At 34.3% G+C, this 72089-nt stretch overlaps 1 long non-coding RNA gene across 1 annotated transcript; it reads right to left on the minus strand.

Moving 5' to 3' along the window:
* Positions 1 to 14666: 14666 nt before the first annotated feature.
* LOC122231529 lies at positions 14667 to 41902 on the minus strand. The gene is made up of 3 exons (XR_006208766.1): positions 41792 to 41902; positions 39863 to 39938; positions 14667 to 14793 (listed from the first exon to the last, which is right to left on the minus strand). It is a non-coding gene; the product is annotated as an uncharacterized LOC122231529 (long non-coding RNA).
* Positions 41903 to 72089: the final 30187 nt, after the last annotated feature.

Here is a 72089-nt window from a genome sequence, read left to right on the forward strand (position 1 = left end):
AAATGACAAATTTTCCTTCATTTTTGTGGCTAAAAATATTCCATTGTATATATAGATCGCATTTCCTGTATTCATTTATTTTTTAATTAAAAAAGGTTTATTTATTTTATTTTGAGAGAGCATGAACAGGGGCAGGGCAGAGAGAGAGAATCCCAAGTAGGCTCTGTGTGGTCAGCACAAAGCCGGATGTGGGGCTTGGTTTCATGAACCATGAGATCATGACCTGAGCTGAAATCATGAGGTGGGAGCTTAACCAACTGAGCCAATCAGGAGCCCCTCTTTATTCTTTTATTTACAGAAAGTTAGTTTGTTTCCATGTCTTTGCTATTATGAATAATGTTGCATTGAACATGTGCAGATGTGTCTTCGAGATAGTGATTTCATTTCCTTCAGATATATAGCTAGAAATGGAATTATTGAACCATGTAATCATTCTATGTTTAATTTTTTGAGGAATCTCCATACTGTTTTCTATAATGGCTGTACCAATTTACTTTGGATTAAAAGTGATTTTATATTCTTATGAAGAAAATAGAATTGGACAAAATTTATGACTTAAATAGATTATACAACCATAGAGGAAAAAATACAAATAAAATAGTTGTTTCAGAATATATGTATTTTAAAATTCATATACGTAAAACTTTGGAGATAGTTTAGTTATTTTTATGACTGCTTTATTATTCAAAAGATACACAGCACATGACTTAGAATCACTAAATATATGAATGAACAAAGAAAATATTATTGCTAATTATATATGTGTCTATATGTGTGTAAAGTTGTATGTACACTCTTATTTTTCACAATTTATTGGATTTCAGTGTCTTGTGGCAAAGAAGACTCAGGTCTCTTTACTTCTCTCCATTTCTGTTCCAGGGCAACAGTATTGCTAGGTTGTGATTATTTTGTGTCTCATATTTCACTGTTTTTCCATGGATAGAAGAAATTTATTCACATGGGATGGGATAAAAATGTGTCAGGTCAATGTCTTTACTCCGTGCTCATATTCTACCACTAAATCACTGCTCATTCTGCCAAAACAAGAAACTAGTTCATTGATTTACAATATGAATGGCCTCTGTCTGTTGGTATAAACACACAAAGCAGAGAATCTTTCAGGACTTTGTAATAAAAAGTCTTGGATGTGAGATGAATGACCTACAAAAGATGAGGAAATCTACCCCTTTCTTCACCTCAGTAATGTCTGTTCTGTGTGTAGAGAGTTGATTTCTGCTCAAGGGATGTAAAACTGCCCATCTTCAGTTGCATCAAAATTCTTAGCAGTATTAGGGGCTCTGAATGAATTAAGCTTTGTATATGTCTCTATACAGAAAGATTTAAAAGATTAAAAAAAAATAAATGCCTCAAGTTTAACTAGAGGGGTGTGTGTGTAGACACACACACACCCCTCTAGTTAAACTGTTTTCTTTCACTAATCCCTTCTTCTTCTCAGGCAAATTTTGTGTCTTGTCACTTTTCTCATTTTATAGGAAAGATCATAAAAATAATTTTGATTTTTTTCTCTATAAATTTGATTAGAGTTATTCCAACAGTAATCTTTGATCTCCAAGTATCTTCTTCTACTTTTCAATATTACAACCTAATTTAGCCTAAGTTGTCCTCTAACTCACTCAACATTTTTAAAAAAGGATTTCTGATCTACATTTATCTGACAAGGTGATGTATCTTTTTGAAGTTTTGTCTTCCATCACATCATGATGGCCTGTCACTCATGTGACAAGGAGTTTAAGATGAATGGAGTTAAGGAGAAAGGTCAAATAAAATGCACTGCCAGGCTCTGGCATGACACAATCCATCAAATGAAAGAGCAAAACCTCTTTAGCCTGTAAGCATTCAATTACAAATTGTCAAATGTTCATGATAATCCTAACTTCTGAGATAAACTGAAAGTGAAGTTTCAAAAATGGAAAATGGCACTAATTTAGTGAAAATAAAATTGGACAACCTTCAAGCATTTTTCTGTTTTTAAATGAACATCATACTAAATTATATCTTCAGAATTTGTTTTATTTCAGTGTTTGATTTTATTTAGATTTAAAAACTGAATGCTTCCATGTTAGAAAATTGCTTTATGGTTGCCTGCAAAATAGCATCAAATCTCAAACTCAGTGATTTTAGCAAATATGAAATAAACTCACATGCCCAGATACTAACAGGTGCAGCATTATATTTCACTATCTTAGAGCTTACAAGTTAATAAAAAGATCAAGGAATATAAATTTGGATATTTTCAGGGGAAAGCAGTTATATTCTAATGGGGGAAAATGGTATGGATGGCCAAAGGGACTAGTGATTTGACTACAATCACTAATCACTAGTTGGATTTATTACAAAAGTTGAGGTTGTAAAATACCATGTTAAAATTTTACTTTTTCATACTCTAACTACAAATTTTGGAATTGATACTCATACCAACCTTGAAAGAAATAATTATCATCATCAGAACTCTAAGCAGTTAACAATCACAACATAGGCATACCTTGTTAAAAAGGTCACATAATGAATGAATTTTGGAATCCCAATAAAAACTAATGGAAAAAGATCAATTAGCAGAAACAGATAATCATTTGGGGGGGAAAAGTCCATTTTGCATGGAAAGCTTCCTATTCTTTTTTACTTGGAGAGGGGCTATATTAATGACTCCAAAGCAATTCATTCAAATTTCCTAATTAATTTGTTCTTCACAAGCTAAAAAAACCAATCACTTGAATTTTAACTTCTTACTTCACCAAGTAAAGTTTTCAGTATACTCAAGCTGATCTTACTAGTAGTACTTTCAGTAGAAATATCTTTAGATTTTAAATTTAAGTTAGTTTACTAATTCCATAAACAAATAAGGCTGGTTTCTTAAGAGTAATTATTCATATTTTAAAGTAATTCATTATAGGCATGATTTAGTACATATTTTAATCACTTCTCTTGTGCTATATAAAATTTATCACTTATGTCAGATATATCCATATATATGTAATGAAGAATATATATGTATGAAAATTATTTGTATATTCTTTGCTGTGGCTTCTCAAGTATTGTGTGTTGCATATCATAGATATCCTTCTCTGTCAGGAATGTGTTTTAGTTGCATATAATGACTCTTATGTTTTCTTAGTTCAATTAAATTTTTATTTCCTATTCAACATCTCAGATGAAATGCAAACTCATTACTATAAATTTTGTTAAGAAATTAGATCATACCTGAGAACTGAGATATTTTGATAAATTTCTACCTCCCAAATTTTTATGACATGATCCTTTTTTGAAAGGAAATCAGCTACTTAAGAAATGAGGTAGGAACCTGGAGTAGTGGGGCAGATAGACAATTATTTTCCAACTTAAAAATGCTAAAGAATATTCAGAACTTTTTCATGGTATGGTTTTATTTTCAAAGTTAATATAGTTCTCAGATGATATCTGTTCATTTTTGAGTACACTTTAGAAAAGATAGTTCTAAGACACCAAATAACAAGATCACAAATAAAATTTTCAATATTACATTATTGAATTATAACCAAAAATTTGAAAAAGAAGTTTTACTCTTTGTCTTGCAACCACACTATCTTCATATGTTGCTAAGAAGTATATATATATATTTTTTTGTTTTTAGTGCAATCTAACCAGTACAGAAACATTTCCAATGTGTGAAATTAATAATGGACTGATCACAAAGCATTTAGCAAACATGGTATCTGAAAAGAACTACTAATTACCATGAAACCATTTCTGCAGGTGCTTGGAGTGGGTTAAAATTTTTGAGTGATAAAAATTAAGCTGTTCAAGTGTAAAGGGACAATGATAAGCTGCTTTAGTTGTGACTAAAATTGTAACTGCATTAGAGTCACTGGATCAGGTAGGTGATGTCTCTCTAAAGTGATTGTCATCTAAGAATCTTACATCTCAACCTGACAACCAAGATATATAGAAGTTGATGAGCCACCAAACACCTCAGTGCCCCTTGTTTCAAATCAGACGGAACACAGGAAGGAAGGATAGCTACCTGTCACATCATAACGTAGTTGAACATACTGGCTAGGGAAAAAGGTCACAGGCCCAAAGAATAGAAAAAGAAAAAGAAGAAGTACACATAATGATGATTCACAGTATTTCATTCCAAGATCTGGCCACTTGCTTTTTACCAAACACCTGCTAGAGTTGTATATATGATTTTTGTAAATGAAACTATAGGAGATTATATAAGATTAACTTTATAGAAATGACAGAGCTTTAAATTATTGCTAACCACTTTGTTCTAAGTCTAACCAGCTTGTTGTAGGATAATCAATGTTTCCAGTTCACAGTACAATATGAAAGTATATTCAGAAGTGTAAAAGTATTTTTAGGAATGAAATTCTTAAAAATAATCCACTATTCAAGTTAAATAGTAGAAAATTAATACAGTAATTAAAATTACACATTGTAAAATGTCTTCTATTTTAAAATACTCCTCAAGTGTTATAGGAATTTCCCATTTTTCCAGTTTTATTGATATATAATTGACATATAGCATTGAACTAGCTGAAGGTATGCAACATAATGGTTTGATATATGTATATGTTACAAAATTATTATTATGAGTCTAGTTAACATCTTCACTTTACACAGTTACATTTGTTTTGTAATTAGAACTTTTAAGATTTACTGTCTAGAAACTTTTAAATATGTAATACAGTATTAGCAATGATAGTCACATGTATACCCCCAGGATTTATTTATCTTCTAGCTGAAAGCTTGTACTTTTTGACCACTTTTACCCATTTATCCACCCTCTGACTCTCACCTCAGCAACCACTGAAATGTTCTCTGTTTCTTTAGGTTTATTTTTTTAGATTACACATATATTTGAGATCATAGAGTATTAATCTTTCTCTGTGTAAGTTATTTCATTTAGCATATTGCCCTCAAATCCATCCAGGCTGTTGACACAGTTTCCCTCTTTTTATTCTTAAAATATTCTATTCTCTCTCTATATACATATACATATACATATACATATACATATACACCACATTTTCATTATTCATTCATCCATGAACACTTAGTTTACTTCTATGTCTTGGATATTGCAAATAATGCAGTAATGAACATGGAGATGGAAATGTCTCTTCAAGATAGTGATTTTGTTTCATTTGGCTATATGCCCAGAAGTGGGAATGTTGAATCATATGGTGGTTCAATTTTTAATATTTTTGTGTAAACCTCCGTATTTTTTCTATGGTGGCTGTACCAATTTGCATTCCCATCAACAGTACACAAGGATGCCCTTGTCTTTACATCCCCACCAACACTTGTTATCTCTCATCTTTATCAGGACAGTCATTCTAACAGCTATAAGGTGATATGTCACTTTGGTTTTCATTTTTATTTTCCTGATGATTAGTGATGTTGAGTACCTTTTCATGTATCTGTTGGTCATCTCTAAGTCTTTTTTGCAAAGATGTCTATTCAGTTTCTCTGCCCATTTTTAAATCAGATTGTTTTTTGCTATTGAGTTGTATGAATTCTTTATATATTTTGGATATCAACTCATTATCAGATACATGATTTGCAAATGTTTTCACCCATGAAATGTTTTGTAGATTTCATGAATACAGCAAAGGTCTTTTGCAGTACATAGTAAATGGGCTAGAGAATGCTTTTAAAAGAACAATATTCCTTGCCATGTCTCCTGATTATATTGTGAAGTGTAGTGCTTTGGACAGAACATGAATAGAGACAACTTTACACATAGTGATGGTGATATGACAGGAAAAACACATTGAGGTACTATTTTATGGAAAGAAAAGTTGTTTTCATGTAGAATGCAATTAATATTTTAATTAAAAAACTATATTTAAACAATATGTTAGAAACTAAAAGTCATATATAAAAACAATCCCCTCACTTCAAAAAGTAGGTTATTTTGGGGGTGCCTGAAGGACTCAGTAGGTTGAGCATCTGACTTTGGCTCAGGTCATGATCTCAAGGTTTGTGTGTTCGAGGCCCACATCAGGCTTTGTGCTGATAGCATGGAGCCTGCTTTAGATTTTCTGTCTCCCTCTGTCTCGTTCATTCTCTCAAAAATAAATAAGCATTAAACATTTTTTTAAATCAAAAACTAAGTTATTTGGAACCTTTGCTGATATTTATCCTGAATTGTTATTTTATTCTTCAGGCCTCCAGCCATTCACTCTTCTACTAAGAATCAAAGATCTCTAGCCCTAGTTCAGAAAGTAGTGTAAAATGTGAATAAGAAGTTTGCCAGAATATTAGTCAAACTTAATACTGAGTTCGAGGCTTAAAATGGCTATGCAGATCCTCTTTATATAATATTGGGCATACTATATAATTAATCACATCCTTGACTTATGAAAATATCTTTAAGTTCAGTAACAGTTGATGTTAAACCAGATGCACTCTTCTTTACAAAGTTAGTGATCAATGACTATCAAAGATCAGCAATTAATTGCATGAACATATCTATCAGTAGCCATTTTTCAAAAGTTATTTTTATACATGGGGAAAAAGCTAAACATTTTTACAATGTAGTATTTTTTTAACCCTCTAACATTACATAGTTTGTGCAAATCGCTGCCTTTATTGCTCCCTGGCCAGGCCTGGATCTCCCAGAAGTTAGCAAGAAAGATTTTGAGCTGAATTTTCTTTCCACTGTGACATATCACCACAAATTGTTTCCAGCAAATTAAGTTACCTATGGTAAAATTAACTAAAGTACATGTCTTTGATCATTAAATCTAAGGATAAAATATCTAAGCCTAGACAAGTAGCTGTAAAGTGACCCTGTCTGAGGCTCTCCAGGCTACTATAACAAAATACCTTAGACTGGGTGGCTTAAACAACAAATGTTTATTCCCTATAGTTCTAGAGGCTATGGGGTCCAAGATCAAGGCACCTAAAGATTTAGGGTCTGGTGAGAGTCTGCTCCTGATTCATAGATAGGCATTTTCTCATTGTGTCCTCATATGCCAGAAGGGGAAAAAGAGCTCTTGGAGGTCTCTTTTATAAGGGTAGTAATCTTTTTTCAGAGGGCTTCACTCTTGCATTCCCGCCAACAGTGCACAAGAGTTCCCTTTTCTTCATTCCTCACCAGCACTTGTTCTTTCTCATCTTTTTGGTGGCAGTCAATACATGTGAGATGTGAGATTATATGTCATTGTGACATGTCATGACCTTTTAAAGACACACTTCCTAATACCATCAAATTTGGGTTTGGATTTCAACATATGAATTTTGTGGAAACACCAACATTTAGTCAATAACAGAACGAGTGTTCAGAAAGGTTAGAATATTTTAGACAGACACAGAGTGTGGAGAAGATGACTTCCAAGTATCTAGAATGAAATATGAGGCAAATAACATTCATTACTTGAGGTATGCAATAAAACATCATCCTTGCAAAGGAAGCTGAAATGTCTTTCAAGTTTATGTGGAAGAGAAATCTTTACTGGAGGCAGCTTATTTAGGAACAATTCCCCACTACTATATTGACATTCCAGATACATATTCTAAGCATATGGAAGAAACTGACATTGTAAGCATTAAGTTAAACCAAAAAAGATGTTAAAACAGGTAATATAATGGCACTAAATTCATATCTATCAATAATCACTCTGAATGTAAGTGGACTAAATGCTCCAATCAAGACATAAGGTATCTAAATGGATAAAAAAATAAGGCCCATCTATACACTGGGGCCATTTAGACTCATTTAAACCCAGACACTTCCAGATTGAAAGTGAGGGAATGGAGAACCATCTATCAACCTAATGGATGTCAAAAGAAAGCCAGAGTAGACAAACTTCTGTCAGACAATCTAGATTTTAAATCAAAAACTGTAATAAGACAAGAACGGCACTATATCATAATAAAGTGGTCTATCCAACAAGATCTAACAATTATAAGTATATATGCCCCCAATTGAAAGAACCTAAATATATAAATCAATTAATAACAAACATACAGAATTCATTGATAATAATACAATAATAGTAGGGGACTTTAACATCCCACTTACAACAATGGACAGATCATCTAAGCAGAAAATCAACAAGGAAACAATGGCTTTGAATGACACACTGGACCAGATGAACTTAATAGGTACGTTAAGAACATTTCATCCTAAAGCAGTAGAAGACACATTCTTTTTGAGTGCACATGGAACATTCCCCAGAATAGGTCACATCCTGGGTCACAAGTCAGCCCTCAACAAATACAAAAAATAAATTGAAATTATACCATGCATATTTTCAGACCAACATGCTATGGAACTTGAAGTCAACCACAAGAAAAAAATTGGAAAGAACACAAATTAGATGGAAATTAAAGAACATCCTACTAAAGAATGAATGGGTTAATGAGGAAACTAAAGAAGAAAATATAAAAAAAAAAGTATATGGAAGCAAATGAAAATGAAAACACTAGAGTCCAGAATCTTTGGGATGAAGCAAAGGAAGTGATAAGAGGGAAGGAAGTATCTAGCAATATAATACTATTCAAGTAGCAAGATAAGTCTTAAATACACAACCTAAACTTACACCTAAAGGAGCTAGAAAAGGAACAGCAAATAAAGCCTAAGGCCAGCAGAATAAGGGGAATAATAAAGATTAGAGCAGAAATAAATGATACAGAAACAAACAAACAAACCAATAAACAAAAAACCCAGTAGTACAGATCAATAAAATTAAGAACTTGTTCTTTGAAAGAATCATTAAAATTGATAAACTCCTAGCCAAACTTACCAAAAATCAAAGAGAAATCATGAATGAAAGAGGGGAGATCACAACCAACAAAACAGAAGTACAAACAATCATAAGAGAATATTATGAGAAATTATATGCCAAAAATTGGGCAATCTGAAAGAAATGGATAAATTCCTAGAAACATACAAACTACCCAAACAGAAACAGGGAGAAATAGAAAATTTGAACAGACCCATAAATAGCAAAGAAATTGAATCAGTAATCAAAATCTCCCAACAAACAAAAGTCCAGGGCCAGATGGCTTCCCAGGGGATTGCTACCAGATATTTAAAGAGGATTTAATACCTATTCTTCTCAAACTGTTCCAAAAATATATAAATGGAAGGAAAACTTCCAAACTCCTTCTCTGAGGACAGAGTTACCTTGATTCCAAAACCAAAGATCTCACGAAAAAGGATAATTACAGGCCAATATCCATGATGAACATGGATGCAAAAATTCTCAACAAAAAGGTTAGCAAATCAAATCCAACAGTACATTAAAAGAATTATGGGGCACCTGGGTGCCTCACTCAGTTAAGTCTCTCACTCTTGATTTTGGCTCAGGTCATGATCTCATGGTTTGTGAGATGGAGCCACATATCAGGCTCTGTGCTGTCAGCCTGGAGCCTGCTTGGGATTCCCTCTCTCACTCCCTCTCTGCACCTCCCCTCCTCAAAATAAATTAATAAGCATTAAAAAAAATTCCTAGTGTGCTTTGGAAATTGAAAAACAAAAATAAATGCAATGTCAGATTAACACTTATTAGTTTATTAATGTAAATCAGTCTACTGGCAGAATAAAGGAAAAAGAAGCAATATGATAAATTCAATAGATGTATAAAAACCATTTTACCAAAATCAATACCCAGTCATGATTAAAATAATAAAACAAACTTCTACTAAACATTGTATTAGTCCATTTAATAAATCTAGAAAAAGAAAATTTAAAAATATCAGAAAGGGCAAAACACAACTGTCATTACTTAAAGATAACATTATTATCTGCAAAATTCTATAAAATATACAAATTTTTAAAAAGTGAACTTACCAATGTCCAGGACATAAGATCAAAAAAACAAAAAATCAATTCAGTTCAGGTCATGATATCATGTTCATGAGCTGGAGCCCTGCATCAGGCTCTGCCTGAAAGTACAGAGCCTGCTTGGGATTCTCTCTCTCCCTCTCTCTCTACCCTTCCCCTGTTTGTACACACACATGTGCATGTGCTCTCTCTCTCTCTCTCTCAAAATGAATACACAAACTTAAAAAAATATACATACAATATGATTCCACTTGTAAGAACTTCAGAACCAGGGAAACTAACGTAGAGTGGGCAAAATCGGAACAGTGGTTGCCTGAAGGCATAACTGTTGACAGAAAATGGATATGGAGCAACTTTCTGTGATAATGGTAATGTTTGATATTTTCACAGGAGTGCTGGTTACACAGGCATATTAATTTGTCTAAATTCATTATATGTGCATCAAGATGCATGCATTTACCATTATATAATTTTAACCTCAATAAAACAATAAAAGCCCTGTACTACAACCTTGAACTTACAGAACAACCTTGAACTTTAAAGGAATAGAAAGGATGCACGTATATTGGTTAAATTTAAGATTCACAAACTTTAAATTTTTTTTTCAACATTTTTTATTTATTTTTGGGACAGAGAGAGACAGAGCATGAACGGGGGAGGGGCAGAGAGAGAGAGGGAGACACAGAATCGGAAACAGGCTCCAGGCTCCGAGCCATCAGCCCAGAGCCTGACGCGGGGCTCGAACTCACGGACCGCGAGATCGTGACCTGGCTGAAGTCGGACGCTTAACCGACTGCGCCACCCAGGCGCCCCAAGATTCACAAACTTTAAATACAGTAATACCTGACAGACTTTAAAATCATTATGTAGTCTATTTAGTTTTCTTGGGATGTTTCTACTTCTCAAAATTCAAACCTTATAACTGAAGGAATAGAAGAAATGATGGAGGACAGCTTCAATTACCAGAAATAAAGAGAAGATCCATGGGTAATATTGTTCATTTTTGGATAGATTATAAGAAAGGTGACAAGAACCCCATGTTTCTCAAAAGATGTAGGAAAAATTTAAACTCTAGAGAGATTTACATGAGATAAGAAAAGAATATTCTGATATTATATTTGGTGTAACCTAAGAAAATTCCCCAAATACTTGGTGATTATCTTTTTCTGGAGATCCTACAAAGAAAATAATTTTTTCATATAGTTGTCATTCTACATATAGATTCTGCAATTTCTTGATATCCCTTTCAATTCTGTGGATGTGGCTACCTAGGGATAAATAAATGTAGAAACAGAAAGCATTAAAGCATTTGTGACTCCACTGCTTCTAAAGCATAATTCATACAGTAGAAATAAGACAACTGAATTTTATGCCTGAGAAAAGGTAGGTTATGTGTCCCTTAAGTCTAAAGTGACATAGTATAAATGGATTGCTCCGTTTTTAGAAATATATCAACCAAAACACTGCTAGGGGTTAGTACGGAAAGGCATATTCTTCCTAAATGTCAAAATATATAAATATTCATAGCACAGACATTGCAGCCCACATTTTAATGCACTGCCTACGTTATACCATTGGAGTGAGAGACTTGTAAGAACAGTTGCTCATGTAACCATGATACCACATAGTAATGGGGGGATAAAGGTCCCTAAAACAAAAATGGGCACCAGCATAGATACTTCTAGAGAAGGTCTATTTTTTTTTCTAAATGGCTTAAGTGCTTAACAATCATGAAACTTGTTTGATATCTAAAAAGATTACATTATTTTATAAAATGAAGAAATGGAAATCCACACAAGGTCCACAAAATTAGGCTTTATCATTTACTAGAAAGGGAAAAATCCAAAACAAAAACAAAAACAAACTGAAAGATTACAGAACAACTATTATACCTTGGAAAATAATATTACACTCAAAAGAGATTTTTTTCTTGGAAAAAGGATGTTTTTTGGCTTAAATAATTAATGAATATCCTATTACTAAAAGAATGAATAACCCTTGGTGAAAATAACTTTTCTGAAAACTGAAGAACGGGCAATGCTGGTACAGTACAACTGCTAGCATTAACTTAAATTATTTCTAGTACACCTGTGTTCACAACGCTGCCAAAAGTAATATGAAAAGGTGGTGGCTGCATGCATGTGTGCACATAGTGCACAAGTGCATAGTGCACTTCACAAGTGCTCTCGCTGAGCATGCAACCTTTAAGTCATTACTGAAAAACGCACACGTTATTTGAAATAATAAAAGAATCTATACATTAATTTAGTTATCAATACCATATCTGAGATGAACATAAATCAACCATTTGGAAGATGAGGGGTAAATGAAAAGCTGAGGGGAAATTTTGAGCAAGAACACCAAGAGATATTCTTCAGGGAAATATTTGAGTCCGATGAAAAAAAGTCTCTGAGTTTCCTGTTAATTAACCTACTGAATTTCCAAAAATATTTAACAATCATTAGGATATTAAATATGCTTCCCCAATCATATACTATAAATTTATTATTTTCTTTAAACTTAATTTCTTAAAACTAAACTTTGAAAATATATCCCGCATATTATTGGCTTCACGTGTATTCTAGGTTAACAACTATAAGGGGTAATTCTCAAAGTTAGATACCACTGGATCCTTAGCTAGTACTCTACCAATAAAATAGATATTAAAGGTTTCTTCTAGAATCATAAAATCAAGAAAGAATTGGCTGTATGCACAAATATATAGTAAGAGATCATTTATTCGTCTTTTTCTGATCTAAGCATTCCCTCTTAATATAAGTCTCAAATGTTCAAGAGTTTCTTCTTGCATACATTTAGTAGGTAAACATTACTGCATTAACTACTGTTAATACCAGTAGTATTAACTAGATTTTCCTAGTTAATCTATTTTTATCGGGAAATTTGTTTTTAAGAAATATGGGTTGTAGTACCAAAATAAGTATATGCCAAAGAGATAGTGTTACGCTTGAGTTTCAGTTTCAATTTTATATATCTGTTGAGACTGAACATACCATTATTTGGGAAAGAGGTATTGAGTTTGTATTTAGTACTTTATAAAATATGTGTTTTTAGTTTTGCTTGGCTTTTCACTTTTATTGAACTTTTTTTTTCATTTATAAGCCTTTAATTTGATGCAGCATAATTCATAGCCACAATAAATTATAAAGCTACAGTATTTGTTTTAGTATTTTTATAGTATAACTCATAAACATTGTTTAATTAAAAAAATCAAGATTATTTTGCCCTGTGGATCAATATCATGTGAGTGATCTTAATAAAGTCACTTTTTATCTTTATTTTTTTACTCCGCAAAATATAGTCATGTGTTATGGAACTATCACAATAGTTCAATGGCTTAGGCTAGTATTGAATAGTTAATTTAGTTAAAAACATGTTTTATTTCAAGATATTTTACAATAAAAATGATTTCCACAATTTACACTGCATAAAAGGTGACCTTGAAGTCAGTGCACTAGATTTTGTTGAAAGACAATTCTACATGGATCTCTCCTTCTTCCATATATCTTGCAAACAGAGGCATGAACTGTCTCTTTTTATGAACTACCTTTTCAAGGATGTTTGTCCAGCAAACATTGTTGGAATATAGCGATAGTGTATCTCTTTGAAGCAAAGGGCAGATACGTTAAGTCCCATTAAGAAAAGTTCAGGCTTCCCAAACTTATGGTTTCTCCCTGTAATGCAAACCAGTACACATTCAGATATTAGTCTGAGCACAACTACATCACCACATGGGAATCAGGGTCAAATAGAACCGACCCAAAATACACTAATGCTCATGATGCTTGCTGTGATGTGAGTAACAAAACCCTTTCTGCCTAGCAGTCTCAGTCAGCATCCATAAAACAATGGCAAGTTAACTTGTTAGCTTGCAAGTAGGATAACATCTCAGATCTTTCACAGTTCTTGACTGGTTGGCATTGAGAATATGATGTTGACAGAAATGGTTTTCTAGAAGAAGAAGGATGAGAGCTTCTTGGGCTAGGATAGGGAATACAAGATGACTCCCTGGGATCAGGATAGTGCATGTTCTTGCCCTAGTAGTGAACAACGAGGAGAGGCTATATCCCAATGTCCTAGTGAACGGGAATAGAAGAATCAGTTTTTAGAGGCTGAGCAGTGAAAGCATTAAGTCAAGCTGTTCACATGTTGTGTTGTTTGTTGTTCACACTCCTCTGAGGGGACAGTGAGTGTTGAGAAAAGGATATCATTATGTAATGGAGAGGCAAACTCCATGGTCCTAGCTAAAATCCATGGCTCCTTGGCAACTAAATGAAGATGCCCCAAAAGCTAGAACAAATACTGTCTGCAAAGAGGAACTTGCAATTCCATGTGTAGCTTTGGGCAGACAGAAAACATTAGAAAAACATTTTAGTTAAGCCATGAACAATGTGGCATAAAAATGAAAGCAAATGAAAAGACTTGCTTAAAAACACAGTCATTCTCTCCCTGTGTACTCAGTTTCCTTTCTCCCTCTCTAACATAGCCCGAGCTGGAGACTAAACTGGCAGGTTAAAGTACATCTCTTTGGAGCCACAAACTATGGAAACAAATCATGGCTTCTTGCTGAGCCTTCTGGTCACTATAGTAGGTTGAATAGCAGTCCTAAAAAGGTATGTCCAAGTACTAACCCCTGCTATCTATGAATGTTATTTTATTTGGAAATAGTTCATTTTCAGATGTGATTAAGTTTAAGATTTTGAGATCAAATTCGATTTAATTTGGGCTCTAAATCCAATAATTTGTGTCTTTATATGAGAAAGGAGAGGGAGATTTGAGACATACAAACACAGAAGACACCCAAAGAGAAAGACCACATGAAGACTCAGGAAGAGAAGTGATACATTTACAAGCCAAGGGACACCAAGGATGATCTGCAGCCACCAGAAGCTGGAATTGAGGCATGGAACAGATTTTTTCCCCCGAGCCTTCATAAGGAACCAATCTTGCTGACATCTTGGTTCTGGCCTCTAGATCTGTGGGAAAATACATTTCTGTTATTTTAAGCCATCAAGTTGTGGTAATTTGTTAGAGCAGTCCTAGAAAACTAGTCACTATTTGCTGCCCATAATAAGGGCCTGTTCTCTGATGAGAATGACTGAAACCAAGTTGCTGATTGAACCTGCACTAACCAGATTGCACTAATTACTGCCTGCTTAAATCTATCATCATTCCAGATGTTGCAATACATTCATCATCATAGACTGGAACTCTATGTGTACTATTTCCAGGTTATAGGACTGATGCTCCAGTTTCATCAGCTGACTTTGTCCATACCACTATGGCCCTTAACATTAATATGAATAATATTTGACTTTCTAGATCATTTGAAGTCTGAAAGTGGTATGAATTTTATTGCAAAAACCACTCAACAATGGGCTGAGTGTCCTTTAATGGAACTTCCACAGTACCTAAGATACATAAACATCTAGTATTGCTGAATACTGGAATAGTCTCCTCAAATATTACTCAAAAAGATTTCTGATTCTATATCCATTACCTCTTTCTGGTCTTAACAATACATTTTGGTTATATAAATGCAGCTGTCCCCAGAAAGAGTTCATCTCCTCTTATTCTTAGCAGTGATCAGAGGGTAATGAAAGAAGTAATAAGTTGAGTACATTGTTTGCCAAGTCCTCTACAGAGACATATATAAGGTACATAATAGGTCTCTATTAGTTTTATGAAAGTTCCTTTGTCTCTTTTCTCCTGGTTCTTCTGGATGAAAGCTCTGAGTGTAAAGAGGGTATGTTTAGAATAAAAGTTATAGTATAGCTCCTAGAAACACCAGTTTTTCAGAGGCAGCAGAAACAATTATCCCACCACTTTTACAGGGAATAGATTAAGTCCTTGAAAGTATAGGGGGAAGAATAACTTTTTTAAAGCTATCCCTAGAGCCCTCTTCCTCATGAAGTAAAATACACTCTGGATTTTTTTTTCCTACTCTCATTCCTGCAGTCCTCTGTAGTGGGCAGAATTATAAGTTGGCTTCTATCTACTCCATGACCTCCCCTACTGTTGTGATCATTGACTTCCTTTCTCCTTGAGTGGAATGGGTTTTGAGACCAGCTTCTAAATAGTAGTATGAGATGTGATGAGATGTCTCTTCCTTGATTAGGTTACATTATATGGCAGTGATAATGGGCTTTGACTCCTGTGATTATGTTAATAGATATATTACAACTATGCTTTGCTAGCATGATCAGAAAAAAATCCCTTTGTTGGCTTAAAGAAGTAAACTGCTAAGTGAGATGGCCCATAGAGAGAGCCATATGGCAAGGAACTGCTCCTAGCCAATAGTCATAAAAAAAAAAAAAAAAAAAAAAAAAAAAAAGACTTCAGTTGTACAGCCACAGTAAATAAACTCTACCAGCAACAAAAATGGGCTTGAAAGTAGATCTTTCTCCATTGAAGCCTGTGATATGATGTGAACACAGACCTAGACAGCACCTAAATTACAGCTTATCAAGACCCTAAATCAGAAGGCCCAGATAAGCTGTGCCCACACTGCTCACATACAGAAACCATGATATAATAAGTGTGTGCTGTGTTGAGATGCTAAGTTTTTGGTGATTTGTTATGCTACAATAGAAAACTAACATAAAATGTCTTAATTCTTCTATTGGATATCATCACCTCCCATGGCAAATACCACCTGATTGTTGGAATGGACAAAGGACAGGTTGGTCTAACTTCTCTTAGGAAATACCTCAAGAACAAAGGGTAGGTTCAATTACTCAGACTGAATACAGACTTTAAAGACTTACCATTACAAAAGGAAATGCACCAGTGGAGCAATGGAGGCAATTGTGACCTCTGCTAATGTAGGTCCCATTTGGAGGACCTCAACAATTCTAAATCACAATTACTTTCCAGGGGTACAATGTGCATCCTTGGGACTGTTTCTTGTGTATAATCCAGGCATTAACTTGCCTCCCTCCCCAAAACAGTGATGTGCACTTTAATGGTGGTCATAACAGACCTGTAATTGCTTAAGGGGACACCACCTGTAGATCACGTAGCACTCAGACCTTGAGAGGTTCTCTCCTAAATTGGATATCTCTTGGACACTTAGAAAAATTTCTCGGGGAGGGAGTATTAATGTTATCATATACACAGTGCCGGTAAATGTCTCTATAGTGGGAATTATACAATTAGAAAAGGTGTTATGAAATGAGTTTATAACTCATTAGCTAAAGAGATCAGTGATGCCATCTCAGACTCAGCTCACTAACCAGGACAGTTGTGGATGACAGAATTACCTTAATTGTCCCCTTTGTAAAATAAGGTAAGTCTATATATTTACTAATATATCATGTTGTAGCTTAATGAATACCTTAGCCGAGAGGAAAGGTCAATATAAAAATGCCAATTAGATAAAAAAAAAAAAGACACTTAGTATTTTAAGTTAGACACTGGTAGTTTACAGAATTTTTTGACTATTTCAGTCTGGGACTGTTAAAGGCATGGTTGAAACAAATGACAAAGATTGGTCCCATCATGCACCTTGAAGTTCCATTGGTGTAGACTTAATTAAATGGCTGAATTAAAACAACTGAATTGATTTGGTCCCAGTCTCTGATCATCAGGTTATTTAGAGTGCCTAGTAAAGAGGTTTAGCCATGAAAAAAAAATCCAGTCCCAGGATGGTACAGAAACAAGGAGTGGATATTGTTAGGAGACATTTCTCAACAGATCTCTAGCATTTCTGTATATCTAGAAAACAGAAGCATGTAAAGATGCTCATGTGGTAAACAATCTTGAAATACAGAGAGTTCATCTCCTTTCAGAGCAAACAGTCATGCTTATTGCTCATTATAAATTATTTGGATTTTCTGAGCTCAAGGCTTCTGTCCTATAATGTAACCTGGATGCAGGCATATATCAGGGTAGCTCTGTGTGGCTGAATAGGACTTGAAGTGCAGGAGGAATCAATGCAAATATTATGTTCACATTCCATGCTGTAATGTGAGAAACAGTCCTTTGCTCTTACCTAGAAGTCCTACATGTACCTTCTGAGAACATACTTAAAAAACTGTGGCAGGCTAGCCATTTAGCTTATAAATAGGGTAAAATCTTAAATCTTTTATTGTTATTTAAAGATTTTAAAATACCTTATTTGTTGTGAAATTTGAGAATGCTTATAGCCAGGGAAGAATTTTTATATCCAATTTTTAAAATCAGTTAACTTTACTAAAGAAATAGAAACAATGACATTGTTTGCATTTGTATTATATCAGAAATAAAATCATATTCTTTTAGCTATGTACTTAATCACTGTTGTTTGAGATTTTTTTCCTCAGTGATAGAGTTTAATTATGTTTTCCAACAACTAACAACTGTCCATTTATTTCTCCATTTTCTCATAAAAAATATTTTAAAATATTATCTGATCAAGAGCCAAAAATAAAAATAGTTTACAGTATATAAATTGAATAATAAAATATTTCTTGAGCTACCATACTTTAGGAAGTGATTAGGATTAACCATTTTGAGAATAGGTAAAGACCTATGCTTGTAGTTTTTACACCATAAAATTCATACCATTTTGCAAATTAACATTTTCCTTATAATATGATCTCTCAGTACATTCACATCTACATCATCCATTTTATCATGGTCTGGTGTATAGATATATTGTAATGCATTTAATAATTCTCTTATGATGAATACTTTGGTGATCTCTCATACTTATTTTTGTGTTAATATAAACAATACTGAAATGAACATCTTCATTCCTTAGATTCTCTAGAATACATTCCTGAAATTGGAATTGCAGGATTACATATAATTTAATTAATTTTCCTCTCTAATGTTTTAAAAATTTAAGTTAATTTATCTTACATCTAAATACCCTTCCTTAATATACAAAAAGTTGAAAAACTATAACTAATGTATGCCTCTGTCATGAAGAAATAAACTGAGCTATGAAAATTCACCAAAACTTATAAAAGTGCACCAAAAGCTGAACTCAAGTAAATGAAGCTTATCTTTAGAATTAGAAACAATGAATTAATTTTAATGAAATAAGTATGATAGATATACAATAATCATGAGGGAGATGATATACCTTATTATGATGTTAATTCTTTCCAAAAATTCATCTATAAATCCAATGAAGCCTTAACCAAGAGAAACTATCAGCCAAATAAAAGCAAAGTTGGCTTCTTCACAAAATCTCATTTTATGAAGTGTATAAAATACAGTTAAGGAGGTAATATGGAAACAGAATTATTATCCTCACAATCTTATTATAAACAACAGAGAAAGTATTAATGATTAACAACTGCAGTTGACAGTTGAAGTAGAGCAAAACTTTATCCCCTAAACTTAGAGAGTAAATGAACCACTTTTTACTGAAGATCTGCAATGAGTCATACCCTTTGTTGGTAGCTTTATAAATATTACATTGAACCAGTAATTAGTTCAAATGAACATACTGAGATAACCATACAAAATGTTTTATTTACTCTCTATTGCTATATTTCAACGGGTCAAAAAGAAAAAAAAAAGAATTACTATTGGTTCTTTAAAACACCTTTTTTTCCCCCTGAAATCTCGATCTTGCACCAATTCCTGTTCAGACACCAAATGCTGACTCAGTGTCTATTATATCTCACTACTTATATTTGTGAATACTAACTTAATGCTTTGACAACTGGCTGTTTATTTCTCTGAACCAGTTACAGTTGACCTTTGAACAACACAGGTTTGAACTGTTCAGGTCCAGTTATACTCAGATTTTTTTTTGTAAATACAGTACATTACTGTAAATGTATTTCTCTTCCTGATAATATTCTTAATAACATTTTCTTTTTTCTGGCTTGTTTTATTGTAAGAATACAGTATGTAATATATATATAACATGTAAATATGTATTAATTGACTTTGTTATCAGTAAGGCTTCTAGACAACAGTAGGCTATTGGTTGTTAAGTTTTGGGGGAGTCAAAGTTATATGTGGATGTTTGTGCAGGGGTGTCAGCACCTTTAACCACTGTGTTGCTCAAGGATCAATAGTAATACCATTTAAAAAATTTAATATATGTAGTTATCCTTTAGACAAGATTTGATCTAAATACTATATTCTTATTTAGATATTCTTTACCTAGTTCATGAGACCAATTTATAATTTGATATATTTTTGAGTAAGATAGCATTTATTTAACCCATCAAGAATATTTAAATAGATGAATTTAGTGGACCAATGAAACTTACTTTCTGCCATATGAATAATATTATAGGAACAATCTAAATGTTTTCCAAAATGATGCATTTCAATAGGCACATTGGTAGATAGACTCTTAAGTGTAACCTATGAACATGCTGAATTCCTAATATTAGTAAAATCTTACACTGGCCTGAGGATTAATGAGGTGACTTCTAAATGTTTGTTTATTTTAAAATAAATTTATTTATTTATTTTGAGACACAAAGAGAAAGCGTGAGCAGGGGAAGGGCAACGAGGGAGAGGAAGAAGAGAATTCCAAGCAGGCTCCACGCCATCAGTGCAGAGCCTAACACAGGGCTTGATAGCACAACTGTGAGATGATGACCTGAGCCAAAATCAAGAGTCAGATGCATAACTGACTGAGCCACCCAGGTGCCCCAGGTGATTTCTAAAAAAAAAAAAATACCAGATGAAGATAGTTTTTGAAAAACTATGATATTTATGTGTATTTTTTAAGACTTATAGCTAATAGGAATATTTATTGACCTATGTGGTTGTATCTCTTCAGGTTGATAAACAAGAGCTGAAATTAAAATGCCTCGTTGGAGCTCAACTTATATAGATTTTCATTTCACATCCGGCATTTATAGAACTTGGTATCTTATTGCCTTCTGTCACCTCTCATTAACTATGTCAGTCTATCTCCACACTATACATCACATATTACAAGGATGCAATGCAGCAGTGGAAAGGAAAAGAGGATCCTATTTGTATTGGCATCATATATCCACTTTGAATTGAGATACTGTCTGATCAAGATCCAAGAAAAACATGAAGAGAAAAATGGACCAGGCCTCCATCAATATTGCCTTTTGAAATGATTCAGAAATGTGGTAATACTTGATATAACTGGATTTCTGTCACATTAAATAACAGATGTTCTGGGAGCTCCTTCACTACAACAATCTTCATCCCCATATCCAAATGCATTCAAAGTTCTATTAGATATAGTTAATGACCTGTTGCCCGAATTTTCCTTCTAATTAAATTATATCATCTAGGTAAATACAAGTAGGAGAAGTTAAATTAAATTAAAGGTAATTTTTTCCCTCCATTATCTTGAACACTGAGATCAAGCCTTTTTTTTTTTCAATTGAAGATTATTCAAGATACAAGGTTATTCCATTTAAAGGAGAAAATGAAGATCAGTGATAGTTTGAGTACATAAACAGCATGAAATTTTGTAACTACATAAAGTAATTAAAATGCTGTTGGCACTTTTGTGTCATATATAATTGTTTTGTTTGGTCAAAAGCATAAGCTGAAATTAGCTTGTCTAGGCAGTCTGCCCCCAAATTATAATTTGTCTAAAACTTGTTTATTTGATAAAACCTATGTTTTAGATGATTATATTTTTGTTCTGTTTTGTTTTTACTTTTCTATTCAGGAAGGATCATGGCTTCTTTCTGAAGACATTAATAAAAGGAAACTACATTTCAATAATGTCAAAATGTTTTGGAAACAAAAATGGATTATTTTATTAGCACTCAACTTAAGTTCTGAAACTACACTTTCCCACCTCATATTACTCTTGGGAAAAGAGTAGATTAAGATTTATCTTCAATTAAATTTATGATTCAAATAAAAGTTTTTGATATTTTGAAATACTGGCAAAATCCTCATTTGGATCTATTTTAAGGAATGGCTGGAAATGGTGTTCAAAATATAATGTATTAATATCATGCACAAGCTCTAAAATATGTTAATTGTCCTACCAGAATTTCATTTGCCATAGGAACTATGCCCTTTTTATTTAAGTAACTACCTGACAATTACAGAATGGGCATGAAGAACAGAGTCTGTAGAAATGCTTTATCAAAATTAAAGTACTCAACTTTTTCAACTATCTTTAGAAAACAAAAGTTAAGTAGAATATTTATATCTAGAATACTTGAAATGTAAGAAATAAAATTTCTTCACAAATTGAATAACTGTTTCTTAACTATCCAGACAAATTTTCCACCTTTTTTTATAAGATAAAAGGAATATTTTGTTTTAGTTTTAAACACAGTACAATAATCCGTCTATGTATTCTTGGCATTTTTATACTAGTTGAGTAGTAGAATTTCTCATTTGTTTTGCAGTTGTTTTTAAAAGGTACTACCTTTATTTAGAAATAAATGGAAAAATCTTTGGATATTTATTAAGTAACAAGAAAATAGTGATTATAAAAAAAACTGATATTGAGAATTGAGTTGTTCCCTCTTTCTTATATTTCAGTATCTTTTCCAAGATGCAGTATTTAAATTACATAATTTTAAAAGTCTGAATACAAATATTCAGTGAACATTGACATTGAAGTCATTTTTAAATCATTATTTATCAGTTGAAAGTTTTTCTGATTTACATTTAGAATTTTATTTTAATACTGAAGTTACATGATTTGGAATCATGAAAAAGTTAACTGTTTTTTAAAGTTTATTTAGAAAGAGACAGAGAGAGCGCAAGTTGGGTAGGGCCATGGAGAGAGGGGGAGAGAGAGAGGATCCCAAGCAAGCTCCTCGTGCTCAGTGCACAGAACCCAACAAAGGGCTTGAACTCACAAAACCACGAGATCATGACCTGAGCCGAAGTCCGGCACTTAACCAATTGAGCCATCCAGGCATCCTCTGGCAAAGTTAACTTTAAGATAATTTTAGATGATAAGAAAATTGCCCTCTGTAAATGCATATGATGTGTAACTCTGTGACCCAGTTTGGCATGTGTTTATGCATCTTAACTTTTTATACATACATATACAAAAAGACTACACAGCCAATTCTGAAAAATGGTTGTGAAAATACTAAATTATTGATTAAAATATATCCTGAGTTTTGGAGATGTTGACAGAAATGTCTAATCACTTGTGCATAATTAGAACTAGAGTGGCTACCTGTATGTGTTTCTAGGGCAAAAAAATTTTTCGCTTAAATTAAAAAAAATTCATGTGGATATTGAAGGATAAGAAAAATGACACATTTTTCTTCAAAAAGTGGGGCTATCAGGGACACCATTTCAAAAAAAGAATGTGCAATTAACAAAACAGATAAAAGTAAACTGAATATGAGACATCATGTCATATTAAAAGAACAAAGAAAACTATAAAAACTCCTAAAGAATATAAAAAGATACATTAATATCATGGCAGTGTTTAGAGAGTATATTTATTTTTACAATTATCTTCTACAGTGTGCACATAAACTATATTTATAAAGCACCAAGTTAAATGTTTATATATAACATATTTTCTTTTTTCCAGCTTCATTGAGGCATTACTGACATATAACTTTATGTGAATTTAAGGTACAACATGATGATTTGCTACACATATATATTGTGAAATGATAACCACCATAACATTACTTAATACGTCCATCACCTCACATAATTACCTTTTTGTGTCTGTATGTGATAAGAACATTTAGATCTATCCTCCTGGCATCTTTCAAGTATATAATTGTTAACTATCGTCACTACGCTGTGCATGAATTCTTCAGAACTTACTCATCTTCTGACTGAAAGCTTATACCCTTTGATCAAAATCTCACCATTTCCCCCATTTTCCAGATGCTGGAACCCCCCATTCTATTCTCTGTCTTTATGAATTCAGCTTTTTAAGATTGCACATAGAAGTGAGATTATACAGTATTTGTGTTTCCCTGTCTGATTTTATCTCATATAGTAGAATGCTCTCAAGGTCCATCCAGATGGCAAGATTTCCTTCTTTCATTAGGCTGAATAATATTCCATTATAAATGCATTTTATCTTAGCTGTTGTGAATGATACCGCAATGAATATGGGTGTGCACACATTGCTTTAGGACCTTGATTTCACCTCCTTTGAATATATACCCAGAAGTGGGATTGCTGTATCATATAGTAGTTTTATTTTATTTTTTACTTGTGTTTTAATTTGAATCCAAGGTAGCTAACATGTAGTGTAATAATGATTTCAGGAATAAAAATTAGTGATTCATTACTTACATATAACACCCAGTGCTCATCCCAACAAGTGCCCTCCTAACGCCCATCGTCCATTCAGTCCCTCTCCCCACCAAACACCCCACCAGCAACCCTCAGTTTGTTCTCTGTATTTAAGAGTCTCTTATGGTTTGTGTCCCTCTTGTTTTAATCTTATTTTTTCTTTCCTTCCCTTATGTTCATCTATTTTGTTTCTTAAATTCCACATATGGTTGAAATCATATATTTGTCTTTCTCTGACTTATTTCACTTAGCATAATACCCACTAGTTCCATCCATATTGTTGCAAATGGCAAGATTTGATTCTTTTTGATCAAGTAATATTCCATTGAATATATATACCACATCTTTTTTATCCATTCATCAGTCAATGGACATTTGGCCTCTTTCCATACTATGGCTATTGTCGATGCAGCTGCTATGAATATTGGGGTGCATACGTCCCTTTGAACCAGCATTCCTGTATCCTTTGGGTAAATACATAGTAGTCAATTGGTGGGTCATAGGGCGGTTCTATTTTTAAGTTTTTGAGGAGCCTCCACACTGTTTTCAAAAGTGGCTGCACCAGTTTGTATTCCCACCAGTAGTGTGAAAGGGTTCATCTTTCTCTGCATCCTTGCCAACATCTGCTGTTGCCTGAATTATTAATTTTAGCCATTCAGGCAGGTGTGGGGTAGTATCTCATTGTGGTTTTTATTTGTATTTTCCAGATGATGAGTGATGTTGAGCATCTTTTCATGTGTCTGTTAACCATCTGGATGTTTTCTTTGAAAACTGTCTATTCATGTCTTCTGCCCATTTCTTCATCGGATTACTTCGTTTCTTTGGGTGTTGAATTTGATAAGTTCTTTATAGATTTTGGATAATAACCCTTATCCAATATGTCATTTGCAATTATCTTCTCCCATTCTGTCAGTTGTCCTTTAGTTTTGCTGACTGTTTCCTTCTCTGTGCAGAAGCTTTTTATCTTGATGAGGTCCCAATAGTTCATTTTTGCTTTTGTTTACCTTGCCTTTGGAGACATGTCAAGTAAGAAGTTGCTGTGGCCAAGGTCAAAGAGGTTGTTGTCTATTCTCTCCTCTAGGATTTTGATGGCTTCCTGTCTTACATTTAGGTCTTTCACTCATTTTGAGTTTATTTTTGTGTATGGTGTAAGAAAATGGTCCAGGTTCATTCTTCTGCATGTCGCTGTCTGGTTTTCCAAACAGCATTTACTGAAGAGACTGTCTTTTTTCCATTGGTTATTCTTTCCTGCTTTGTCAAAGATTAGTTGGCCATACATTTGTGGTTCTATTTCTGGGTTCTCTAATCTGTTCCATTGATCTATGTGTCTGTTTTTGTGCCAATACTATACTGTCTTGATGATTACAGCTTTGTAATACAGCTTGAAGCCCGGAATACTGATGCCTTCAGCTTTGTTTTTTTTTATTTTTAATTTTTTGAGGAACCTCCATTATATTTTCCATAGTAGCTGCACCAATTTATGATCCCACCAACAGTGTGTAGGATTCTGTTTTCTCCACATTAGTGATGCCACTTATGACCTCTTGTCTTTTTGATGATAGCCATTTTATCAGATATGAAGTGATATCTCATTGTAGTTTTGAGTTGCATTTCCCTAATGATTAGTGATGTTGAGTGTCTTTTATTGTACCTATTGACAATTGGTAGGTCTTCTTTGGGAAAATATTTGTCCCTAAGACCATGTTCTAGTCAGATTATTTGTCCTTTTGGTATCGAGTTGTATGGGTTTCTTACATTTTGGATATTAATTCTTAACAGTTTGAAAATATCCATAGGATGTCTTTTTGTTTGTTGATTATTTCTTTTACTATGCCAAGTTTTTCAAATTTGATTCATTCCCATATTTATTGTCTTCTTCTGATGCCTGTGTTTTTGGTGTCATTACCCAAATCACTGCCAAGATCAATGCTATGTATCCTTCCAGGAATTTTGCCATTTCAGGCCTTATGTTTTTGAGTCTTTAATCTTTACAAGTTAGTTTTTGTGAGTAGTATAAGATAATGGTCCAGTTTTATTCTTCTGTATATGATTATCCAATTTTCTGAAAATATCTTAGTGAAAATATTATCCTTTCCCCATTGAATACTCTTCATTCCCTTGCCAAGTTTTAGTTGACCATATATGTGGGAGTTTATTTCTGGACTCTAAATTCTGTTCCATTGGTCTATGTGCCTATTTTTATGCCAGTATTACAGTGTTTTGATTAGTACAGTTTTGTCATATGGTATGAAATGAGGAAGTGTGATGCCTCCAGCTTTGTTCTTGTTTTTCAGAACTGCTTTGGCTATTCAGTTCCATACATGTTTTAAGATTCCATATACACTTTAGGGTATAATTTTTTTCTATTTCTGTGAAAAATGTCATTGAAATTTTCATAGAAATTATATTGAATCTGCAGATAACTTTGGGTAGTATGGACATTTAAAAATATAAATTCTTCTAATCCATGAACACAAATAGCTTTCCATTTATTTGTGTCTTCTTAAATTTCTTCATTAAAGTCTTTTACTTTTCAGTACACAGATCTTTCACTTATTTGGTTAAATTTATTCCTAAGTATTTTACTGCTTTCGAGGCTATTGTGATTTGAATTGTTTTTCTTGTTTAGCTATTTCATTGTTAGTATATAGAAACACAACTGATTTATGTATCCTAAAAATTCAATGAATTAATTTAACAGCTTTAATAGTTTTTGGTGAAGTCTTTGTGGATTTTCTATATATAAAATCACATCATCTGCAAAGAGACAATGTTATTTCTTCCTTTCTGATTTTGGATGTTATGTTGAGCTATATACTCCTTCTATATCCAATTTGTTGAGAGATTTTATCATGAAAGGATGTTAACTTTTGTCAAATGCTTTTTCTACACTTATTGAGATGATTATAGGAATTTCATCTTTTATTCTATTAATGTGGTGTATCACATTTATTAATTTGCATATGTTGATCCATCTTTGCATCCTAGGAATAAAACCTACTTGATCATGATGTATGTTCCCTTTATAGTTCTGTTGAATTTCATTTGCTAATATTTTGTTAAGAATTTTAGCTTCTATATTTATCAGGGATATTGGCCCTCAGTTTTTTGTAGTTCCCATATCTGGTTTTAGAATCAGTGAAATGTTGACCTCATACAATGAGTATTCTCTCCTATTAAGATTTTGGAAAATTTCCAGAGGTACTGGCATTAATGTTTCTTTGAAGATTTTGTAGAATTCACCAGTGAAGTGATCTTCATTGCTGGGGTTTTGTTTGTTGGAAAGTTTTTGATTACTGATGCAATCTCCTTACTGGTTATTGGTCTGTTTGGATTTTTTATTTCCTCAGGATTCAGTATTGTTAAGTTTTATGTTTCTAGGAATTTGCCTGTTTCTTCTAGGTTATTCAACTTGTTGGCATATTAATTGTTCATAGTAGTCCCTTCAATTCTTTATATTTCTGCCATATCATTTTTATGCCTCCTTTTTCATTTCTGATTTTATTTACTTAAGCCCTAGCTCCCGTTTTCTTAGTCTAGATAGAAATGTGTTAATTTTGTTTCCTTTCACAAACAAGGTCTTAGTTTTCTTACTGTTTTCAATTGTTTCCTGTTTTCTATTTTATTTACTTTTGATCTCATATTTGTTGTGTCCTTCCATTTGCTGACTTTGTTTTGTTTACTCTTTTTCTATTTCCTTCATGTGTAAAGTTAGGTAATTACCTTGATCTTTTTTTCTAATCCAGAGGTATTCAAAAAGATAGAGTTTGAACTCTCAACAAAGAGGAAGTCACATTATCTGAGATGCTAAGATTCCCATATACCATTAACACATAATAATATCCAAATTAGCATCTATCAAAAATCACATCATTTCAAAAATACTACTATGTAGAGAACATTGATTCTGAAGCACAGACCCGGGAGATGGCAGCCAGGAGGACAGTGGGCTCACCTTGTCCTGCTGATCACTTAGATACCACCCACATCTGCCAGAAAACCACCAGGTGACTAGCAGAATGTACTCTGCAGAGTAAAGCATAGACAAGAGGCCCACAGAAGAGGGAAGGAAGGACAGAAAGGCAGTGCATGCTACATGGACTGGAAGGGGGGCTGGGACGTTGGAGGGGCAGCCTGCCTGGCAAGGCAGAGGCCCAGAAGTCTGGATTGCAAAAGTGGAGGGGCTGGTCTCTGTGAGTTCTGACAGCCAGCAGGACTTAACATCTGGAATGTTAAAAGTCAACAGTGCTGCTCTCAGAGAGCAGGGAGGGCAAGAGGACACCGGGAGGGAGAGATGTTGAGCCCCGGAAGACAGAGCTCAGCTCAGCTCGGTTGGGGAATAAAGGCGCTGGCAAGTGCCATCTCCTTCTCCCATCCCCCAGTAGAAATTCCAAAGGGAACCAGTTCCCGTCACCGAACTTGCTTGCACCGCTCAAATGCCCAATGCTGTGCTTCTGTGGATCCATCCCTCCAATGGGCCTTCCTACCTCCCTGTGCTGGAGTGCCCCTCCTGCAGGGGACCACTGATAGCAAAGCCTGCCCCTCCTGCTCCTGTCCACCTTGTGGATCCATCCCAGCTAATACACCAGATCCCATCAAAGCAGCACCACAAGCTTGGCAGTATGCAAGTAGCCCAGACAGGGGCCACACCGCTCCACAGTGAGTCCTGCCCTTGGGAGAGGGGAAGATAAGGTACACACCAGTCTGACTGTGGCCCAGCGGTGGGCTGGGGGCTGGCTTTGGGACTGCAGCCCCGCCCACCAACACAAGTTACTCCTGACAGCACAGGGGAAGTGCTCTACAGTTTGGAGTCACTACAGGGACTATCCAAAATGACGAATCGGGAGAATTCTCCTCAAAAGAAACTCTAGGAAGTAGCGACAGCTAACAAACTGATCAAAAACTATTTAAGCAATATAACGGAACAAGAATTTAGAATGATAGTCATAAAATTAATCGTTGGGCTTGAAAAAAGCATAGAGGAGGGCAGAGAATCCATTTCTACAGAGATCAAGGGACTAAGAAATAGTCATGAGGAGCTAAAAAATGCTATAAATGAGATGCAAAATAAAATGGAGGCGGCCATAGCAGAGACTGAAGAGGCAGAAGAGAGAACAGTTGAATTAGAAGATAAAATTATGGAAAAAAGAGGAAGCTGAGAAAAAGAGAGATAAAAAAAATCCAGAAGTATGGGGGGAGAATTAGAGAACTAAGTGATTCAATCAAATGGAACAATATCCGTATCATAGGAATTCCAGAAGAAGAAGAAGAGAGAGAGAAAGGGACTGAAGGTGTACTTGAAAAAAATCATAGCTGAGAACTTCCCTGATCTGGGGAAGGAAAAAGGCATTGAAATCCAAGAGGCACAGAGCGCTCCCTTCAGACGTAACTTGAAACAATCTGCATGACATATCATAGTGAAACTGGCAAAATACAAGGATAAAGAGAAAATTCTGAAACCAGCTAGGGATAAACAGGCTCTAACTTACAAAGGTAGACCCGTGAGAATAGTGGCAGACCTAACTACTGAAACTTGGCAGGCCAGAAAGGAATGGCAGGAAATCTTCAATGTGATGAACAGAAAAAATATGCAGCCAAGACTCCTTTATCCAGCAAGTCTGTCATTCAGAATAGGAGAGACAAAGGTTTTCCCTAACAAACAAAAACTGAAGGAATTCATCACCACTAAACCAGCCCTACAAGAGATTATAAGGGGGATTCTGTGAGTGAAATGTGCAAGGACCACAAAGTACCAGAGGCATCACTACAAACATGAAACCTACAGACATACAATGACTCTAAACCCATATCTTTCAATAATAACACTAATGTAAATGGGGCTAAATGCTCCAATGAAAAGACATAGGGTATCAGAATGGATAAAAAAACAAGACCCATTTATTTGCTGTCTACAAAAGACTCATTTTAGACCTGAGGACACCTTCAGATTGAACGTGAAGGGATGGAGAACTATCTATCATGCTAGTGGAAGTCAAAAGAAAGCTAGAGTAGCCATACTTATATCAGACAAACTAGACTTTAAATTAAAGGCTATAACAAGAGGTAAAGAAAGGCATTATATAATAATTACAGGGTCTATCCATCAAGAAGAGCTAATAATTATAAATATATATGTGCCAAATATGGGGGCCCCCAAATATATAAAACAAATAATCACAACATAAGCAACCTTATTGACAAGAATGTGGTAATTGCAGGGGACTTTAATACCCCACTTACAGAATGGATAGATCATCTAGACACAGGATCAATAAAGAAACAAGAGCCCTGAATGATACATTGGACCATATGGACTTGACAGATATATTTAGAACTTTGCATCCCAAAGCAACAGAAGATACTTTCTTCTTGAGTGCACATGGAACATTCTCCAAGATAGATCACACACTGGGTCACAAAATAGCCATTCATAAGTATAAAAGAAGTGAAATCATACCATGCACACTTTGAGACCACAATGCTATGAAACTTGAAATCAACCACAGGAAAAAGTCTGGAAAACCTCCAAAAGCATGGAGGTTAAAGAACACTCTACTAAAGAATGAATGGGTCAACCAGGCAAGTAGAGAAGAAATTTAAAAATATATGGAAACAAATGAAAATGAAAATACAACAATCCAAATGCTTTGGGATGCAGTGAAGGCAGTCCTGAGAGGAAAATACATTGCAATCCAGGCCTATCTCAAGAAACAAGAAAGATCCCAAATATAAAATCTAACAGCACACCTAAAGGAACTAGAAGCAGAACAGCAACGACACCCCAAACCCAGCAGCAGAAGAAAAATAATAAAGATCAGAGCAGAAGTAAACAATATAGAATCTAAAAAAACTGTAGAGCAGATCAATGAAACCAAGAGTTAGTTTTTTGAAAAAATAAACAAAATTGATAAACCTCTAGCCAGGCTTCTCACAAAGAAAAGGGAGATGACCCAAATAGATTAAATCATGAATTTAATGGATTCTGAAAAACTTAACAGAAGACCATGGGGGAGGGGAAGGAAAAAAAAGTTAGAGAGGGAGAGGGCCAAACCGTAAGAGACTCTTAACTGAGAACAAACTGAAGGTTGATGGGGGTGGGAAGGAGGGGAGGGTGGGTGATGGGTATTGAGGAGGGCACATGTTGGGATGAGCACTGGGTGTTGTATGAAAACCAATTTGACAATAAATTTCATATTAAAAAAAAAGAAACTGAAAAAAATAATTCTGAAGCACAGAAAATTATCTGCCCTTGTGATTCATTTAACAAAGATTTTAATTTAGTATTATGTGACCAATAAAAGATTAAATCACAAACTGAAAATTTGAAGCAAAGAAAATTTTGTGTATTCTGTAGTTAGTATGTGTGGTAATACTTTCATTTCTCCTCTTCTCAGTTCTGCTTTCTAAGCTGATGTTCAGATAAAATTTTGGAGAACTTAAACATTATTGTTGAGAAACTTATAAGACTAATGTCAAAAAATCCATAAAAGTTTTTTGTTGATGGAAATATATCCATTGCATCTATAATTTAAAGGGAAATGTGGCATAATATGCTCTGAGTCATGTGAGAAAATTATTTTCCTATAAGGGACAAATCTATGATTTAGTAAGAATTGTTTCCCCATTTTTTGATTATTCTATCCCGCAGTCATATTTCCTTCTAATAAAAGGCTATATAACTGTTTTGTAGTCTATATTAATAGCTAAGATATAATGTTTATATACTCATGAATGATATCATTCTCTGAAGGAGAAATTAATCAATATTGACCCACAATAAAATATTTATAAACTGACATATGTCAAATTTCCTGTTTATATATAACAAAGTCTGTAAAATCATCACAATACTTAACACTAAATCCACCCAGGGGCACCTGGGTGGCTCAATCAGTTTAGCGTCCAGCTCTTGAGTTTGCTTCAAGTCATGATCTCACAGTTCGTGAGATCAAGCCCCATGCTGGACTCTGCACTGACAGTGTGGACTCTGGTTGGGATTCTCTCTCTCTGTCTCTCTCTCTCTCTCTGCCTGTTTCTCTCTCTCTCTCTCAAAATAAATAGATAAACATTTAAAAATAAATACACCCTAACTAATTATGACCAAGTAATTTGAAACTTCAGAATGAACACACAAGTACAGGTTTTCTGTTTTTATTATCCTAAAGTCCACATGTCTCTCATGACACTATTACTTTGCACATATTGTTTCCTTCTAGCTCTTTTTTTCATATGTGTTTCAATAAATTGTAGATATTGAAAGGTCTTCTAGGAAGTCTTTGTTATCTTCCTATCTCCTCACCTCCTACAGCTTCTCTTTTCCTCTAATATACTAGTACACTAGATGCTCAACTCTATTATTATACTATTTTAAATTCTTTTCTACAAATCAACATAGAGTATTCTTTACAAAGCTTTGTACCCTTAAAAAATCTGCATATATTGAATAATTTAGTGAACTGCATTATAATATTTAATAAATGAATAAAGTAATAAGTCAGAAAACAAAGTATTTAAAAAGTGGAGCAGTAAAAGTGGATTTACAGAAAAATGAAAATAGCAGTTTGCAATTTTATTTTATTTATTTATTATTATTTTTTAATGTTTACTTTTGAGAGAGACAGAGAGCAAGAGCATGAGCGGTGAAGTGGCAGAGAGAGAAGGAGACACAGAGTCCAAATCAGGCTCCAGGTTGTGAGCTGTCAGCACAGAGCCTAATGCAGGGCTGGAACCCATGAACCCTGAGATCCTGACCTGAGCCAAAGCGAGAGGTTTAACCAGCTGGGCCACCCAGGTGCCCCACATCTTTAGATTTTAAAGATGGCATTACAGGCAAGAATTTTTCACTTATATTGGTGCAGCTGAGAAGACTGTTACATCAAAATCACTCTCTCTCTGTCTCTTTCACTCCACACAGAAACACTGTTCTGAATGTTCTGAACATGATGATTAGCTTAGTTTGATGCTGGGAGAGTTTGAGAAAGCTTTATCACCTTAATTTTAAATGGCACCCTGTTTTCTGAAGTTGTTGTCCAATGATCCATCATTATTATATGGCGTGTTCACTCAATCTCTTTTTGCCTCAGTTTATGTTATAAAAATGTTTCCATTTCTTTCCTTTTTCTGCCACTGTTCTTTCCAGTTAAAAAATTGACCATTCATAAATTCCTTGGCTAATTCATGAATTTCCCCAATGTTTTCACTTTGTTGTTTAAATATTGAAGAAGAACTTAGGTAGCAATTATACCTTCAAGAAGTGGATGTTAAGCCTCTATTAGATTCACATCCAAAGACTGTAAGTTATGTTAAACTCTATAAAGTTTCTGTTTGTTAAGGAAATTGACACCACACTGCAACTGACACTGCATGACAACTGTGTGAGTTCTAAAGTTATTAAAAATAAATAAAAGCCATCAAAAGAGAGGCATTTGTGTAAAACACTGATTTTATAGGACAACCTGAAGTTGAACATGTTTTCCATTATTTTTGATCTCTGATGGCCCTGTTTGCTTCTTTCTTACAAAGCATAAGTATTTCCATTTGATTATAGTTACTTACAACTTGTTTTAGTTACTTTAGTAGACTGCAAGCCTCTTGATGGAGGAGAGAAGAGCGCTGAAGTATTTGTTTTTCTCATCTTTGCGAGTTACTTACATGGCATGAAGGAGAGAATAGTATCCTTTGCTTTATTCTGAGAGGGAAGTGATTTGCTTGTTCATCCTTTCCAAATCTATCTGATTTGAAGGAAAACTTATGGAAGAATAGAGTTTCCCCATGTGTTGTAAGTGCTTAAAAGCAAGTGTGTTTAAAGCATAAAGTTTTGAAGTAATCTACTCAGTTTTTAACAGTTATCATCTGGAAATGGGGATTTCTATCCCAACATTTTTTCAACTGTGGTTCTTGAACTACCTCAGTAGATACTTACAGGTATTATTTATATATGGCATGCATGAATCTTCATTTTCAGCAGTGTCCTGTGTGATACTCATGCATGCTAAATTGAGAGAATCTAGTATGGCCTCTGAGAAAGTGACTACCTAAAAATAACACAGGTTCTCAAAGATAAAACAATAAGACTGGTTTTGAGAATGAATGTTTCAAACTCAGTGCTACTCAAAAACCTAGTCATGTTGTTGGGAGTAGATCGCTGATTCAATTTCATTGCTGGTAATCAGTCTGTTCAAATTCTCTATTTCTTCCTCCTTTAGTTTTGGTAGGTTATATGTTTGTAGGAACTTATCCATTTCTTCTAGCTTATTCAATTTGTTGGCCTATGATTTCATAATACTCTCTTACAATTGTTATTTCTGTGATGTTGGTTGCTATTTCTTTTCTTTCATTTGTAATTTTGTTTATTAGGGTCCTCTCTCTCTCTCTCTCTCCCTCTCTCTCTCTCTCTCTCCACCTTTCTCTCTCTCTCTTTTTCATGAATTTGGCTAAAGGTTGATCACTTTTCGTGATCTTTTAAAAGCACTGGCTTCGGCTTTCATTGGTCTATCCTATTGGTTCTTTTTAGTGTCTGTATCATTCATTTCTACTCCTATCTTTACTATTTCCTTCCTTTTTGTTAGTTTGGAGTTTTGATTGTTCTTCTTCTTCTAGCTTCTTTAGGTGTAAGGTTAAGGCGTTTATTTGAGATTTTTCTTGCTTCTTGAGGTAGGCCTGTATCTTTCCTCTTAGAGTGACTTTTCTGCACCCCAAAGATGTTGGAAATCTGTTTTGATTTTCATTTGTTTCCATGTAATTTTTTATCTCTTTATTTTCTTGTTTACCCCATTCATTGTTTAGTAACATGTTATTTAACCTTCATGTATTTGTGATGTTTTGAGATTTTTGTTGTTGTGGTGGTTGATTTGTAGTGTCATAGCTTTGAGGTCAGAATGACTTTCATCTTTTTGAATTTGTTGAGACTTGTTTTGTGGTCTAATATGTGATCTATTCTGGAGAATGTTCCATGTGCACTTGAAAAGAATAGGTATTCTGCTGTTTTAGGATGGAATGTTCTGAATATATCTGTTAAATCCATATGGCTCAGTATGTCATTTAAAGCCATTGCTTTCTGGTTGATTTTCTGTTTAGATGATCTGTCTATTGATATAAATTGGGGGTTAAAATTCCCTATGGTTATTGTATGACAATTGATTAGTTCCTTTATGTTGTTATTGACTGTTTTATGCATTTGGGTGCTCCCATAAATATTTACAATTATTATATTTTCTTGTTGGATTGTACCTTTTATTATCACATAGTTCCTTCTTTGTCCCTTCTTACAGTCTTGGTTTTAAAGTCTATTTTGTCAGATATAAGTATTGCTACCCTGGCTTTCTTTTGATACCATTTGCATGATAAATGTTTCTCCATCCCCTCACTTTCAATTGGTAGGTGTCTTTAGGTCTGAAATAAGTCACTTGTGGTATATGGGTCTTGTTTTGATCCACTGTGTCACCTTATGTCTTTTGATTGAAGCACTTATTCCATTACATTCAAAGTAATTATTGATAGATATCCATTTATTGCCATATTATTACTGGTTTTGTGGTTCTTTTTTGGTTTCTCTCTGATCTTTTCTTCTCTTGCTCTCTTTCACGGTTTGTTGACTTTCTTTAGCAATATACTTGGATTCATTTCTCTTTATTCTTTGAGTATCTATTACTGGTTTTTGATTTTTGCTTACTATTTGCATATAACATGTTTTGCGCATAGCAGTCTATATTAAGGTGATGGTCACTTAAGTTTGAACTCGTTCCTTACTCCTCTCATCCTCACCTTTTAGGCAGATGGTGTCATACTTTACTTTTATTTTGTGAGCCCTTTCTCTTATTTTTGTAGATATACTTATTTTACTGCTTTTATGCTTTCTAGTTTTCTTTCTTTTGTTTGTGGTCTTTTCTTTTTGCTCAGTGTCTCCTTTAATATTTCCTGTAGGGTTAGTTTAGTGGTCCTGAAGTACTTTTGTTTTAGTTTGTCTGAGAAACTCTTTATCTTTACTTCTATTGCAAATAATATCTTTGCTGGATACAGTATTCTTGGCTAAAGACTTTTCCTTTCAGCAGTTTGACTATATCATGCCATTACCTCTGGAGTGCAAAATTCCTGCTGAAAAATCCACTCTCAGCCTTATGGAGTTTCCCCTGTATGTAACTGCCTTGTTTTCTCTTGCTCCTTTTAATTTTTTTTCTTTATCACTACTTTTTGCCATTTTAATTACATGTATCTTGGTGTGGACCTTCTTGAGTTGTTTTTTTGAGGGGATCTCTGTGCCTCCTGGATCTGGATATCTGTTTCCTTCCCCAGGATAGGAAAGCTTTCAGTTATTATTTCTTCAAGTAAGTTTTCTGCCCCCTTTTCTCTGTCTTCTTCTTCTGGGATCCCTATAATGTGAATGCTGTTACACTTGAGGGAGCCACTGAGTTCCCTAAGAATATTCTCAATTTGCATAATAGCTTTCCCTATCATTTGCTCAGCTTGGTCACTTTCCATTTCTCTGTCTTTTAGGTCATTAATTCATTCCTCTGCTTCCTCTAGCTTGTAATTTATTTCATCAAGTTTATCTTTAATTTCATTTATTTTGTTTTCATCTCTGATTGGTTCTTTTTTGTTTCTTTGTTAAGGGTTCCACTTATTTCCTCTACTCTTTTCTCAAATCCAGAGAGTATCTTTATTGTTATTACTTTAAGTTCTCTATCAGGTATGTTACTTATATTCATTTCCCCTAGGTCTCTTCCTGTGGTTTGGTCCTTTTTTTTTTTTTTTCATTTGGGACATATTCCTTTGTGTTCTCCTTTTGTCTAACTCTCTGTGTTTGTTTCTGTGTTTAGGAAAATCAGCTACATCTCTTCTCTTGATGGGAATGGCCTTATGTCCAATATGACTAGACATATTAACAGGTAAATTCTACTAAACATTTAAACAGGAGTAAATACCAATAATTCTCAAACTATTCCAAAACATAGAGGAGGAAAGAAAACTTCCAAATTCATTCTATAAGACTAGTATCATCCATTTATGTGGATAAAGACACAACATAAAAAGAGAACTACAAGCCAATATCTCTGATGAACACAATGCAAAAATCCTCAACAAAGTACTAGCAAACTGAATCCCACAATACATTAAAAAAAATACACCATAATCAAGTGGGATTTATTCCTGGGGTGTAAGCATGGTCAATATCCACAAATATGTCAACATGATACATCATATCGACAAGGGAAAAGATAAAAACCATATGATCATTTCTTTTTTCTTTTAATGTTTATTTATTTTTGAGAGAGAGAAAGAGGGAGAGAGAGACAGAGTATGAGTGGTGGAGGGGCAGAGAGAGAGGGAGACAGAATTTGAAGCAGGCTCCAGGCTTTGAGCTGTCAGCACTGCTGAAACTCACAAGCCATGAGATAACCTACTGAGCCACCCAGGCACCCCTGATCATTTCAATAGATATATAAAAAGCATTTGAAAAACTTCAAAATCCATTCGTGATAAAAACCCTCAACAAGGTAGGTCAAGAAGGAGTATATTTTGACAATGAAAGCCTCGTATGGAAAACCAAGAGTGAACATTATACTTAGTGGTGGGAAACTGGGAGCTTTTCCTTTTAAGGTCAGGAACAAGAGAAAGATGTTGATTCTGACCATTTGTATTCAACATACATCTGGAATTCTTAGCTATAGCAACTAGAAAATATAAATAAATAAAATGCATACAAATTAGTAAGAATGAATTAAAACTATTTGCAGATGACATGATATTCTATGTAGAAAACCCTGAAGACTCCACCGAAACACTACTAGAACTGATAAATGAATTCAGTAAAGTCATAGAATACAAAATAAGGTACAGAAAACGGTTGCATTTCTATACATGTGAATACTTCTATACATGTTATACTCCTATAACAATGAAGCAGCAGAAAATAAAATGAATAAAACAAACACATTTATATTTCCACCAAAAGCAATAAAGTATCTAGGAATAAACTTAACCAAAGAGGTAAAAGACCTGTGCATTAAAACTATAAAAAATTGATGAAAGAAATTCAAGATGACACCAAGAAATGGAAAGACATTCCATGCTTATAGATTGGAAGAAAAATGTTAAAATGTCTGCACTACCAAAAGCAATCTCCAGATTTAATGCAATCCTTATAAAAACAGTAACAGCATTTTCAAAGATTTAGAATAAGCAATCCTGAAATCTGTATGGAACCACAAAAGACCCCAGATAGCTAAAGCAATCTTGAAAAAGAAAAATGAAACTAGAGTATCACAATTCCAGATTTCAAGTTACATTACAAAGGTATAGTAACCAAAAAATATGGTATTGGCACAAAAATAGACACATAGATCAAGCGAAAACCCAAAAATAAACCCACAATTATATGGCCAATTAATCTTCTATAAAGCAGGAAAGAATGTCTAATGGGAAAAAGACTGCCTCCTCAACAAATGGTGTTGGAAACACTGGACAGCAACATGCAAAATAATGAAACTGGACCACTTTCTTACATGATATGCAAAAATAAATTCAAAAAGATTAAATACCTAAATGTGAGACTGGAACCATAGAAATCCTAGAAGAGAGCAAAGGCAGTATGAAATTTCTCTGACATTGACCAATAGGAACATTTTTTAGATGTATCTCCTGAGGCAAGAGAAATAAAAGTAAAAATAAGCTACTGGGATGACATTAAAATAAAATTATTTTGTACACTGAAGGAAACAATCAACAAAACTAAAATGCAACCAGTTGAATTGGAGAATGTAGTTGCAAATGACATCTCTGATAAAGGGTTAGTATCCAAAATATGCAGAGAACTGATATAACTCAACACTCAAAAATCAAATAACCCAACTAAAAAATGGGCAGAATACATGAACAGATATTTCTCTAAAAGATATACAGATGGCCAACAGACACATGAAAAGATGCTCATCATCTCTGATCATCATGGAAATGCAAATCAGAACTACAGTGAGATACCACCTCACATCTGTCAGAATGACCAAAATCAAAAACACAAGAAACAAGTGTTGGTGAGGGTGTGGGAGAAAAGGAACCTTTATGCACTATTGGTGGAAATGCAAACTGGTGCAGCCACTGTGGAAAACAATATGGGGTTAAAAATTAACTCCTCAAAAAGTCCAAAGTAGAACTACCCTAGGATCCAGTAATCACACTATTGGGTATTTACCCCTAAAATACAAAAACACTTATTCAAAGGGATGCACTCCTATGTTTATTGCAGTATTATATAACCAAATTATGGAAGTAGCCCAAGTGTCTATCAATAGATGAATAGATAAAGAAGATGAGTTATATATGCAATGGAATATTATTCAGTCATAAAAAACAATAAAATGTTGCCATTTGCAACAACGTGGATAGAGTTATTGAGTATAATGCTAAGTGAAATAAGTCAGTCAGAGAAAGACAAATACCGTACGATTTCTCTCATATATAGAACAAAACAAATGAACAAAGAAAAGAAAAATAAAGTGACAAATGAAGAAACAGTTTCCTGACTAAACATGATTACTGGATGATTACTGGAGAGGAAGTGGGTAGGGGGATGGATGAAAGGGGTGATGGGGTTTAAACAGCACGTTTGTCATGATGAGCACTGGGTGATGTATGGCATTGTTGAGTCACTATGTTGTACACCTGCAACTGACATAACACTGTATTTTAATGATAACTGGAATTTAAAAAAAAGTTAAAAGCCTTGCCATGTACGGCTATCACTAGTCTACCAACTCCAGTGAGTTTGTGCAAAACTGCCCATACAGGTACCATAGACTTTTCCTAGCTACAATGTATATTGGACTCATGACAATAAGGCTAAATGGTACACTTTACCTTCAAAGCAGAGAGGTGTTTTCAAACACTCAGTATCTCAGCTCATGAAACATGTAGGACTTAGCCTTTGAAAAGCCTGTGCATAGAAATGAGAAAGGTGGGCCTTAATGTCAGGAACTTGGAAACCATATTCTTGAACTCTCGTTTGAAGTTTTTAAAATAAAGTGAATTATTAGGTGGCTTTACTGAATGCTCAAGGGTTGAAGTAATTTCAATCTATGCTTGATGTAAAGTTCAAGTATAAAACTGAATCAATTTTTTTCTTCTCTACATTTCTTGACCAAAAGATTTAAAAACATGTATATAGGATAGTGAATTTACAGAGTAATATTGTCGTTTCAATTTTATTGCTTATCCCTCCAGAAAGCACTATAAATTACTCCAGAGAATGGAATAAACTTTCATTTATACATATGTGGCAAAAGAGAAAGAGAAAGAATGCAAAACTGTAATAGTGACAAAATATTTTCAAATATCATAATCTCCTTTTTTTTGATACTACCATTTACAAAGTAAGCAGATATTTTATATATCAGAAATCATTATATTTCAAGTAATAGAAAAACGAGCTAATTCAGACTTTTAAAATAAAGGGAATTTTTAAGTCACTTCACTGTACGATGTGTGGGTTATTCTAGTTTCAATAGAGGCTGATATCTTGGGTTCCAGCAATATAAACAGGACATGCATCACTCTCAGCTATTTTTCCTTAATCTTGCACCCATTTTGTGAGGCACTCTGCCTTTGCATTTGCAAATAGGGTGTTAGCCTCTTTTACTACATGCTCCCGTGTTCATAGGCAGCAAGAAAGAGAAATTCTGCTTTCTTAACAGCCAAATAAAAGCCATATAATTGAGACCCATAAGCTCTGTTTGCCCTGACTATTTCATATTTACTAACCTGGAAAAATTATCTTGTCCAAAAAGGTAGGTCATGTTGACTGGATTTAGCCAATCTTTGGGCACCCACTAGAAACAGAGGTGGAATAATCTATCCCTCATAAACATTGTAGGTGGGAAATTCCGGGTACTCTTAGAAAGATGATTAAATGATAAAATGCCAACTAGTGGATGTCCAATATATTATTGAAAATGGATACTTTTTAAGAAAAATTGTTTAATAATTTTTTGAGTTTTTTTTTGAAGAGCCAGAACTTTCTTTCTTACCTCAAATTGGGCTATAGAAAATTTTCTGACTGTTAAATTGTCTTTCATGGTTAGAGACCTAGCTTTTCATTATTTAGTGAGCTAGGTGAGTATAACTACTCATCCAAAGTTCATATTTAGATTATCTTTTATTTAGAAATAATGTCAACTGCAGGAAACCAACTACATTGGCTTAAAAAATATGCTATCTCCCACCCCCACCCCCCACTCCATGTAATGTACAGTCAGAAGGTAAGCAGTTAAGAAGGTGGTCAGGTTTTCAGTGGCATAAGAGACAGGATATCTGTGATTCTCTATGCCCTTGGTTGCCACTAAGTGCAAGAACTTTATACCTCCAGAGACCTTGCCAGCAACTGGAGCAGAAAGAGGAGGTAAGCAGAATGGGCTTTGGCATCAGAAATTATCATACCTCCTTGGCCACTCTAGCTTTAAGGGACTCATAGAACATGAGGACTTTTGTTTTTCTACAAGAGTAAAACTGAGCAAGAGAGAAAGAACAGGAAGAAGGTGCTAAGTGAGTCAACCTATATTGTCTTCTCCAGATAATATTCTCTATTTTTTTATTGCATTAACCTATTTAGTAACAAAGAAGAGGCCAATCCTAAAAACATTAAAAGCCTGAGCTATATTAAGCCTAAGTCTAATGTAAAAAATCTAGTGATAAAACAGATCCACTTAAGGGCTTTTAAGTTTCTTGCTTTAGGCTAGACTAAGATTTATTTCACAAGGAAATTAGAGGTCAGAGGGGGTGCTCAGTACTTACCATTGCTGGTAACTATATACAGGTACAGTCTTCAAAAATGAACTGTATACATTACTCAATTATAAATATAAATGGTCCCATGGTGTAGGAAAACTTGGTTGACTGTCATACCATGGTAGTCATCTTAAAGCCTGTTTTTTAAAAGCGCTGGATTTTATGTGAAGAACAAAGGCTGAAGAGTTTCAAGCACAATAAGAACATTCCATTTAGTTTAAACATTCTTCTTGCGCACAGGAGAGTCTGAGCAAGAAGGCTCCCTCCGTTTTCTTTTTCAGATTCACTTTCCCAGTAAGGGAAAAGCCTATAAAAAAGGATAATGCTTAGTAGATGATCACACTTGACCAGAATTTAATGAGAGAGATTTTTTTTGTGTGCATTTGCTATAAAACTATATGTGATGATACATTCTACTGTATTATTCAGTGTCCTCTAAAAAAAGACAAAAACTCCCTCAAATTTCAAAGTTAGGGGAAGAAAAAACTTCCTAAATAACTGATATGTTTTTAGATTATATAACCATGTATAAAAACCCTTCTACAGGCAGTGTATGTAGTATCAATGATAAAAACAGAAAAACAAGGTGAAAGAGAGGGACAGAGGAAAGAAAGACTGAGTTTCTCCCTGACTGGCCAACTTGGATACATCTTCATTGTAACTCTATGTATGATGCAGAACATTAAAGCTGGACTAAAACACTAGCCCTAAAATGGGGGAGATTATGGCCATCACTTTCTTGTATGAAATGCCAAATGCCAAAATCTGTACTTAATATGTAGCTGATAATCCACCGTGCCAACAGTGAGTAGTAGGTTCTTTTTAGGCGTCTTCTAGGATACCACAAAGACCTAACAACTCTTTCATTTATATCTACTCACGTTATGTTTTCTATGTTTTCATTTAAATTCCAGTTAGTTGACTTACAGTGTAATATCAATTCCAGGGGTACAATAAAGTGATTCAACAGTTCCATACAACAAATGGTGCTCATTATAGCAAATGCCCTCCTTAATCCCCAACCCCTCTTTAATCCATCCCCTCACCCACCTCTCCTCTGGTAACCATTAGTTTGTTCTCTATAGTTAAGAGTCTGTTTCTTGAAACTCACTTTATTTTTAAAACTATTTAAGTCAAAGCCTGAGTGATTAAAAAGTTATGACAACTACAGCATCATAAGCCAAACAGATCAAATTCAATATTTCTCCTGAGTATGCCATATATATATATATATATATATATATATATATATATATACATATATACATATATGTATATATGTGTGTGTGTGTGTGTGTATAAAAGTGAGTACTGCTTTGGTTTCTATTCTAGATATATCACAATGAGAGAGAGAAAAAAAGAAAGAGCTTGATAGACCAAGAGACTCTAGAAAATATCACGGAGGAGCAAAACTATAAGTTAAATGTGTCAATGAAATTTTGTGGGGTGGATGTGTCCTAAAAATATTGAAATGCAGATTTAGTGGCTAGGAGCTTGGTTTAGAATCAGCAGACCCTCCAGGATTAATTATTAGCAGTGAAACCTTAAACAGACTACTTAACCTCCTTGAAGTCAATGTCCTTCTATGTTAATTGGGAAAAACTATTGGTGGTTTACAGTGTTATTGTGAGAAATGAATAGCATTATATCTGTGAAACACCAATCCCAGTGCTAGTGCTTAATAAGACTTAGTATCATTTGAGGGTTTTATCATTTATCTCACCCAAGCAAAAAAATATACCACAAATATGCAAATGTATCAAAAAAAACCCCTAAATAGAAGCATATAACAAGATCTATTGTTTTAAAGTTTAACATGGTAAAATATGAATGTTTGTATAAAATTTGATAAATTGTATAAATTATAGGGTTTTAAATGTCATCTTTAAGAAAAAGGTATAAAATGCTATACATGAAACCCAGACTGTGGGAAAAGCTGTGTAAGGAAAAACATTGATTCTTTAATAAACAGAAAGAAGCCAAGAGAAATAAAGTACATTAAGCCTGTAAAAAGTTGCCTTGGAAATATTTAGATACGACATGTGTTAAAAAGGGATTGTAGATTCTGCTTTGACATTGATAAGAGAAACCTGGAACATGTAGGTCCCTGTGGCAAAGTCCAAAGCATTACAAATGTTAACATGTAATATCAATGAAGTTTTTCATTATCCACTCATTCACTCACTATACTTCAGAGTAGGGGTGTGTCTTTACAAAGAAAAAAACAGCATGTGTTATTTAAGCAGAAGCAAAATAACATGGTTAGTTTGAGAAATTCAAAGAACAAGGCTGAAATAATAATGAGGTTATAAAGATGTAGTGTGATCATACTGTATAATTTTGGATTTTATTCCAAGTGGTACACTGCATCCTAATATCCCCCAAAATATATAGGAAAATAACCACACACTTCAGCATACGTTGATAAATTAATAAGAAGGAGGTATTCGTTTAATATCTTTTGTAATCAGTTTCAGACTGGTATAAGTTTAAATTATGAGTAGGCAGGATTCTGCAATTTGGTTGCCAAGCAAGTGATACACTTCTATCTGTATTGCAGTCTTGGAGTGGGCAGAGATGGTAGAAGAAAGTATGCAAGGTAGATCAAAGAAACTAGACACACTCTAAAAGCCCTTGAAATAAACGCATCTCCTGACAGTTTAGTTATTAGTTGTATCTGCATTTACTGGTTTGTTCGTTTATTTATTATATAAGATTATTTCTTTTTTTAAATTTTTTAATATTTATTTACTTTTGAGAGAGATACATAAGCATGAACGGGGGACAGGCAGAGAGAGACAGAGGGAGACACAGACTCCAAAGCAGGCTCCAGGCTCTGAGCTGTCAGCACAGAGCTCGAGTCAGGGCTCGAACACGCGAATTATGAGATCACGACCTGAGCTTCAGTTGGAGGCTTCGTCGACTGAGCCACCCAGGCTGCCCTATGTAAGCTTATTTCTGAGTGTAATTACATTCCTCTGTTGATTTATAATGCATCGTATATAAGAATTAGACTTTTTAAGGATTTACAAATCCTTACATGAAACTAAAGTTTGGCTAGGAGGTCAAGCAAAGCACATAGCCATACACTGCTGTAGGAATGTCAGTTTGTACATACACTTTGGAAAACAATTTAGTGCTGTAATAATACCATGAAAATACAAAAGAAATAATAAATACAAAATTCATGCTATTAGTTACTTCCTAGGTGATTCAACAATGGTCACCCTTGATGTTTCAAAAGCAAGGCTGTTTTTTAATTGATTGGTGTTCAGGAGTTTCCTTTTATTATTGATTATTACTCTTAATATTGCATGTGTATTTCATAATAAAACGGAATAAAACCTTTTTCAGTATGAAAGTAATCATCCCAAACTGAAATTGTTTACATGCATTTCATATAAATGTCTGTAACACAGGTACCTCATATGGTTTCTGATCAATTTCTAAGCTTTAAAGAATAAAATGAACAGTCAAATCATCGTTATAAAGGTGACTTTATCTTCTACATAAAGATGAGAAAATATTCTTATTGAAATAAGGGAAGACTATTATTGGCACTCTGCGATGCCACAAAAGTATGTATACATCCTTATACATATATCAAAAGGCTTTGACTACAAACTTGTGTTTTCCCTTTCGAGTATTCAGAAACATATGCCTCCAGTAGCTAAGCTGTAAGAGTTGGAAATTAAAAAAAAATAATAATAATAAGGGAAAATTTAAATGTTCCTGGCCTCTGGCATCTATGTAGGACAACTACTGCTAGGCAATGATTAACTCTGCCTAAATATTAGAACCACTTGGAAGAAATTGATTAAATCCCAATGATTTGTGCCTCACCTTTAGAGAATGAGATTTAATTGGTTTAGGTGGAGCCAAAGCATCTGTAGTTTGGAAAAGATCTCCCAGATGATTCTAATGCACTATCACTGTAGTTCTTGAACTTTGATCACCAGACTAGCAGCATCAGCACCTGTGATCTTTTTACCCATTCTTACTTAGGCTCCACCCCCCGAGCTGCTGAATGAGAAACTCTGGTGTTGGGGTCCAGTAGTTTGTGTTCTTACAAGCTTTCCAGGCGATTTGATGCTTCCTGAAGTTTGAGAACCAGTACGATGTACTGTAAGGTATTTCTTTTTTTTTTTTTTTTTTTTTTTTTAAATTATTTATTTATTTATTTTTGGGACAGAGAGAGACAGAGCATGAACGGGGGAGGGGCAGAGAGAGAGGGAGACACAGAATCAGAAACAGGCTCCAGGCTCTGAGCCATCAGCCCAGAGCCTGACGCGGGGCTCGAACTCACGGACCGCGAGATCGTGACCTGGCTGAAGTCAGACGCTTAACCGACTGCGCCACCCAGGCGCCCCGTAAGGTATTTCTTTTAGATTTTCTTTCCTAATTTGCTCCTCAGTAGGGAAAAAACGTCGTATCAGATTGGAAATTTTGAGACTAGAAACTGAGTCTGCTAGGCTTAGCTAATGTTTGCTGAATATAATTGGTTAGGGGTAGCGCTAAACAAAGGTTTGTTACTGTGGCAAGTGTTTGTGTAGAATCCTTGAAGTGTTTAGGGTTTGGCCCAGTTTAAAAGTTTATGGTTCCACCAGATGAGGACATGTTTAAGACTCATCTTTTTAATGGCTTCTTGGCTCCATTTTAAAAGCCCTTGACAGAAGTGATTGCTTTTTATTTTACCTTTTGGATCAAACAGCAGATCCCTTACCCCTTTGGATCAAACAGCAGATCCCCACGTACTTCAGGTGGGGGAATGGGTTGAAGCCACTGGTGACAATTACACATTAGAGTTTAGAAAGGTTTTTCATCAAATGGATGTAGTAGGAAAGCTAGATGGTGAGAGAACAGGAGAGCAAGTTGTGGTCAAAAGAAGGAAGTAGGTACTGGAAATTGTAAAGTGTGAGTTGAGACTGTATGACATCGCTTGGAATATGCTTTACGAAGCAGGATGCAGACTCTGAACGTGATGCAAACGTGTTTAACTTGTTTCTGTTAGTCTGTGTGTAGTGAGTACAGAGGACTGTTTAAGATGTGGCTGCAAATCCTGGTCTGACGTTTCCTGTGTGGTCATTTCCTAAGCGGGCAGGTGCAGCTTGTACTTTCTCCTCCCCTTGCATTTATGTTTAAATGAGTATCTTGTGGATATTTTAATATGCATTTCCTTGATGACTCGTGGTTGAGATTTAGTTCTATTCTGTCATTTTTATTTCTTTTATGAAGAAGAGTGCTCTGTTCAATTTTCTGTTTTCTCATCCACTACTTTGTAACATATGTTAATTTCATAAAAATACATGAATATCTTTCTTATAATAAACAAAAAAACCAATATTCCTAATACTGGTTCCCACCCTTGTTACCATTTGATAAGTCTTGCATACTTTTTATGTATGTGAGTATTCATAGAAATACCTAATTTTAGTTTCACTTTGTGATTGTACACATACCATATCATTGTTTTTGTGCTGATAGGGAACTTTTTTTCCACAAAACAGTAAGCCCTGATCTGTCCACATCAGTGTCCATAGATATACAATTTAACTGTTACATTATATTCTAGTTTACAGATGGATATTTTAGGGACATGTGGAGTTAATAACATTTTTTCATTAGGAGCAATGTATAATTATGTCCTTGCCCACCATACCCTAATATGTTAGAATATAAAAGATCATGTCTAACCTAATCACTGTTATCCCTGGGGCCTGGAAGGTCATTGGTACATGGTTGAAAATAGATAAATGTTTGCTCAATAAATGACTGAATGGATATACATACTAGTTGGCCCTTCAGTACTTAGAGGGACTTAAACTGTAAGTCTAACTATACAGGATCCTATTGAATTCGGATGTCAAGATGGCTGACCCAGGGATATGTAGATTTCAAAGTTTTCTAAGGTATTTTTTTTTTCAGACTTAAGTATGAGAAAAATTATTTTTCAGAGTAGTGTTTCTCTAATAACTATGCCAAGATCAACAGCAAGATTACCAAGAGGGAACTTGTTAAGAATGCAAATTCTTTGGCTCCAACGAAGATCTACTAAATCAGAAACTGGGGCTGGGGTCCCACAATGTCTGACTTAACAAGCCCACCAGGTGATGCGAATTTCTGAGAACCACTGCTTTAATAAATAACTTGATTTTGATTGAAGACAGCTGTTTTTAACTAGCTACCAATGGTAGTAAAAATTAGCAGTATTTTTTTCCATTAAACATTTGAACATGAAATAAATTGTTGATCATAACCTACTATATTATGCCAGTTGAGAAAAATAGAGAAGTTAGAGTGGATTTCATGGGGAGCCTATATAAACAATCAAATTTTTTAATACCACATCTTAACCAGTGTGAAAAAATAATACTGTTCTCAAATACACAATGTCCTTCCTTATTATTTTTTTAAATGTGTGTGCTTCGGTTATGGGGAAGTACATAGCACAAATTGTATAAAGTACATGGTAGTAATTTTTTCTTAAGATTGGGTTTCCAGCACAAATAGGGCTATATTTTTATAATTAGGATTTTTTTTAATCTCTTTAGTTCCTTTTCATCAGTACATTTATGAAGATGGCAGAAGATATTAAGAGGTCTGAGGTTTTGTTTTTTTTTTTTTTTTCCTCCCATTTTCCTTCTAGTCACAGAGTACTTCAGCATGTTACAATGCAATTTCACTCTCTAGGAGACGGCTATAATTCATTTCTCTTTGTAAACTGAATCAAATGCTGAGAGTATTATGGAGAGCCTCGGCTCGGGACTTCAACACTAGGCTGAGAGGCCTGCTAAGGATGGTGCAGTACAAGTTCTAGAAGCTTAATTGACTCAGTTTATTCTGTAATAATAATTACAGCCTTTCTTAATTGAGGCCTGTGAAATCTGCCAGAGAGTTTTTAACTCCCTTTTTCCTTTACAGATTTAATAAAAGGTCAGACTCTTTTAAAATGAGAAATTATTATTTTTTATATATAGTTACCTCCCTAAGGAAATCCACTGGTGTCTTATGAATTACTGATTGCAATTCAGGCAAGGAGCATGTACCTTTTAGGATATGTAAGAAATAAAATGAAAAACATTTCAATGAACACAATTTCCCTTAATCTCTCCTGAAAATACTCCACAGTTTCTATCACTTAGAAGGAATTAAGTATTTTCTTAAAAACCCGTCGCTTTAAAATTGGTCAGTTAGAATTTGTCTTTATAATAAATGGAAATCTGTTTCTTTAGTAGTCAGAAGAATTTTACCAGTTTACTTAAAGTTACTGTTTACCTTGATGCCAACTTAAATATCTTAAAGATTTTACTCAGTTACATGGAGTGAAGAAAAGCATATTCAACATTTGCAAATAATCACTTAATGTATGTTTTTATTTTAAAGTATCTCAAGTCCTTTTAATTAAGGAGGAGCTTATAATAGACACAGAAGAAAAAACCTATAAGAATATTAGGGAATTTTGGGGTGCTGGGATGGCTCAGTCCGTTGAAAATCGTAATTTGGCTCGGGTCATGATCTCACAGTTTGTGGGTTCGAGCCCTGCATCAGGCTCTGTGCTGACAGCTCAGAGCCCGCAGCCTGCTTGAGATACTGTGTTTTCCTCTCTCTGCCCCTCCTCCACCTGTGCGCACTCTAGCGCGCTCTCTCTCTCTCTCTCAAAAATGTTAATAAAAAAGTTTAAAGAATATTAGGGACTTTTATATTTCACATCACAATTCTACATGTATTTTATACAAAAATAAATACTATTTAGCCATACATAGCTTTAAAATAGGGTACAAAATTGGGGCACCTGGGTGGCTCAGTCAGTTAAGCGTCTGACTTCAGCTTGGGCCATGATCTCACAGCTCATGGGTTTGAGCCCGCGTCAGGCTCTGTGCTAACAGCTCAGAGCCTGGAGCCTGCATCGGATTCTGTTGTCTCCCTCTCTCTGTCTGCCCCTTCCCCGCTCGGGCTCTGTCTCTCTCTCTCTCAAACACTTAAAAAAAAAAATTAAAATAGGGTACAAATTTAAATGCACCTTGGTTTCTGTTCTCAAAGTATTTTAATCTGGTGAACTATTAAGATACTCAAAATCACTAATGTTCTTAAGAGCTTTGTTTATGTAAATAAGAGGCTTATATATTGATATAAAAATCACTTTTGGAGGCTTCTCCTAATAAAAACTAAACTGCAATGAATTTGTCTTCCTTCTACTCGCCTACTTCACACCAGCACTCCTAAACTTCTTTTTTAAATATACAGCAGGACTTGGCAATAAACAACTCCTGAGAAATTAAAAAGAGAATTAAGTACAAACTGATAAGGAACAGTCCACCGGTATTCTAGTCTCAGATCTTGGTCCTAATAGCTGAGCCTGGGGTTCTGAGAAGCCGGGTAGGGTAGAAAACACAACTTGGGTTTGATGAGGAGCTTGGAATTATCTACCTTCTATAAATCTCAGAACCAAATGAATACTTGATAATCAATGGGAAAGGAGGTGGAAAAAAGCCTATCTTTGAAAATTTGAAATAGCATGACTGGGCCACTTCAGGTTGTGGCTTGTGAACTCCAAATACCTGAAAAGTAAGAAAAACCTAAATCCATAAAACAAACATAAATTGAACAATTATGTACCTTCATCAAGTTCACAAAGAAATAAGCTGCAATAGCAATATTAGTTTCATAACCACAAAGGGATCCCCACTGAGGCTGATACCATAATTAAGAAATTTATAAAATAAGGAGAAAAATCCTGTATGATGAGTCCATACATCTGATAAACCCAAAGAACCTCTGAAAAGAGGACAGTTACCTGGAAAATAATGTGAAACAAGTAGGATTTAAAAAAAAAACAACTCTCAAGTGTTTAATTATTTTTGAGAGAAAGAGAGAGACAGAGCGTGAGTGAGGGAAGGGGAGAGAGAGAGGGAGACAAAGAACCCCAAGCAGGCTCCAGACTCCATGCTGTCAGCCAAGAGCTTGACACGAGGCTCAAACCCACATACTTTGAGATCATGATCTGAGCCGAAGTCAGATGCCTAACCACTGAGCCACTCAGGAACCCCTGAAATAAGTAGTTATAAAATAATTACATGCATAAAAGCTGAGTTAGAGACTTGTGGGGAACAGTAAAACAAATGGGGATATTAAAAAAAAACAGAACTCCTAAAAACCAACATAACTATTCAAATTAATAACTCCTATGACAGATTAAATAGCAGATTAGGCTCTGGAAGATTGAAATATGGAAGGTGATTTAAGGGAAACCCAGAATGCAAATATAGAAAAAATAATAGAAAGCATGAAAGAGGGGTTAAAAAATACAAAATACAAAATGAGAAAGGCCTTTGCACATCTGCTAAGAGTGTCTACATGAAACGAGAAAGATGGGAAAATATCAAATGAGATAATGGCTGAACAAGTTGGAGGGTTGAAGAAAGACATGAGTTTTTAGATAAGAAACACAATAGATCTTCAACTCATGATGAAATGACAGAATGTAAAAGTCAAAAAGCACATTCTAAACATTACTGGAAAGAAAAATTTCTACAAAAGGAGAAGCAATGAAATTGGCAAAAGATTTTTCATCAGCAGTAATAAATCCCTGAAAATGAAATAATAGCCTGAGAATGCAGTATGGGCAGAAAACCTGGATTTCTTTTCCAGTCAAGTCTATTGACAAAAATAGGCCTACAGAAAACATATTTCTTTAAGGTGTAATTTGGCATTCCATTTGACATTGTGAAGAAAAAGATGTTCAAGCTTACTAGAACAAAAATTACATTTGAATTCCTAACTAATGACTAGATTATATGAGTAAATAACAAGGAATAAATTTGCCTTTACTTGCAGTGATGTGATTGTCTACGTAAAATTTCAGATTTTCTATGTATTAGAAAAAATTAGCGTTTAGCTATTGTTCTTCATGTACAATTAGCAAAATTAAAATGCAAAATTAAAAGTATAACTGTATAGTAGTAATAAGCAAATAAAAAATTGACTTAAAATATTCTCTTGGCATTACAAAGTAAAATAAAAGGTTCTGAACTAAATAAAAGATGAATAAGAATTTTATGGAAAAGTTGGAAATTTACTGAAATGACTTTCTCTCTTAAGTCTTACTTTTTCCAAATGTAAACATACCACATGCCCATTGTAAAAGATAAAATGATTCAAGTGATTAATGTGTATTACAAAAATTAGATTCTCACATCATCTGCCATTCTCAATCATGTTAAATATTTGTGTATGTTTTTTGAGATAAAAGAAAGCATAAATGATACATGTAAGTTTTAAAGCATATGAAAACTGATGCTATACTTAAGAAATGAACCATTATCAACATCCTTCATGGTTTGCCAGCAGTGTAAGGTAATCACTGTTAAGAATTTTTTAATCATTAAAAGAAAGTGTTTAAATACTTAATAAAGGGGCCCCTGGGTGGCTCAGTCGGTTGAGCGTCTGACTTCGGTTCAGGTCATGATCTCGCGGTCCGTGAGTTCGAGCCCTGTGTCGGGCTCTGTGCTGACCGCTCAGAGCCTGGAGCCTGTTTCAGATTCTGTGTCTCCCTCTCTCTCTGATCCTCCCCCATTCATGCTCTGTCTCTCTCTGTCTCAAAAATAAATAAACGTTAAAAAAAAACTTAATAAAACGGCAATATACCATGTGCAAAGCTAGAAAAAAAACCTATGTTAACAATAACTTATTTCTATAATACATATGGATATACATATATACACATGTATGTGTGCATACACGTTTCTATTTAAAATTCTGATCATTTTTGGTAACTTGGCAAGAGGATAATAAAAATCAAAATGGAAAAAACAGAGCCAAGGATAACTAAATTATCAAGAAGATAACAGAGTAAAACATATTTACCCATAGGAATGTATAAGGTGATAAGCCATATTTTACAGTCATAGAAATAAAGAGGTTGTATATTGGCACAGGTAGACTGTATGAATAGGATAGAGAACCCTGAAAGATAACAGAATGCAGAAACCTAGTACTGATAACATTGTGTCCATGTCAGTTCGTAAACTGTAATATACTGCTCTGGGGGCAGGTGTGGATAAAGGGGACCTGCTTGTGTGGAAGGGCAGAGGGCATATGGGAAATCTCTGGACCTTCCTCTCAGTTTTGCTACAAAATAAAACTGTCCTAAAGACCAAAATCCATTAAAAAACTAAAGAAATTGAGCACATAGTAGCAGCAGCTGGAAAAATGGAAGTTACACAATTGCTGCCAATATGGAAAGAAATGATATAAAACAAATTCTATTTTTAAAATTCTTAGTTCAATAATCAAATATTCAATATTTTAAAAGTAAAATATAGAATAAAATATTAAATGATTACAAGTTGCTTAAATAAGATGCAAAAGGCACAAACCACAAAATAGAGGTATATGTTGACATAATTTAAAAATGGATAACTTTAAGTTCATAATTTGATACATAAATCAATTGATAAATCCAATATACATATTTCTTAAAATCACAAAGAGTTAAATGCAAGATATTGGCTGGAAGAGAATATGTATAAAACATATTACTAACAAAGAAATATTTTTCAGTTTTTCAACACTATGGACAAAAAACTAACTCACAAATTTTAAAAATCTTAAGATGAAAGAAAATGGACAATATATATAAAAAGGCAATTTAAGGATGAGGAGATCTAAAAGCAAATATATTAAAAATTGCTAATATTCACTTTGTAATCAGGGTAATCAAGAACAATTTTTTTTTTTTCAACGTTTTTTATTTATTTTTGGGACAGAGAGAGACAGAGCATGAACGGGGGAGGGGCAGAGAGAGAGGGAGACACAGAATCGGAAACAGGCTGCAGGCTCCGAGCCATCAGCCCAGAGCCTGACGCGGGACTCGAACTCACGGACCGCGAGATCGTGACCTGGCTGAAGTCGGACGCTTAACCGACTGCGCCACCCAGGTGCCCCAAGAACAATTTCTTATAACCAACAAAAAGCTATGACTAGATATATGTAAAATTGACAATATTATCAATAAATGATCTCTTATTTAAATTTTAAGATATGTGGGGTGCTTTGGTGACTCAGTCAAGCGTCCAACTTTGGCTCAGGTCATGATCTCACGGTTCATGTGTTCGAGCCCCACGTTGGGCTCTGTGCTGACAGCTCAGAGCCCAGAGCCTGCTTTGGATTCTGTGTCTCCCTCCCTTGCTGCCCCTCCCCGCTCATGTTCTGTCTCTCTCAAAAATAAACATTAAAAAAAAGTTAAATTTTAAGATGTGAAACAAGTGGACACATGTCCATAAGTATAAAACTGGAATTAAGAACAGTGAGAGGTCTGAAAAATCACTCTTCTTGCAAGGTAACAATTTATCATGTCACTGTTTCATGCACACTAGTAGAAGACACAACACGCAGGATCCAAGACAAAAGACTTTATTACTCATGGCATAGTAGATAGCTTGAAAATCAATTCATCTTAGTTCCTCTGGCCCAACACTTCTCATGGAGGTAAATACTATGTACATAATGCACCTCCCTCACAGTTTAGGAAACCAGATGTTAGGAAACTAGTAAATCTGCCCCAAATTTCTCCTGGAAAGAGATGTTTTTATTATTAGACAACAAATAAATGCCCCAGAGGGAGATTCTGTCTTCTAAAGCTGTCCATTGCAGAAATATCTTTGAAAAGATAATATGGAAAACTTATATAAGATATTCAGAGATGCTGTGGGAAATTGTCTCTCAGTAGTAACAAGAATGGAAATGACCCAGTAAACTTCAAAATAGTGATAATATCTGTGGAGTAAAAACCAAACAAACAACCCCCCCCAAAAAAGCCAGATTTCTAAGATGCTTTAAAAAATAACACTAATATTCTACTTATTTCAAAAAAATAGGGAACGTACTACTTACAGAAAGGAGGGAGTAGCTGTTGCCTAAAACAAAAAGCGGATTAAGAAACAAATTATTAAAAGACATCACTGAGCTACTAAGGCAATGGAACTTGGAAGATTCTCCACTTGATTTTAGCCAACAGGCTGAGAAGCAACGGGACCTGGATGATTCTAGAGACAGAACTGTGCAGCAGACTTTCTGTAGCTGATTTTTCTCAGGGAGTATCTACCAATTCTAGGTATAGGCAGGAGACGAAGAGTCTCTATTTTCCCCATTAAGAGTTGCCACTCCCAATACGAAATGACAACAGCCAAGATATTGGTGGTTTTGCAGGACTTGAGTAATGTAGTTAAAAACTTTCCAATCTCAAACATACAGTTAGTCTTATGAAGATCTTTTCCAAATCCTAAAGCTATATTGTAGAGAGACAGGTCTTAAAGGTACGGTGACAAGAGAATTGGAAAGCAGGGGGCTAAGACTCTCCAGGAGCCGAAGCATCAGTCTCCTGGCTCAAGCCTGTTTTATTTTTGCAAATTGTCTGATAACAGCAAGCACATACAACAGAGTATTTGGTATCTTGACAGGTCGTGCACCTGCAGTGTATTCTATACTGGGCCATGAGTACATCTGGAACCAGACAAAACATTCTTATCCCAGGCCTGGCACCCATATGATGTCCTTCTGGAGAGAATGAGCAGTCCCGGTGGCCTTCCGTCCTGGGAATGAAACTGCTTTCAGTTTCGTCCTGTTCTGTCCCTTTCCTTTAGGACATTCTTACGATGACTCTCGTCTCTTGTTCTCCAACACTATATGGATTAGAAGGGAGTATATACTTCACAACCCTTTTGCTGTTATTCTTGACCATATGACTTCCTTTGGTCTATGAGATTTGAGCAGAAGTGACAGTGAAACAGTTCCAAATTTATCATGTAGAAGATGCTGTATATTTCTAGTGTCCCTGTTGGGAGTTTTTGACACTGTTCAAGAAAGAACATATTTGAGGTAGCCAATATCCCTGACCTGAGTTTGATAGATTTTGAGTATATCAAACTCACCTAACCAATTCTACCATCAATACAGAAACCAAAAGCCCTGAAGGAATGCTGATTAAGGTATGTCACTGAGATTTTGGTGGTGTGTGCTATATAGCATCGGTGTGATACCAGATGACTAATACAGAAATTGGTACCTAGGTGAAAATTGTTAACAAAATCTTAAACATGTAACACCGGCTCTAGGGAAGGTGTTGGATATTGAGAAAAGTGTCAGCAAATGCTGGGATCAGTGGACCCATAGTTATGGAGTGCCAAAATACTTGCTAAAGCTTGAACTACAATAAACGGAAAGAAAAAAAAATCTAGTTTATAATCTTGTGGAGCTGGGTGAGGGACCTATGAGACACAACGTTGGATGAGTGAATTGTCTGCTTCTGTTGTAGATCACATGTACCTATGTGCAAAAAGAAGCTAAAAATATATACAAGAAAATTACTGAAATGCATACGAGAATTTATCAAGTAAACAGATTATATACAAGGTTAGAGTCTAGTACTTGACATACCTGTACAGTAGCCAAACCATGAGGATCAGATTTTTAAAATATTTCCCTATACCACAACATCAATAGCATAAAATCTGTAAATGGTATACAAAAGATATATAGTAAAAACTAAAATTATTGAGAATAACTAAAGGAGACATAAATATTTCATGGAATAGTAAATCAGTTATACTCTATAGAGGAAGCACAGCTCCAAAAACAAATAATCCAACCAGTTACATTTTTTTTGAGAGGAAGCAAAGGCATAACAAATTCTAAAATTTATATTGAACTCCAAAGGCGAAAATGACCCGTGTGAAATGCAAGTAGAAATGATGGACAATGAAAAGAGTAGAAATTTGATAAATATAAATGCCTACTGATTGCAATTACCCCAAATAATAATGCATTGTATTTTTCAATATGTGTACAATTAACAAATATAATATTTACAGCACAAAGAAAAATAGAAGATCTAAATACTGCCGTATGTTTCTAAAAATTTAATCCATTATTAAAACTTTTTCAGAAAGAAAAGTCCAGACTTAAATCATTTTGCAGGTGAATCTTCCAAACCTAGAAGGAGGAAACATGACCAATCTTATATAAAGTCCTCTAGAGAATAGAGAATATTTTCCAACTCCTTAAAGGAGACCCTGTATCCTTCATAATAACCACAACAAGGACTTTATAAGATGACAAAAAAAAAAGTCCCTTCACAAGATAGCAAATCAAACAGGTGAATTATCAAAAGTATACTGTATCATGACTAAGTGACAGTTACTCCAAGAATGCTACAGTGATAGGAAATCAATATAATTTAACATATTAATCAAAGAAAGAAAAATTACATAACCCCAAAAGTGAAGAAAACTATTAAATCTTAACATGCAATCATGTTTAAAACACAAAAACTTGTTATATTAATATGGGGGAAAAGGACTTCCCTACTCTAAAAAATAGCATCTGCCAAAACCTTACACAAATATCATGCTTAATGGCAAATTACTGAAATTCTTCCTCTATGGAGAGCAAAACAGGAATGCTTGCTTTCAACCTTTCTAATTAATATTATCCCAAAGGTCCAGGCCAAAGCATTAAGCGTTGAAAATAAGTAATTAGTATAATAAAAGAAAAGGAAAAATTACTTAGATTATTTGCCAGTGAAATTATTGTATATAAAGAATGAATAATGAATGATAGTGAATGGTTAAACTGGTTCATCCAGATTATTAAATAGAACTCAGCTAAAAAGGAAACAGATTATAGATATACAAACAACCATGAAGATGAATCTCTGGGAAATTATGCCAAATGAAAAAAAAATCCAAAGGGTTTACATACTATATTATTCTCTTCTTATAGTATATCTTTAACTTAAAAAAATACAAATCTCTATGAAGAAAACACAAATGGAATTTCTGATGAAGCTTTACTTTACCAAGAATCCTTAAATTATAGATACAGATAATTCACATTCACTTAGTCATTTATTCATTCTTCCCAAGGTAATATTCTATCCTTTTACTGTATAAGCAAGTAACTGCACCAAAAAAGTAAGAGCCAAAAGAAAAAAAAATGCACAAAGTACTAAAGGATGTCAAGATGTTAATAATTGTGTAAAACTTAGAATTTTAAAATATAGTTGAATCTTTAAAATTCCTGATGAGAGAGGCGCCTGGGTTGCTCAGTCTATTAAGCATCTGACTTGGGCTCAGGTCATGATTTCGCAGTTCCTGAGTTGAAGCCCCACGTCTGGCTCTGTGCTGATAGCTCAGAACCTGGAGGCTGCTCTGAATTCTTTGTCTCCCTCTTTGCCCCTCCTGCTCTCTGTCTCTCACACAAAAATATATAAAAATCACACACACAAAAATTAAATACCTGATAAAATTAAGAAAAGCATTTCAGTTTTATACACACAATTTGCCTCATGACAAAGCACTTACAAGAGCTACAAAATTTAGAAATAAGATATACATTCTTTGTTCACAGAACTAATAATAGTCCTTAATCTTTTTATTTTTCTCTTAGTTTCAGGTGTAGAAATTAGTATTTCATCACTTGTATACAGCACCCATTGCTCATCACAAGTGCCCTGCTTAATACCCATCACCCATTTAACCCATCCTCCTGCCCATCTCCTCTCCAGGAACCCCTCAGTTTGTTCTCTATAGTTAAGAGTCTGTTTTCTGGTTTCCCCTTATTTTACCCCCTATGTTCATCTGTTTTGTTTCTTAAATTCCAGATGTGAGTGAAATCAGACGGTATTTGTTTTTCTCTGACATGCTTCACTGGGCATTATACTCTCCAGTTCCATTCATGTCACTGCAAATGGCAAGATTTCATTCTTTTTATGACTAATATTCCATTGTATGCATGTATGTATATATATGTATGTGCATATATATACACATTTACACACACACACATACACACACACACATACACACACACACTTCTTTATCCATGTGTGGTTCATTTTGGCCATTCTGACAGGTGTGAGGTGACACCTCATTGCGGTTTTGATTTGGATTTCCCTGATGATGAGTGATGTTGAGCACTTTTTCATGTGTTGGTTGGCCACCTGGATGTTGTCTTTGGATAAATGTCTTTTCATGTCTTCTGCCCATTTCTTCATTGGATGATGTGTTTTTTGGGTATTGAATTTGGTAAATTCTTTGTATGGTTTGGATACTAACCCTTTATCTGATATGTCATTTGCAAATATCTTCTCCCATTCTATCAATTGCCTTTTAGATTTGTTGATTGTTGCCTTTTCTGTGCAGAAACCTTATATCTTCATGAAGTCCCAATAGTTCATTTTGCTTTGTTTCCCTTGCCTCAGGAAGGGAAGTGAGAAATTTCTGTGATGATGTCAAAGAGGTTACTGCCTGTGTTCTCTTTAAGGGTTTTGATGGTTTCCTGTCTCACATTTAGGGCTTTCTTCCATTTTTTTTAAAATTTTTTTTAACGTTTATTTATTTTTGAGACAGAGAGAGACACAGCATGAACGGGAGAGGGGCAGAGAGAGAGGGAGACACAGAATCGGAAGCAAGCTCCAGGCTCTGAGCCATCAGCCCAGAGCCCGACACGGGGCTCGAACTCGCGGACCGCGAGATCGTGACCTGAGCCGAAGTCGGACGCTTAACCGACTGAGCCACCCAGGCGCCCCAATCCATTTTGAGTTTATTTTTGTGTATGGTGTAAGAAAGTGGTCCAGGTTCATTTTTCTGCATGTCGCTGTCCAGTTTTCCCAGCACCACTTGCTGAAGAGACCGTCCTTATTCCATTGGATATTCTTTCCTGCTTTGTCAAAGACTAGTTGGCCATACATTTATGGGTCCATTTCTGGTTTCTCTATTCCGTTCCTTTGATCTGAGTGTCTGTTTTTGTGCCAGTCCCATACTGTCTTGATGACTACAGCTTTGTAATACATCTTGAAATTAGAATTGTGATGCTTTCACCTTTGCTTTTCTTTTTCAAGATTGCTTTGCCTATTTGGGGTCTTTGTGGTTCTATACAAATTTTAGGATTGTTCTTGCTCTGTGAAAAATGCTGGTTGTATTTTGATAGGGATTGCATTGAATGTGGAGATTGCTTTGGGTAGTATAGACATTTTAACAACATTTATTCTTCCAATGCATGAGTATGAAATGTTTTTCCATTTTTTTGTGTACTCCTCAATTCCTCTCCTTAGTGTTCAATAGTTTTCAGAGTACAGATCTTTTACCTCTTCGGTTGGGTTTATTCCTAGGTATCTTATGGTTTTTGGTATAATTGTAAATGGGGTTGATTCCTTGATTTCTCTTTCTGCTACTTCATTATTGGTATATAGAAATGCAAGAGATTCCTATACAGTGATTTTGTATCCTGAAACTTCATGTATCACTTTGTATCCTGAATTCATGTATCAGTTCTAGCAATTTTTTTGGTGGATTCTTTTGGATTTTCCACATAGAGCATCAGGTCATCTGTGAAAAGTGAAAGTTTGAATTATTACTTGCAGATTTGGATACCTTCTATTTCTCTTTGTTGTCTGACTGCTGAGGCTAGGACTTCCAGTACTATGTTAAATAACAATGGTGAGAATGGACATCCCTGTCTTATTCTTGACTGTAGAGGAAAAGCTCTCAGTTTTTCCCCATTGAAGATGATATTAGCTGTGGGATTTTCATATATGGCCTCTGTGATGTTTAGGAATGTTTCATCTATACCTACTTTGTTGAGAAGTTTTATTATGAATGGATGTTGTACTTTGCCAAATGCTTTTTCTGCATCTATTGAGAGGATCATATGGTTCTCAGCCTTTCTTTTATTAATGTGGTGTATTATGTTGATTAATCTGTGATTATTGAACCACCCTTGAAACCTAAGAATAAATCTCAGTTGATAATGGCAAATGATTCTTTTAATGTACTATTGCATTCAATTTGCTAGTATTTTGTTGAGAATTTTTGCATCCATGTTCATCAGGGATATTGGCCTGTAATTCTCTTTGTTAGTGAAGTCTTTGTCTGGTTTTGGAATCAGGATAATGCTGGCCTCATAAAATGAGTTTGGAAGTTGTTTTTTTTTTTTGCATTTCTATTTTTTGAAATAGTTTGAGAAGAATAGTTATTAAGTCCTCTTTAAGTATTGGTAGAATTCTCCTGGGAAACCATCTGGCCCTGGACTTTTTTGTTTGTTGGGAGATTTTTGATTATTGAATCAATTTCTTTGCTGGTAATCTTTCTGTTGATTTTCTGTATCTTCCTGTTTCAGTTTTGGTAGTTTATATGTTTCTAGGAATTTATCCATTTCTTCCAGATTTTCCAATTTGTTGACATACTATTTTTCTTAATATTATCATATAAACATTTGTATTTCTGTGGTGTTAGTTGTTATTTCCCCTCTCTCATTTGTGATTCATTTGGGTCCTTTCTGTTTTGTGATTTATTTGGGTCCTTTCTGTTTTTGGTGGTTAGGGGTTTATTAATTTTATATATTATTCTATAATACATTTGAAAACACAATTTTAGAACATATTAGTGGTTCCCAGAGGTTAGGGCTAGGGGAAGGTGGTGGTGGAGTGAAGTGGGTGCAGTTATAAAATGCAATGAGTGAGCCATGTGGTGATGAACTACTAGTCTCTCCACTATAATGGAGGATACACAAACCTACATGTGTATTAAAGTTGTAGAAAGGGGAACAGATATACAAATTGACACACCAAAAGACTACATGTAAAACTGGTGAATTCAAATAGGTTGTGACATTATAGTTTTACAGTATTACCATTGACGGGAAAATGGGTAAAGTATACAGAGCTCTCTGTATTCTTTCTTACAACTGGATGTGAATTTGGAATTATCTCAAAAATGTCAATTTAAAAAGTTATATGGAGGCACCTGGGTGGCTCACTCTTTTTAAGCATCTGACTTCAGCTTAGGTCATGGTCTCATGGTTCGTGAGTTCGAGCCCAGCTCCAAGCTGTGTGTCTCCCTCTCTTTGGCCCTCCCCCACTTGCTATCTCTATTTCTCTCTCTTTCTCTTTCTCTCTCCCTAAAAAAATAAAAATAAAAATAAACACCAAAAAAATTTAAAAATAAAATACAGTAAATTCTCCTATCAACATATTGTCTGAATTTAACTTAAATTTATATTAAATGGCCAAATACTGTTAGCAATTTCAAATGTCCTTTATACACTGAAGTTTTATCCCACCCTGAATTAATGAATTTAAATGGCATTTTTATGACTGCTCATAGTTTGGGTAAAAAACATTAAAATCTCTACTTCTATTTAAAGTCATGATTATTAAACTTAACTGTTGTCAAATGAATTCTGAAAATTCAGTTATTTTCTCAAATGAGCTTTCTCTTTATTTCTCCACAAGTATGTCAAACCTTTTCCCTACATTCTCTAACCATATACTTCCAATTTACTCTCATAACTTGACCTCATTCCTTGAGAACATGAAACATACTTGACAGGAACTACCTAATCTTGTTTCTAAAGCATCTAATAAATTGAACTGCATTTGGAAATCTTTCTTCCCATCAGAGTCAGTTGGGACAGTTGCCTCCTATTAAAAGCTGATCTTCATACTAAGGCTCTGCCTTCTTTTGCTTGACCATTCAATAACATGAGGAAGGGTTGTCAATAACACCACACTATTTCTTCTGGAATACCTTGTACTCACTCTTCTGCCCAAAGAATCTCAGGCCTTTGTCTCCACGTTCTCTACATGCTTGATACTTTGGAGTACTTCAGAGTTTGAACCTATCTAATTTTCTTTCCATTTGCAATCTTTTCTAAAATGCTCAAAATGACCAACTATATGCCAAAGATTTCCAAATGGGTACCTATAACTAGAGTTCAGCTAACTCCCTATGCGTAATCTCCTCTCGAATTTAAAACTTTCATCAGCATTTCTACCATAGTGTTTCTTGTCTTAGTAAATACCATACTAACTCCTTAGTTATTTAAGAAAATCTCACAAACATGCCACCATGTGTAATCAAATTAATCTCTCTGATGTATTTAATCACTGCATCAGCAAATCCTATTGATCCTTATTCCAAAAAGAAATAGAAAATCTCATTTTCTCCAATACTATGAACTTTTCTAAGCTATTGTCATATCTTACCTATACTGCTTAAAAAGCTTTACCTCATTTCTGCAATCTCATTATTCTTTGCCTATAATACTATACATTTCCCCAGGTTTTCATTTTCCATTGATTTTCCATTGGCCTGAGTGGCCTTTTAAAAACACATTAAACATTATATCTCCTTTAGTGCCTTCCCTTTCTAGACTAAAATTAAGACTCCAAGGATCATAGCCTGTAGGAACTTACATGATCTATTTAGGAAATCAGATAATTTGGCTTTTGCTCATCAACCCCCATTTTTATATCTCTGTGCTTCTCATATACTTAAATCCGGACATATTATCCTTCTTTTATAACAATATGCCAGAGTATTCCTCAACACCTATATTTTCGATATTCCAAATTTCTGGAAAATTCTCCATACTTCTTAACATTTCAAGTTTTTGGAATTTGAATCTCAGATCAATAGTCATCTCTTTGAAAAGGTCTTTCCTGACTTCACCACCCAAAGTATCCTCATATCAAGCTACTCCCCTTGATCCCATCACATATAATTTTTCATTTAAAGAAGTAAGAATTGATTGACTTATTTGATTACTGACTGCTTTGGTGCACTAGAATTTGAGCTTTAAGGGTATGGATATCATTTGTCAAATTCATCTCACTTCCAAGTGATTAGAATGAGACTTGAAACACAGAAGCACTCAATAAGTATTTTGAATATATGTTAATAGTAGCATGCTCTCCTTCAGTTATTGCCAATTTTTCTTATCCATTTTAAGAATAGAAAGATCTAAAGACAATCCTTGTATATCTTCTTGGATCCTTCTAATTAATCATTGCATATAAGAGTGATATTTTAAAACAATTCTGAATAAGACAACTCATGGTTAAGTATTTCCATTGGCTTCCTATTGTTCTTAGAATAAAGACTAAAGACTGTAACTATTATACAAGATTTTCGATGGATTGGATTTTGCCTTTCTTATTGTTTTTTCACCATCATTTTCATCATATTCATTTTAATATCAGCTGAATTTTGTCTTATTTCAAAGTTTCCTAAATGGATTAGCCTTGTAAAACCTCAAGTTACTTATTTTATCCTAAGAGAAGTGGTAAAAATTAAGCACAACATATTAATAAATAAGATGGAAAATTGAAATGAATGTAGCCCTAATATTTTAATGCATTTACTTTGAAAATTGAACACGAATTTCAAAATATTCTCACTACTTCACAGGATTTCAAGTGTGCTAAAATGTATACAGGCAGCAATTTTTGTCATTAGGAACTTTTGCAAGTATAGTTGTCCAACAGGATATTATTTCAATAATTTTTAACGAAAAGAAGTTATGATTATTCATAAAATGTTACCTTCTCAATCTACAAATATGTTTATCCTTGTGTAGATCATAATCCTAAAATGTAATATAAGATTATCAGTTCTTGGTAAAAAATTAAAATATAATTTCAATATTATGCTAAAGGCATTGTTATGTGTCATTCATGAATTGGCTTTTTATATTGCAATTTAAGGATTTTTTTACCTAATTTAATCTGCAATTACCTTAATTTTAATAGTGTAATTAATTGTACACAGTTTATTAAGCATTAGAGTCATTTTTTAAAAGTGTGAACCAAATAATGGCACGGTTTCAGTGAAGAGATTCCAGGTTAAGTTATAAAATTTAGTATAACTGACATACAGTTATATTGCTTATTTTTTCCCTTCGATTTGGATGAGCAAATCACGTTACATCTCCTGAGGCCAACATTAGAATGAAAACATTTTAATGAAGAAAAAGCACATTTAAAAGAGCAATTTTTTAAAACATTTATTTATTTTTGAGACAGAGAGAGAGAGAGCATGAACAGGGGAGGGTCAGAGAAAGAGGGAGACATAGAATCTGAAACAGGCTCCAGGCTCTGAGCTGTCAGCACAGAGCCCGATGCGGGGCACAAACCCACGGACCGCGAGATCATGACCTGAGCCGAAGTCAGATGCTTAACCAACTGAGCCACCCAGACGCCCCAGAGAGCAATTTTAAAACGTAATATGAGCTTTATTTTCCAGACTTACAATTGATAAACATATAAGGAAATATTTTTGGAATTCAAATGGAAAGCAGTAAATTCATGGAGTGCTGTTTACAAATGAGTCTTATTAGCTATAGCTATGTAAAGGTGTGCTTAAGAAAGAAGATAGAGAAACAACTTAGAGTGGCTCAATGGAGAAGTAAAGTTTCAAAAGGTGAGTCTTATCTCTGAGAGAGCTAATCCAAACAAAGGAGAAAAGAATATCTGTAGATTCATGGCACTTCAATATCAAAATGAGACACACTCAGGACCTGGACAATAGAGGCTCTCACTAAATATTCATTCATATTCTCCCATCACTTGCACTTAAACATTTTGGAAAAAATATTGTGTGTGGTTGTTGTTTTGCCTTTAAAGATAAAGGATTCCTTCTTAGACAAGAAACAGACTGAATGAAATGGAGAGAAAAAAAAGCTACCAGTGCCCGATTTGCCTTAAAATATATATGAGTGTGCGCGCGCACACACATACACACACACATTTCAAAAAAGATAGTAACATAGTATCAATAGTATGTATTAAGCTTGAGTTTAAGCCAATCCCACACATTAATTTATTTCTTACAACTTTGTTAAATTACCACCATGATTACATCCATTTACAAAAGAGAATAACAAAGCATAGTAATTTCCTTAAGGTCACATAGGTGATCAAAGTGATGGAGTCACATCACACTAGATACTCTACAAGCAAATGTACAAGTCAAATTCAGGAGCTCTTGTTACGAAGCTTATGAGGACTCCATCTTTCCCCTTCTCTTGAAGTCTTTAGGCACCCTTCCTTCACAGCCTCGCTTAGTCTAGAATCACTGTCTTACAATGAAGCAACTCTACAATTCCATGATTATATTTTAAAAGAATTATTTCATCCTGAAATCCTGAAATCAAATTATTTCAAGGAAATATTTGTGTATTTGCTGAATGTGTATCACATGGGTACTCAAAGTATGCTTACAAAGTGTTATAATATCCCTCCATCTGATCCTCATGTACGACAGTGAAACTTTTGAAAGCCCAGGAAATCTGCCACAGAGAATAGTTCACTGATACTAACATCTTTGTTCTTCAGAATGTCAATGTTGCTTCATCCTTACCTGTTTACAGTTGAATTTTGATACTATTTTGAATGAATTTTAAAATGATTTTTTCCACCGAATGAAGTAAAATGAATCCAGAAGGAGGTGTAAGCAGTGTCCTTTCAAACTCTCTTCCTTTTGTAGTGTCAGAATTCTGTGTAATTTTAACATAAGGGATTCAGTCTATCACTGAATGGTTTTATTTTATTACACCATGATAAGTGATTCCAAGTAGCCTAAGTTGTTTAGTCATAGCCCTTCTGTCAAAAAAATATCTAAAGAAATGTGCAAAGTACAAAGCTTTCTGCTAAGAAAGGGAGGCAGGTACTTAATTTAGTTCCTAGAAAGATGATAATTATCCACTTATCCAAAAGCCATTCTGCTATTAGTAGCCATTGCTTTTAAAATTTTAGAATCCACAAGAGCATTTCTGAAATTAAAGTCACTATTAAAAATTACTATTTTACCAAGAAGTGATAGTAAGCAAATTAGGTGCCTAATACAGTTTAGAATTATCATCAAGATATATAGCCTCATTTGTAGATATTTCAGTGAAATTTTAAATTAGCCAATAGAGGAAGAATACTTAATAATATAATAGATATAAGAAGCTCAATAGATTTTACCTGACATCTATATTAACTATGAGATTCAGATCAAGGGCTAGTCATAATGAACCAAACAAAGCTAGCCCTATGGCTCGCTCTTTTCTTTCTTTCTTTCTTTCTTTCTTTCTTTCTTTCTTTCTTTCTCTCTCTCTCTCTTTATTTCTTTTTCTCTTTCTCTCTTTCTTTCTTTTCATTTGTTCTTGTTCTTTCTGTGTTTCAAACATAATGATTAGCAGCTGCCTGAATCTTCTAGAAAGGAAAATACAAGAAACTAAATCCCTACTTTCATTCTTCATTTGTGTCTGACAATTAAGGTAATATGCTTTTATCTTTGTATACCCAATCAAAAGCAGACCTTGCAGAGTCAGGAAGGCACCAAAATGAAAGCAAAAGATTCTGGCCTTAGGAAGCATTTTAGGGGAGATGTTAAGTCATAAATTATGCATAAATTAAGCCATATTAATGTATAAATTGAGAGATTCCCTTTTATACTGTTTTCCTAAATGGGCTCATCACTAAAATAAAAAGAAAATCTGATTCAGCTTCTTTCTGTTTGCTAAACATGCTTACCATTTTTCTTAACACAGAGAAAACCCATAAAAATATTAAGTGGTTTATAGGGCTGCAAGGTCCCCTCCAGTTACTGCCAATTTTACTTGTTAGCTTTAAGAATAGAAAGATCTGAAGACATGCTTTATTTCAAGAATTTCAAGCCTAACCACTTAATCAAAAACAGTTTAGAAGTTAAAAAATGGGTATGACTTCAACACATTCTAGCATGCTGTCAAAGAAGCTCAGGTGCACATTTTCCCTGGCCGTTTTTGTCTTTAAGGAAGGAAGAGACTCTGATTCCAAATACACATCAATATTTTAATTGACCTCTTGTTCTCATTTTCCTTAATGTTACAGAGAGAAGTCTGTGCCTTTACCTGTTGAAAAACAAAACAAACTTCTTTCTCACAGAAGTATTTTCAAAGAGGCTTTGACCCTTGTCAGAATAATTGTTAGAAATATATTTACTTATATTAAAAACATGCTTTGTGGCACCTGGGTAGCTCAGTCAGTTGAGTGTCCGATTCTTGGTTTCCCCATGTATATTTGGGGACAAATCTGACTTAGGTCATGATCTCAAGGTTTGTGAGTTCGAGCCTTGCATCATGTTCTGTATTGATAGGGCAGACCCTGCTTAAGATTCTCTCTCTTCCTCTCTCTGCCCCTCCCCCACTTATGCTCACTCTCTCACTCTGGCTCGCTCGCTGTCTCTTGAAATAAATAAGTGAATAAAATAAAATAATATGTGTAATGGAACAAGAATAAAATATTACTACAGTCTCTATGATTCAGTTGTGACTTACCATTTATTGTCAAATTAAATCTATCTACTATTAGATAGAAGTATACATGGCTTTGGGGCCTGGAAAAGTAGATGTCTATCTTCCTCAATCATCATACACTTGGCTTTTTCCAAGAACAGAGTATATGCCAACTACTGGGATAAAGTTGGAATTTTTGGTTTATGGATCCAGACGATTCATTAATGCAGCATTTCTTAAACTCTTTGACATCTCTGGATCATTGAATAGACATTTGGAATTGAATGGACCATAACATTGAGGTAAATTAAGAAAAAGTGATTTATTGGGAAAGAACACAAAGTGTTATAAAAATGTTAATAATTTCATATTAGTAACAACGGTATTGTTTGCATCTTACATTAATACTTCCAGTTCTTATTTAATGATACATAGCTATTGTTGTAAGAAGTTTGCATATCCAGGGAGTTTCTTGTCTTAAAAAACCTAACTTATATTTCTTATATCTTTTTCAAAACAAACATACACACTCACTGTCTGGAAAATTGACACACACACACACACACACACACACAAACATACATACATAGGATGGAAATATGGAGAGATTTCTCCTTAAGGGAAATGGGAAAGTTTCAGCACTTCATCAGAGATGGTGATGTTAAAGGATTGTCACGAGTTCCTAAGTTCCTGGTTTCCTGACTTGGATCATATATATATATATGTGTGTATATACACACACATATATACACATATACATATATATGTGTATACATGTATATATGTATATATATACACACATATATGTGTATATGTGTATGTATGTACATATATACATGTATATGTGTGTATATATATTCCATCCTTAGCTTGATAGAGGCTACATTCTTAAAAGGAAGACGTAGACTATCAAATAAATATAAAATGAAATTTCAGGCAACAATGTATGTGTTGAAGAAAAATGAAGCAATATATAGAAGGAAAAGAATAAGAAGAGCTATTTTATTTTTGTGGTATTCTCTGTTAAGGCAAAATTTGAGAAGATGTATGCAAAAGTGAGAAGCAAACAAAAAGTGTCTCAGGCAGCAAGAGCAGTGAAAGCGAGATCCTAAATGGGGGAATCCTTGGCAGAAAAAAAAACAAACAAAAAAACCCACAAAAAATAGCCAAGCAGTTTGACTGGAGTGAGAAGGAGCATGGTAGGAGATTAGGTCTTAGAGAGCAGGACATGGGAGAGGTTGGGACAGATCATGTAAGGTTTTTCAAGAAGAGTGTTTTAAACTAAATAAAGTATGAAACCACTGAATGATTGAGGATAGGGAAAAACCAGTTCCTGCTGATATGTTTTTAAGAAATTTGATACTTTATATATAAACAATTATAGGAGCACAAGAATGAAAATTAGTGAAACAAGTTAGGAGGCTATGCAATGATCCAGATGGAGAAGATACTGACCTGACATAAGTTGAAGCAATGGGGGAGGTAAAAAGTTGACTGTATCCAGGATATATTATGATAGCAAAGTGCATAGGATCTACTAATATATCAGATACATGCTATGAGAGAGAGGAGGCAAGGATGACTATAAAACTTTTTCCAGAGCAATCAGGTGAATTGTACAATTTCTTAAGATGGGAATAAAATCAGCTGGAGAAAGGTTCAGTAGTTTTGTATTGGAAATGCAAGTTTGGGATACTCAGTAGACATGCAAGGTGAATTGTTGAATGTGAAGCAACGTATATGAGTACAGAACTCAAGAATGAGGCTGAAATTAGAGCTCTATATTTGGCAGTAAGAAGCAAATCGTGTTTCAAGCCATGGGACTAGGTGTGATCACACAAAGTGCAATTAGGTAGTGAAGAAGATGCAAGGAGCCTGACTCAGCAGGAGCAGCCAGAGAGGTAGGAGGACAAAACACCTGTTATTGAACTCCAAATACATACTCATTTAATGAATATAAAAATAAATCAGTTTGCTTATAAATTGCAATCCACAGTGAGGTTTGTCAAAAGAGAGTAAATCTATTTTTTGTTGCCTTTTTTTTAAGTAAAAAACACTACTACTGATATGTATATATAGTGTGTATATATATATATATATATATATATACTATATATATGTATACAATATATATACTATATATACTATATATATATCTACTGATATATATACATATATATATGTCTACTGATATATATATATATGTCTACTGATATATATATATATATATATATACACACATACACACATAAATGCCTATATGTGTGTGTGTGTATATATATATATATATATATATACATACATACATATATATTTGCTTATAACTGTTCTTTGTATATAGAGCAATGCCTCGCACATACTTGGTACTCAATAAATACATGTTAGATAAATAGGGGGGCTAAGCAGAAAAACAGTAACATAAATAAATTTGCTTTGAAATTGTTACTCTGTAATGTGGAGAATATTCTTTGGCAAGGCAAAAGTGTCTATGGGAATAGAGCTAAGAATGTACTGTACTAACCCAGGCAGGAGAATTTCAAAGCATGAACTATGAAGAAGGAAATAGAGATGATGAAAAACAAAGATGTGAGAGCTATTTAAGAAGTAAATTACAGAGCAGTAATGAATCAGTACTGGGAATGGACAAAGCGCGTAGGGTAACTTCTAGATTATTCACTATCAGGATAACACAGTCGTTCTTATTACTATTCTAGGAATAAAGGAAAAGGTGTCTTGGAAGGTTGGGGGGGGCATGGGTTCATTCCGAAATATGCTGCATTTATTACCTAAAAATGTAAGAGGTTATTAGAGACACAGTTCTGGAGTAGGACAATGAACTATGAGTTGGAGACACTCTTGAGCCATCTGTATATAAGTAATGACTGAGACTGTTAGCTTAGATGAAATATCTTAGGCCATATAGAATAAAAGAAAAGATAATTTAAGACAAATTGTAATGAACTAAAAAATACAACACTGAGTGAAGAATGATGAATTTGACAACAAAAAAGCCAAGTCAGACCAAAAGATAAAAATAGAAAATGAGAATGATAATTTATCATGGAAGTCAAATTTTAGGAAAGTAAGTTTCAAAAAGGATGTAATGATTGACAGTGGTGGAAAAGGGTGAGACTTCTGTCTTGGGGAATGGCATATTTGTTGATGGTCACTCTACAAAGAGATAAAATCGCTAACTTAAAAAAAAATAACAGCGTAAAATCTGACAATGTAGTAATAAATTATGAGGTAAAAAGATTTCCAGAGTGGAACAAACAAATATTATTTAAGGAAGTTAAAAAATGGCTGTTTTCAAATGCTATTGAGAACTAAAAGTAAATACTAGAAAATCCTTGATGGTTTTAGAGAAAATAATTTTATTGGTTTCCTTATCAAGAATTGTTTGAGGCACTATTGTGCTTGAAGTCAAATTGGACTGGTAGAGAAATCTGTACCAGGTGAATAAATGAAGAGCATGAATATTACCCTTTCTTTAGAAAAGTAGAGCAAAGTACTGACAAATAATTGACTGATAGGGCAATAGCTATCAGATGATATGGGGTGGTGGGGTTTATTTACTTTTCTAAGGGAAAAACACTGAAGGTACTAAAAATAAAAAGCCCTACCTATACACATAAATACTTCTTTGCTACTCCTACAACTCAATCATTTTTGATCCACTTGCAGTTTATTGCATAGATTATAAAATGAAAAACTTCTTTATAATGTATATAATTTCATTAACAAGTAGCATACTTCTCTTTCAAATATAGATATACACTTCAGTAATGCATACATGTATACGTGTGTGTGTATCCATATACATAGGATATGTGGATAAGCTTTGTGTGCATACGTGCGCGCACACACACACACACACACACACAAACATCCTATGTACTTTAGTGATATCAATCATCTAAAAAGAAAGCAAATGGATATGTTTACATAATAGTAAATATTTTTTCACATCATGTATCATTGATTTCATATCACTGTCAACATTGCATTTATGAAAAGAATATTTTCCAATAGCTACTTCTGTTTTTCTGAGTGTCTAAGTTCAGAATTGGTTTTATATATTTCTCTGCAAAAGTTGTGATTTTTAACCTCTTTTCCATCTAAGGAGTAAAAATATTCATAAAGCTTCTGTAATTTTGTTCTCTACCTTACATTTAACAACTAATCATTTCAATAAAAAGCATGATCA

This window comes from Panthera tigris, chromosome A1, assembly GCF_018350195.1.
Source record: "Panthera tigris isolate Pti1 chromosome A1, P.tigris_Pti1_mat1.1, whole genome shotgun sequence".
NCBI lineage: Eukaryota > Metazoa > Chordata > Mammalia > Carnivora > Felidae > Panthera > Panthera tigris.